The 72,089-nt window shown below is 38.4% G+C and overlaps 1 protein-coding gene and 1 pseudogene across 2 annotated transcripts; one reads left to right on the top strand and one right to left on the bottom strand.

Annotated features, from left to right (window-relative positions):
- Positions 1-13,256: 13,256 nt before the first annotated feature.
- On the top strand, positions 13,257-42,552 carry FEM1C (fem-1 homolog C). 2 transcript variants are annotated; one of them, XM_028505331.2, is made up of 3 exons: positions 13,257-13,674; positions 14,496-15,232; positions 37,851-42,552. In XM_028505331.2, the coding sequence occupies exons 2-3, from the start codon at positions 14,689-14,691 to the stop codon at positions 39,158-39,160; spliced, it is 1,854 nt and encodes a 617-aa protein (XP_028361132.1). In that variant the 5' UTR covers positions 13,257-13,674; positions 14,496-14,688; the 3' UTR covers positions 39,161-42,552. The 2 variants fall into 2 exon arrangements, with proteins under 2 accessions (XP_028361132.1, XP_028361131.1); XM_028505330.2 differs by having other exon boundaries at positions 13,351-13,747.
- Positions 42,553-45,846: 3,294 nt separating this feature from the next.
- On the bottom strand, positions 45,847-46,787 carry LOC114496310 (annotated as a pseudogene).
- Between the last annotated feature and the right edge of the window lie 25,302 nt (positions 46,788-72,089).

Genomic DNA, 72,089 nt, shown 5'->3' with positions numbered 1-72,089 from the left:
GAGCTGGGCTCTCCAGGTGTGCCCCTCTGTGGGCTGTTTGCACTGTCCTGTTGCAGCTGAGCCTCAATTGCTGTTGCACATCACTGGGAGGGACTAACCCACAGACTTATCAGCTGCAAGGACCAACTATGACTACAGAGAAGGAACTGAAGTTCAGGGGCCCACCCCTCAGAGCAAAACTTGTTTCAGTGGGGTTTTGGTGCCTGCTGAGTCTGCCTAGTGAGTGTGTCATTTGTGGAGGTGATTGGGTTGTAACCTTCCATAGTCTAAAGGTGTCCACTGGCCTGGTGCACTGGCTCTGGAGCCAACCAGGAGGTACAAGGTAATCCACAGCCTGTCCCCTGCCAGGGGTCACCTGGCATGATCTACAAAGCAATCTGAAGACATCTGCTACTTGTGCTGGACTTGGAGGTGCTCAGCAGAGGCCATGCTGCTAACTGAAGCTCACTGCTGCTAGTGTCAGGCCTGGGGCCACTTAGCAAGAGGTGCAGGGTATGCAAGGCTAGATGCTGCTTATTTGGAAGATATTAGGAAAATCGGAAACATGAGCCAAAAGAGGTCATTTGTATAAAAAAGCCACTGGATGAGGCTTGGGCAGGCCTGAAACTTGTGCAGCACAGGGTCTCAAGCAATCACTAGGGTGGGGCAAACCATGTTGGCCGGGTTGATAGGAGCTCAGATATGATGCCTGCTTTCCAGCTCTGTAAGGGATGGACTCAGCAAATGAACAATGGCCTCTGCCAGCACTTTTGTCTGGGAGAAAGCTGCCCCTCCAAATCTCCTCCTGAAACCACTGGCTAAATCTTAATCACATGACCACACATAATTGCAAGAGAAGCTGTGCCCATCTAATACTGGGAGTTGTGTTAGTACTAACACAACTAAGTGTTAGTTGTGTGTCTTTGTTATACTAACAAAGAAAGTGAATGAATATTGGATAACAACTAACTTCTTTGTCATTAAGTCCTCTTCTGTAATTTGCTAGAAAACTAGGGAACTGGCAGAAGTATCTCACAAAAGAAAATAAGTGCTGTTATCCAAAGGAAGGAAAATGGCCACTGGGTCTTGAGATCTAAGCTCCATGCATCAGCTAGATTTTAAGTTTTTGTGTAATGGAAAATTCAACTCAAATTTTTGTAAACTTAAAGAAGATTTATTGAATTATGGAACTGAAAATTCCAGAAGGAGAGTGAACTTCAGCAGTATTTGATTAGGCTCTGTGATCTGTTGGTTGGGTTTATGATTTTGTGTAAGATCCGTTCTCATCTGGCTTTCTTTATCATGGCAAATGGTGACAGCATTTCCAGACTTTGCATCTGCAGAAGGACTACATCACAGCAGAAGGACTGTGTCTTGCAACTGCTCCTATTGTCATAGACCAATTGGGCAGTCACTGTTTCCCCACCTTCAGAAGGCTGGGATGGTGTCCGCTCCATGGAAACTGCAAGGCTAATACAAAATGAGAGAAGGAGAATTCTTAATAGTGAGGTCTGGGTGCTGTTAGGGAGTGGAGAGAGGGAAGAACAATTATTGGGTAGGTGGCCAATGAATGTTCATTACCCTCCATGTGAGCAGAGACTAAATCTCTAACACCTAGCACTATGCTATTATAAGGAGATGCTCAATAAAGAATTGGTGAATGGGTTACAAAGCACAAAATAGGTTAAGTACATACCTCTACCATAACCTTTGCCATCTGGCCCCTGGGGCTAATACCCTCAGGCCCTTTTCACCCTGTGGATAAAGTGAACTGGGCACAAAAATATTCCAGATTTATACTGACCACAGACCGAGGCCTGACATCTAGGCCCCACACCAGCATGGACATCCTCATGGAGCCTATCATAGGGGATGAGGTTCAGAAAGTAAAGTTTCCTGGATGAAGTGTTTACTCTAAGAAGCCAGAAACAGCAGTATGGAAGGGGTAAGTACAAACCATAATCGATATGAGCCATCCATGTTTGCTGCAGTGAAACATGGTCACACAGCTGATCTAAAGTCTACAAATGAGCAGTGAATTCAGGAAGCATGGGTCTAGGGGTCAGGAATAGTGAGAAGGCAGGTAGGAAAAAATTAAGGGAAATAGCTGAGGATATAAACTATGAGCAGGACCAAGGTGGAAGGCCTTTTCCCACTGGTATTTCCCCAGTGGTAGAGGGGCAGTCCTTCCAGCTGAAGGCTGTGGGGCAGGTCTCAGATGTGTGGGAACCTTTCAAGGAGACAACTATAAGCAGAAGCTCAACTTCCAGTGCCTGGGGACTTAGGGATTGTGACAGCATGGAAAGAAAACACCCATTACTGAAGAAATGTACTGGGGAAGCAGTGTATCACAATAGGTGATGACAAGTTCTAGAGTCAAACTATCTAGATACCAACTCTGCCTGTCACTAAATGACCATGCAATTTTCCTCAAGTTACTCAACCTTGTGATCCCTTGGTTTCCCCATCTGTGTAATAGTACTTAACAGTACTTTTAGGAAAAAGCAATACAGTAACAATCCTCAAGCTTTTATGCACACAGAGAAACACTAAATAAATGCTCACTGGTATTGCCAGCCACAGCAAGTACTAGTTAGAAAACCCATGAACAACACTGAAACCCTCAGATGCTACCTTTGAATTGCCATGCTCCTCTTTTACTTCAGGGCTTTGCATAAGATATTCCACATTCCTGGGACCTCATCTCCCTCCCTTATGTCTAGCTACGACTTCCCTACCTTCTTCAGGTCTCAGCTCAGACATCCCTTTCTCAAGGTGGGGGGCTCCTGCTGTTCTGGTGAGCTCAAGAACATTTGGGCTTGCCTGCTTGTGTCTAGTTTGGCCTGGGAAGTAGGGCAGAGGCTGTCTTTCTGCCCAGGATCAGATCAGCTAAGTACCTGACATCGAAGTAGACTCAGATTCAGAGATGAGTTATATTATTATACGTACGGGACCCAGATTGATGGTTTTAGTTTTTTAAAGAAACCCACCCTGGATATTATTGTTTATTTGGAGGGCATTTGAGGCAGAATTTTAAAAGTTAGGGCTCTTCTGGGCAGAGAATATATGAGATTCTAGTGCTAGAACCCACTGAATAAAGGCACTGCATTAGAGTTTTGGTGTGTGCTGTTGTTAGTTTCTTTTGCTGTTGTTGTTTGAGAGGGAAATGGAACATGGAAATATTGTTTTTCTTTTACTCACTGAACCAGAAGGCAGACCTGGAGATCTAAGTAAAGAATTGCCCTTGGGGAGGCTGCTTGGCTATATAGCCAGTGACTGAGCCAGTTTCCAGCATCATGTAAAAGCAGGAGCTGATTTTTTACTTGCACTCTTTAGGGCAGTGGAAGCTACACCTGGCTCTGCCCTACTTGCTCAGGTTTGAATTCCACCTGAGCAAAGCTGTATAACATCAAGTTCAAATTATTTTACCTGGCTTCCTAAGATGCTCCGTGACCTGACTCCTTCAAAACTTGGCCTTTATTTCCCACTACTTCTTGTTGCATGTTGTTGCTCAGCCATATGGAACTTCTTTTACTTCTTTTACTGCCAGGCACTCTCTTGACTCTGAGTCTTTCCCTCTGCCTGGAACTTTCTTCATATCACCTCTTCACCTGTGCAGACTTCTGCATAATCATCACTGCCTCTGGAAAGCCCCCACCCCACTCCATTGCCCAGCCCCAGTGAGGTGCTTCAGCTGCTCCAGAAATGCATGTTCAACATACCTTGCTCACACATACTCCATTCCCAGGCCTCATCACTAGGCATAGCACAGAGTCAGCAAAAACATGCGTTGAAAGAATGAGTGGCTGAATGAATAAGTAAATGAATGGATGGAAGGAATATGCCTCAATCGCAAATGATCAATCAGAAGCTTCCTTTGAATAGAGGCCTAGAAGATGAGGGATTTTTCTGGTGTTCTTGGATTGGGTGCCCTAAACTGTTGAATTGAAGCCTACCCAAAAGGCATGAAAAACACTTAGGTAAAATAATAAATAAATAAAATAGTAAACTGATACAGCCAAAATAAAATAAATCATGGTAAACAGATTGTACTGAGCTTACACAGGGTTGTACTGAGCACAGCAGTACTCAGCTCTGCAGATAGATATGCCAGTCTGCTTCTGAGGAACTGATCTATACTTCTCAAGGGGAGAACCTTATGCCTATACCATAAATCTGCCACCAATGTAAGTCTTCAAATAGTTCCTCAGGGGCACTCCCCAAGAATACTGCCCTCACAAAACTGACACTATGGGACTTATCCCCTTCCAAAGGGGAATCGTAAGTTGGGACTGGATTGTAAGTATGGTGGGCTACTCTGGCCTTATAGGGCAGGAAGAGAGCTTGAGACTTAGCATGAGACCTACCTACTGGCATGGGACTACTTGGCATGGGTTTTAAAGGACTAACTTAGTTACAGAGAATAATGCCAGTAGAAGAGTCACACAGAAGCCACTATTATCAAGAAATGAAGCAGCCTCAGTCACAACTTACAACCAACAGCTGGCATGGGGGGTTCCAGCAAGAAAGAGTCAACATGACAGCATCCTCACCATTATGGTTGAGTTCAGAGCAAGAGTAGACACAGGACATATTGGAACTGCCCGTTGGTGGCAAGGAAAAGAAGTCAGAAGCCAGCAGGATTGGGGTCAGGGGAAGTTAGTCTGCTGCGGCACTGGCCTTTTCAGAGAGGGGTCAGCAGTGAAACACACAAGGGGCCATGTAGAAAGGACCTAAAGAAAGAGTGGGAGGCACAAAGTCAGTGGATATAGTCACTAGATGCTGAGGAAGTCAGGTGGATGGGAAATGAGGTGGACCTGAATCACCTTACAGAATTCCACACTAGGACATAGTGAATTTCACTGGGAAGATGAATGGCATAAGTTTCCTAGAGCTTCAGCACCTGGGAGGTGTTGAAGCAGCTCTGGAATACGGGGTGGTCACCTTGGCAGAGATAGAATCATTAATGGTGATTCATCCCTATTCAGGAAGAAGGGAGGTTTCCAAGCTGAGGGCCCCACGAGGTGGCTGGCTGCTCCTTTGTGGGGATGAACAGGTGGGTGTGAGAGTAGGAAACTGAAGTAGAGTCTGGAACTGAGGCAGGATGTGAAAACACAAAAGGAGTGAGGGTTGGAAAAGCAAAATTTCTTTCCTGGGCTCTGTAAAAAGTAAGGCACCAGAAGATCATATGAAAGCACCTGGCCAACAGGGGCTTTGGATTGATATCAGAGGCATTGTCCCCAGGGCTGGGAGAGGGGGTAGGAGTGCCCTCGATCTAGGTTGGAGTGGCAATAGAGGACCTAGATGGACTACTGGGTTAGAAGTGATCTGACTCCTGCTAATAAGTGTGACTCCTAAGACTTTGGGTGGGGTCTCATATGTTTGTAACTGACAAGAGCCTGCTCTGCCTCACATCAGAGACAGGGCTGTGCCAGAGAATTCGGTATCACCATTCCTCACTTGGGGTGTGACTCACCAGGCTGTCAGCCAGGTTGGTAAATCCCCAATAAGCAAATCTCACAAGCTTAGTCGGGTGGCCCATCAGCCATAAAGCCATATCCTCAGGCTAAACTGCTCTATAGCAGCCTTGGGTTGTCTGCTCACGTCCTACTGAGCAAACACTAATGTAACTGGAGGAAATAACTGGAGGAAACATGGCCAGGATACACAGCTATGATGTCACCTTCTCTTTAGGAAGTTGAGCACAAGAACCTTTAAGACCATGGTTCTTATGGGCATAAGAATCATCTCTAGGATTTATAAAAAATGCAGACTCATGTGTCACATCAAAACTAGTGAACCTTAATTCCTAAGAGTGTGTTCCAGAAATCTTCATTTTAAACAAGTTTCCTAGGTGGATCTTATGGACCATATTCGAAGAAACACTTCTGTGGAGGCCCATGCTGCTGTAGTAAGTAGAGATGGATTTTTCATTCTGTGGGGATTCAATGAAAACTGCCCAGATTGGGCTTATTCATGATGGCCAAGATGAGGCTGTAAGGAGTTTGGGAGAGATGTGGCCATCAGACTGTGCGATATTTGATAAAAATTATATAAGACAGATATATGTTGAGAATGGGTAATTCCTGGACTTATCAGGCTGACTGGGACTGAGGCCAAGGAATTACTGCTGAGGTTGGAGCTATTCCCTGGTGATTGGTTGGACACCCACACACGCACAGGCAGCCAGTCAGAGGCATGGACACAGGTGAGGGCAAGAAGAAGGACTGAGACTGAAGCTGCAGCCAATATCATCAACACATAGGGATCATTTCCAGCTTGTCCGGATGTTCTGACAGGAGGATACTGCTGACAGTGGTCTCATATCTGAGATGACTTGTCTCCTTCATCTGCTCCACAGCTAGGAGATTCTCTTAAGCTATAAAAAATTCCTCAGAACAGATCCCTGCTCTGAGTTACCAAGTACATCCTCGTCTTTCCAAGACTCTTGGGTTTCTATGCTGGAAATGCTGGACAACATTGGGTGGGCCGGTTTGGGATGTGAGGGGGGAGGCTACCAAAGGGTGGAAGCTGATTCTTAAGACTCTTCAAAATCTTTCTCATTCATTGTTCTTACAGAGAGAGCTAGAGTCAGGGCCCTGAAAACTTCAGGAAATGAGATAAGAAAAGAAACAGATATTCTTATAACATAAGATTTGTAACTTGTGATAATGTGATGAGTAAAATTATAGCACCATACCAAAGTGGGTGACTGAGTCAAGAGAAAATTATCAGAATTTGGTGACTGAGTTGCTGCCTTATCTTATATTAGTTAGGGAAGTAGAGAGAGGTTAGATCAAAATACACAAGGGGAATCTGGAAATTTCCCTGCTAAAAGAATTCTTCCCTGCATACTTCTACAAGTTTAACATTCGAGCTCACAAATTTCCTTTTTAAAATGCTAGTACCCCAAGGACGTATTCTTGCTTTAGGTAGATTACTTTGACTGAGCCACATGTGTTCTAAAACCTCTAGGAGAGCAGCTGCACAGAGAGGATGTGAATTCTGGTTAAGCTGCAGAAATGGGAAATGGTGAATGATGATGCACTTTGAGGGAGGGGAGTGGGGGATTTTGTATCTTTAGGAGGTCACCTAGGGTACCACCCTAGGCCTGGGAGGTAAGTGGAGAAGAGAAAAGGGGCCATCTCCTATATTCTCTCAGCCCCTGCTTTCTCCATAGGACTCCCTCCCTTCTCCCACTCCCTCTAATCCTTTAAGATCCAGTTTAACCATTATCTCCTCCCCAGACTTATTAGAAGCTCCATCCTTTGGGCTCTCACAGTTGTTTATGTACCCATATGGCTCTCATCTATTTACAGTTAGAGTTCTCCCACAGACCATAAATTCCTTAAAATCAAGGGTCATATTAATTTAGTATTTAATGTAGTAACAATAGGATTCAATAACTATTGATACGATGAATAAACTTACGACAATTAAAATACTTCACCTTGGCTAAACAAATTGTCAGTGTTAATAAAAAATTCCTTACATAAGAAAGGCACTTCTAAATAGTGTGGGAAGCATGTGTATTGTTATGCTATTTTTTGTGTAACTTTTATATTCATTTAAGTAATTTCCTTTTATACTTTTTAAAGTTAAGCTGTTGCCCAGTTAGTACTAGAAACAGAAGGTTGTTTTTGTTTTTGTTTTTCATTTATCCTGGCCTCTCCCCAAATTAGACCAAGTTGCAAAGTTTACCAAAACCATGCCAGCTGTTTCATTGAGGTTTCTGGTTTAAATAGACCCTAGTAAGAACTAAACATTTGAAAATCCCCAGAAGGAAAACTTTATAGGAGATTATATGGACCAAAAAAATAGCAAGAGTGGCCAGGCAAATCTGGGAAAATTTGATGTATCATTTTACACATACCACTAACTTAGCAAGAATTAAAAAAAATATCCAGTGGGGACAAGGTTTGGTGAATTCAATATACTCCCTTGTCACTAGTATAGCAAATTGGCCTTTGTGGGAAAGCAATATGACAATATGTATGAGAAGTCAGAAAGTTGTTCCATAATCCAACTCCTGGAAATTTATGCAAAAGCAATAGATAAAAAGAAGAAAACAATTTATACGCTTGAAAATGTACATTTTTCTAGTAATAAGTGTGCCTCCTCTCTGCTAGTCTCTTTCCTCCCCATCACCTTTTTAGGTATGGGGTAGTGTCACTTTTGGGCTTACAAGTCCCTTCTAGGGGCCTTGCTAGGATGTACCCCAACAGGCAGTTGTGAAGCTTTAGGTGTCAGGCAAGGCAGATGAGTCAGAGCTGTGGACGCAATGACACAAAGCTTCCCCTTAAGGGTAGACTGGCTGTTTGCCTTGGCTCCTTGCCATGGTTCCTCTTTTTGCCTGCCATCCCCAGGCACTGACTAGAGTGTGTCATTCAGAGGCTCCCTCTGCCCCCTTTCTCCTTTTCCAGGTTCCCACCTGGACCATCTGCAGAGTCCACGGTTCTTTTTGTTTTGCCCCCAAAAGTATTCTGAGGCTTTCCAGAAGACAGTAATTGCTGATTTAACCAGAGTCCAAAGTCTTAGCTACCAAACCAGTGCAAACCAAACCAACCATGCCAAACAAAAACTTTTTCTTACTATTCACAGAGGGTGGGGAGGAGGTAGGTGTTTAGAAAACAACATAAGGCCTTTCAGTAAAAAAAAGAAAAGAGGAATTTTCATTGAGTTTCTTTTAAGAAAACAAAAAAATTAAACAAAAGATTAGAAGAACAAATATTGCCAAAATCTTTAGAAATGGAGACAATCTCCAATAGGGGGTTGATGAGTAAATCCATGGTCTTCAAACATTTTGCCCACATACATCAAATACTGTTTATCCTCTTACACATTTCCAGGTTAACAGCTAAATTTTTTCAAAAGTCTATTTTTGAAGGATGCAATTTCCTGCTTACTGTAAATATTGACATTTTAAAATAGAATAGGCACTCTTTTAAATAAATTCAATGAAATCTAAATACCATAGTAATTATGCCTACTGTCACCCATTTAAAAACTATATGATCAAACTTTCTCACCTACAGTATATTTTACATAATTTATTTTTCTCTTACACTTATAACTCCATCCCATTTCTCTACCCCTCAGCAGTATATCCTAATTTATTGTATTTTTATGTTTGAATGTGATCAACTATATTTCTCTGTAATGAAAATATATATACATTTAAATTAAGAAATTGAAACTTACTATGACTGAAAGACTGTAGGTGCTGATACATTTTCTTCTACATGGAGACACCATTATATTTATTACTAAGAAGCAAGTATTCAAAACAATATAAAAATATTACAAATATTTAGTTATTAGACATGTAATTTTTTACAATTAGTGCATGAATTCATTGTTAAATACTACTTCTTGCTAGAATGAGAGGTTAGCATTAATGTTTTCTCAATTTTTCATGTTTATAAATTCTAAGAAAATGTCTTTATGTTCATAAGTAGATGGGGCTGTAAGGAGTTTGTCATATCACTGTCACTTAATTCTTTGAATGCCTTCCAGTTTATAAACTCACTTAGTGATTTTAAGATCATACTTTGATGAAAGCAATTATGTGTAAATCATCTGACTTATAAAAGTATTTGTTACCCAGTCATTAGAAATATAATTTTCTCAATATAGCCCATATTTTAAAATGAGAAAGAACTGACGTGAATTGCCTGAGATTTTTAAACCTTGGATCAAAGCACCATTTAGCCCTGGCTGGCGTAGCTCAGTGGATTGAGTGCGGGCTGGGAACCAAAGTGTCCCAGGTTCGATTCCCAGCCAGGGTACATTCTTGGGTTGTAGGCCATAACCCCCAGCAACCGCACATTGATGTCTGTCTGTCTGTCTGTCTCTCTCTATCTCCCTCCCTTCCCTCTCTAAAAAATAAATAAATAAAATATCTTTTAAAAAAAAGCACCATTTAAAGATTCTCAGTGAAGGAGAGTTATGCTCTTTGTTTTTGCAATTTGGCAAATATATGGCTATTGTGAAAGAGTTGGAAAATGAAACAGGGAGAAACCTTAACTGCATTCCTTCACCAGTAAGTTAGTTTTAGAAAATATTATATACCAATGCAAGCTGAGGATTCAGAAACCAGTGGCCTTAAAACTAAGTGTGCATCTACTCCTCCAAAATCCCCTCAGGGATGCACATCTCAGTTTGAAGACCACTGATGTAAATTTTTACGTCATCTTATTGAATTTGATGTGAGAGGTCAGCTTAGGTTAGGCTTCAGTTGGGACACTACACTGGTGTCTATATCTTGGGAGTATAGAACTGTGACCTGTACACTAGTAACAAAACAGCCAGTGCTCTTGATTTTTTCAGTCTTATAGATGGCTGTTGTCATCCTTTATATTCTAGTTTCTGTGTTCTTGTCAGTGGTAGTAACCTTAACTTCGATTTTGGAGTACTTATGTTGAGTCTATGTACTGGCTACCTAAGGGAAATATTATATCCCACTTAAAAATGATTATGTCAATGGAATAACATTGGTGCCAATGCACCATCAACAAGAATCCCCAGTCTGTCAGTGTTTCAGCTTAGCCAGTCCCCAGTCTTCAGTGAAAAGGAAAAGTATGCTCTCTGAGCCAGATAAGAGCTGTGGTACATAAACAGCATTTCCCAGCCCTGGTCTCTGACTGGTCCATCCTTATGCAAATGAGGACTCATAATCCTCACAGTTTGATAGGTCCAAAGGCATTATCCTGATTGGTCAGAATAGCTCTGATTGGTGGAAGCTTCACTGCACTGATTGGTTGGAAAAACCTCAATCTGATTGGTTGCAATAGCATTCCAGGAACACTTTTATATGGCTGGCTCTGATGGCAGAAATACAGGGTAGGCAGGCAGTTCAGTGCAGGCTTCTCCATGAAATGCAGTTTGCATAAGAGGCCCCTGCATAGAAATGGCTGCTAGTCTCTGTTTTTTTTGTTTTTTTTTTTTTAATTTGAGCCCAGTGACCACCAAGAGCCCTTCTTAGTAGGTGTGTTTTTTTTTTCTCTCAGGGTTCACAATTATTACCACTGAAAAGATGAGAAATATTTAGAGTATGTTAAGGGATATAAGCAAAATACAAGGTCTGTCCAGAGGCTACCCAGACATGTAATATGAAAAATAGAGACATTTATTTAAGAAGATACAAGAAATATTGTACATATGACAATGACACCTGAGTCCCTTTCAAAGTAGGCACATTGGGACCTCACACAGTTCTCCCAATTGCCACCAGCTGCCCCTTGTATTTTCCTCAGTTTCATTGACAGTTTGAAATCTCTTCTCTTTAAAAGGTGATTTTAGTTTTGAGAACAGTCGGAAGTCACAGAGCACCAAATCTGGGCTGCAGGGGTCTGAGCCACCTGGGTGATTTGATGTTTCACCAAAAAACTGTACATGAGACGTGATGCGTGAGCAGGCACATGGTCTTGATGAAGCTGCCATTCACCAGTTGCCCATAGCTGCAGCCTTCTGAATCATCCGAATAGTTTCTACAGAGGAATGTTTAAGGTTAATGCAAAATTTGCTGCAGATTTATTCCTCTACTCGCTCAGTCATTTTGAATGCACTGACCACACAGCACACATGTTCACTCAACGGCATCTACCACCCTCACTGACTACAGTGAAGTGGTCATTGTTTACACCTGTGCATTCCAGCCCACTCTCCCTGGCTGCCAGGTTACATCATGCAAACTGTTTTTATATTAACAATGGCTGGACTTTTTCTGGACAGACCTCATATAGTTGCATGAAAATTACAATTTTGATTATGCAAAATTACATAAATTTTTGGACAACACTGTAAAAATATGCAAAAATTAATTATTTTATAAAATATCATTAATGTTGCATGTCTTTAATCATTGTTTTAAAATAATGATGATGATTAAATTTATGATGCTATGGGTCAGATAATGTCAACTGTAACTTTTCTGTTCTCCCAGTGGTACTAAGAAACTATGTGTGAGAGTTTAAATTCCCCAAAATAAAGTGTTCAAGAGACTGAAGATTACAGGAGACCATTCTGCGTGGCATGGGCCCAGCTCCCACTTAGAAAGACCAGTGGACAATGAGCTCCAGTGCACAGGACCCATGCCCATGAATAGGTTCTCCAGTGGGGAATCAGGCCTGCCTTATACCTAGGTCGCTTTGAGACTTGCTTTTGCTAAAACTCCCTCACCCTGAATTGAGGCAGCAAGTGCTTAGGGTAACTTCCTAAAATCTATGCTAAACCTTCCAAGGAAGAGTGTAACCAGTTCAACCACTTTTCCCTTTGCATTTGCAGATACCCTTCTTCTGTGATGTGATTAGCGGCATCCTCTCCTTTGTTTTCTGTAAAAGGTAACCACCTAAAATGAACCTCTACATAGTAAATGGGAACCATCATGTAATGTGCCCCAAGAAAGCAATAAAAGCTTATCAAGGCAAGGGTCCAGGCGCTCTCCCCTTGAGGGAATGGCCATGCAGTCCCTTTTCTTACACAGGACTTGGTAGTTCATGCGAATTTGTTTCGTGTCTCATCAACAATGTCGCAGAACCCACGAGCCAGGACCCTCATCAGAAGATCCGTTTTTTCAAAAACTGACTTCTAATCATGACTCATTATAGGTGTTATTCCCCAAATATAGTTAAACTCTTCTTCAATCTAGTTTAATACATTCCATGTGTTAATATGACAAATTCCAGGAGTTTATTTCCTGCTGTATGAAGTAGTAATCTTCTCATTCATATTAACTTTTTAGCTTTCTTTCATTTCCTGGTTGTTCAGAGTTCAAGAAATCAACCTTGCTTACTTGTACTGTTCTTAAGTTTTACTATTCCTTGTAGCCTGTGTATTTTTTAGAGTCCGCATTAAAAAATATTAGCTATGTTTGGCAGTCTCCAAAACTAATCTTTTTCTCAAATTTGTTTCTTGTGTTTTTCTTTTCTTCCTTTCTTTGAGATCTATGAGCACGGTGTATTTCAGGGCCCATTAAAGGAAGGGGAGAACAGGCTAGCCTGAGAAAATTTCTGTGTGTGAGAGAGAGAGTAATCATGGTTACCACCACTGTGGAGTTCATGACAGTGGGGCCCAATAGTTTCCCGAAACAAGCCTCACGAAAACAAGCCTCACAATACAAGCGTCCCGTAAAGCAGAAGACCGGAAGACCCCCGACATATCCTCAGGATCTACACTGGCTTCCGACTAGCACGGCACTGCGTGACCCTGCCCCCTCTTAGCACTCTGCTGCCCCCTAACCCTCCCCCGGTGCGCCGCGCGCAGGCACTTCCTTCGTCGGGCTCGTGGCCCCGCCCCCTCCGCGCTGGTCCGCCTGGGCCGGCCGCCCCGCCCCTAGGCTGTTGCTCCTGGCGGCCGCCGCCCTCCCCCGGCCCAATGGCGCGGCTGCCTCGTCAGTGATGTGAAGCAGTGCTCTGGCTCGCCCGGCCCCAGGCTCGTAGCCCATTACACCATCCGCCGCGGCAGTCGCGGTAGCCGCTGAAGCCAGCGTTGACTGGGAGGGCGGGAGGCAGCTCAGCGTGGCGGGGCGGGGCGAGCAGCGCGGCCGGACTCATTCCTGTGGGGCGCGGGGCATGGAGGAACTGTGCGGCCGTAGGCGGAGTGGGGCGGCGGTGGTGAGGACAACGGTTTGAATTTGAAGAGAGCGGCCATAGCCCGAGCGGCCAGCGGCGGCTGGAAGGACTGGCCTACGGGCAGGTAGCAGTGGCAGCGGCCTGCGGGATCCCGGGCCCTGGCCTGAGGCGCCCGCGGGGAGGCCTGGGCGGGAAGGGTAAGGAGGGCGCCCGGGGCAGCTGAAGGTGGCAGCGGGCCGGAGGCCACAGGCTTGTAGCCCCGCCGGGAGTGGTCCTGGTCGATGGAGGACCTTGGGGAGGGTCTGCTCGTGTCTGGAAAAGGTAGAGGTGAAGGTTCTGTAGGGGTGGCTGTGGTCCGTGGAGCGGCGAATCCCTTGGGGGCGGAGGGATCAAAACGGGGCGGGCGAAATTAGCTAAAAGGCAACCGGATTTCCTGAGAACCTCAAGTAGGCTTAGAGAAAACGTTTTGGGTGAGGGGGTTCGGCCCTAGCTGGCCGAGGTTGGTTGTGTCTGACTTTTTTGTGCCTCCACGAAATCCCTTCTGGCCACAAAGAGGCCTTCCAGCCTCGTGCCCTTGGTCCGCTCTCTGCAGATGTAAGGGAAAGAGTTCTGAACCCGCGTCTCCTGCCTCTTTCGGTTGTACTCTCCCTGGGCTAGTGTGGAACAAAACTAGAACTAAAGCGTGGTTGGTTAGGAGGCGAGAAAACCGGTTGCCTGTAGTGTTTAAATTTACTGTGTATAGAGAAGAGACCACCTCTCACCAAAACATTGGGGTCCCTGTGTACCTTTTTGTAGTCTCTTTTTTTACTTTTTGGGGTGGAGTGTTGGAGGGGGTAGTCCCTAAGGTATGGCTTTCCCTCCCTTCCCACAGTAGAAATTAAGAAAAACCAAAATGTTTTTGCCTTTGCCTATGGAAAATTCAAAACTACTCTTTCTCCCCTCTAGTTTGGTGCTCTGGTTGTCAGATGTTGTCGGAAGGCAATAGGACAGAACATACTCACCGCGGTCTTATATCCGTCCTGGGGAGCAGTGATTAACAGCGAACTTTGGTTCCTGTAACTCTTGCCTGTGTCCATAGAGTTAAGCTGGAGCTTTGCTTTGAAGGATAAAGAACGCACAGCCTCTGAACTGGACATAAATGGATCTAAAGACAGCAGTATTTAATGCAGCTCGTGATGGCAAACTCCGGCTTCTCACCAAGTTGTTGGCAAGCAAATCCAAAGAGGAGATTTCCTCCTTGATCTCTGAAAAAACAAATGGGGCCACGCCACTCTTGATGGCGGCCAGGTATGGTCACCTTGACATGGTGGAATTCCTCCTAGAGCAGTGCAGTGCCTCCATCGAAATTGGGGGCTCAGTCAATTTTGATGGTGAAACCATAGAGGGGGCCCCCCCATTATGGGCCGCTTCTGCAGCAGGACATCTGAAGGTGGTTCAGTCTTTGTTAAATCATGGAGCGTCTGTCAACAACACAACTTTAACCAATTCAACTCCTCTTAGAGCTGCCTGTTTCGATGGCCATTTGGAAATCGTGAAGTACCTTGTAGAACACAAAGCTGATTTAGAAGTGTCTAACCGACATGGGCATACCTGCTTGATGATTTCATGTTACAAAGGACACAAAGAGATTGCTCAGTATTTGCTTGAAAAGGGGGCAGATGTTAATAGAAAAAGTGTTAAAGGTGAGTTCCGCTTCCTTTTTAATTTTTTTTAATTGTCTGCCACTTATTTTCTGGAAACTTGATGCATAAGTATAAGCAGTGGTGTTGATTGAATAAGCCAGAACTGACAGAATTGTTTTGATTATGTATACCTTCCAGTATAACCTTGTTGATTGTTATACTGTTTCTGTGACACTTGATAACCTTGTACAAATGTTATAAAAAAGATCTCTATCGCTATGTTAAGCAGCATTTTCTGTCCCTTAACTTGGAGTAACTTCTAATTGCTGGGAAATGGGTTCTTCAAAGTTACAGGGCATGTTAGTGGCAGTTGGATCTGAGGCCTTAGGTTGTATTTAATCTTTTTGAAAATATACTTCAATGTAATGTATTTTTCTTAGCTTTAATGTTTTTTAGAACACCCTTGGAGTAGAAACTACTATATTTAGTTAGTCATTTTTTTTGTTTATCTTAGGTAGGCATTTCTTTTGTTGTTCTGTCAGGGAAGGCTAGGCCAGACTGACCTGGAGGGATTAATATAAATGGAAAAGGAGAAAAATCTGTTCTCTTATTCCCTGTTTATTGTGTGGCTAGTAGAAAATTTTTTTGTATTGAACATATATTAAATATAGTAAGAAAGAAAACAGATTTTTAAAAACTGCTAACGATACTGAGAGCAAAACAAGGATTAGGTTAAACAAATGTGGACTTGTTGGCTAGCAACAACGTAAACAACCTTTGTCCAGAAGAGTTCAGGTTTACAATTGTGTATAATTTCCAGCAATTGTAATGAATTTAAAGCAGCAAATGATAGTTTAGAATTATTTTAAACCCTTAAAAAACAACTGGTAGTATAATTTTGATACTTGAAAACCTATTTTTCTTAAACATTTACTTATACAGCAGCAAAATATTTCACTGCTTAATTAAAAAAAACCTATTGTTTTAAAACTTCAAAGCAACATACATACATGGTAAAAAATATTCAACAGTACATATTGGTTTACAATGTTTATAATGAAAAGTAGGTCTTATCACCCTCTGGCAATGACTATTTACAGTTTGTGTGTGTGTGTGTGTGTGTGTGTGTGTGTCCTAGAGCTAATACAAGTATACTTATCTATTATTCTCACCATTTATCTGTTAGTTGATACATACTGTTTTATAAAAAATCTTAATTTACCTTGGATGTCATTCAACTCCAATACACATAGCTACCTCAATCTGTTTCATGGCTACGCAGTACTTTATTGTATGTAAGTTATTTATCTGGTCTCTATTGATGGACATTTCGGTCATATCCTGTACAAACAATGCCGCTGCAAATATTCTTGAACAAACGTGTGTCTTTGCACTCTTGTGTGAGAATATCTATATTATAAATACTTATAAGTGGAATTGCTGAATCAGTAAATGTGCGTTTATCATTTTGGTAGTGTCTGATTGCCTTTCAGAGATGCTAAACCACAGTTATGGGGCATACAGTTACTGAATATATTTATTAAAGTTACTAACTTGAAAAAAAAAGGAGTTGTTATAAAAATGCAACTTGCTCATTATGATTTTTCTGAAAATATTTTCCCCCCAGAGGAAATGTAAAAATATCACAAAATCCAAACACTTAGAGATAACCCTTTTAAAGATGTTTCTGAATTTATACATAGATATATGTATGCAATTTTATTTTATATGCTCTTCTATAACCTATTTTTAGCTTAATAAATGTTATCTTTAATGTCATTAATTTTAGCTCTTTGATTTCAGTAGCTACATACTCCTCTGTTAATGGAGTTTTATGTTGCTTCTGGCTTTTCAGTAAGCATTCTTTCTTATCAATGTTTTCAACTATTCCTGAGTATTTTTTAATAATTTTTTATTTTTTATTTAATTTTTTAATTTTTTATTTTTTAATCTATTTTATTAATTATGCTATTACAGTTGTCCCATTTTCCCCCCCTTTACTCCTCTCCACCTTGCACACCCCCTCCCACTCACATTCCCCCGCTTTAGTTCATGTCCATGTGTCATACGTATAAGTTCTTTGGCTTCTACATTTCCCATACTATTCTCGCCCTACCCCTGTCTGTTTTCTACCTACCATCTATGGTACTTATTCTCTGTACCTTTTCCCCTCTCTCCCCCTCCCACTCCCCTGTTGCTAACCCTCCATGTGATCTCCATTTCTGTGGTTCTGTTTCTGTTCTAGTTGTTTGCTTAGTTTGCTTTTGTTTTTGTTTTAGGTGTGGTTGTTAATAATTGTGAATTTGCTGTCATTTTACTGTTCATATTTTTTATCTTTTTTTTCTTATATAAATCCCTTTAATATTTCATATAATAAGGGCTTGGTGATGATGAACTCCTTTAACTTGACCTTATCTGAGAAGTACTTTATCTGCCCTTCCATTCTAAATGAAAGCTTTGCTGAAGATAGCAATCTTGGATGTAGGTCCTTGCTTTTCATGATTTGGAATACTTCTTTCCAGCCCCTTCTTGCCTATAAGGTCTCTTTTGAGAAATCAGCTGACAGTCTTATGGGAACTCCTTTGTAGGTAACTGCCTCCTTATCTCTTGCTGCTTCTAGGATTCTCTCCTTTATTTTAATCTTGGGTAATATAATTATGATGTGCCTTGGTGTGTTCCTCCTTGGGTCCAACTTCTTTGGGACTCTCTGAGCTTCCTGGACTTCCTGGAAGTCTATTTCCTCAGCCAGATTGGGGAAGTTCTCCTTTATTATTTGTTCAAATAATTTTTCCACTTGTTTCTTTTCCTGTTCTCCTTCTGGCACCCCTATAATTCAAATTTTTAAATGTTTAAAGATGTCCTGGAGGTTCCCAAGCCTCTTCATTTTTTTGAATTCTTGTTTCTTCATTCTTTTCTGATTGGATGTTTATTTCTTCTGGTCCGCACTATTGATTTGAGTCCCAGTTTCCTTCCCATCACTATTGATTTCCTGTACATTTTCCTTTATTTCACTTAGCATGGCCTTCATTTTTTCATCTAATTTGTGACCAAATTCAACCAATTCTGTGAGCATCCTGATTACCAGTGTTTTGAACTGTTCATCTGATAGGTTGGCTACCTCTTTGTCACTTAGTTGTATTTTTCTGGAGCTTAGATCTGTTCTTTTGTTTGAGCCTTTTTTTTTTCCTTTGTCTTGATGCGCCTGTTAAGTAGTAAAAGGCGGAGCCTTAGGTGTTCACCAAGGCTGGGTACCCAAGTTGCTGGGTTGTGACGCTATACGTGGGGAAGGGGTCCGGGAGGGAACAATGGTGCTTGCTCTGCTCTGTCAGATTTCAGTCACTTGCCCCACTTCCCACAAGCAAATTGGGCCCTTGTGGTGCTGATTCCCATGTAGGTTGGTTTGTGTACGATCTAGGAGCCTGTGGGTCTCTCCAACGAACTCTCCTGTAAGGCTGAGAGTTTCTCCCACTGCTGCCTCAACCCCCACAGGTGTTTTCAATCAGTGGTTTGAGGCTTTATTTCCCCGTGCTGGGACCTTGGGTTGTGCAGTCTGTCCCGAGCTCCCCCTTTGTTTCGCCTGGTTTATCGGCACACGAATGTGGGACTGCCCGGTCCACCAGCCGCTGCCTTGCCGGCCAGCTGCAGCCTTGTGCACCCTGTTCCACAATCTGCCGCCCCACTGGGTCGGCCAGCTGCTGCCTTGCCACGACTCCTCTCTGCCCCGGCTGCCTGACTCCGCCGCTGCTACTGGTCTGGATGAATGTTTCTTCTTTAACTCATTGGTTGTCAGACTTCCATATAGTTTGATTTTCTGTCAGTTCTGGTTGTTTTTTGTTTTTAAATTGTCGTCGTCCTTCTTTTGGTTGTGCAAGGAGGCACAGTGTGTCTACCTACATCTCCATCTTGGTCGGCTGTTCCTGACAATTTTTGATACGGGTTGTTGGGTCAATAGATAGCATGATTTTTTTTAAACAATTATTGTTTTTAAGAACACTTATTTTAAGAGAACAGATGACTGCTTAAGTGACCATGTTAATACTGGGAGTGCTTTGAAATCATAACTAAAAGAGAAAGGGTTAAAAAGTATGGTTACTTGTTTAGACTTGTGGGATTTTTTTGTTTCTTTGTTTTGGGCTTTTTATTGATCAGCCTAATGATGGACAGACTACTGATGAACTCATGTATTTTAAGTCAAATTGGGGTATGTTTTAAACTCTTATGTCATTGTAGAGGTGAGTTACTGGTACTGTTTCCTGTGTGTTTTTCTTTTTTTTTTTTAATTATTGTTAAAGTACAGTTTTTTGTCTTTTACTCCCATCCCAGCCCAACCCCCCAGTGCTCTCCTGTGTGTTTTTCAAAAGTGCTTTATATACTCCTAGAGATATAATATTTGAGAGAACTATACTATAAATAATTCATTATTTTGTGAGCATTTTCCTTAATAAACTGTAAACAGTATTTAACTTGATTACCTTTGATATTTTAGAAGAATATTCCTTTTAATCACTAATCTCATATAGCTGTGTATATGAGCACATGTATACTCCCTCTTTTGGCCAGTGGTCTGCTTATTCTAGTCATTTTTTTCCCGTGTCAATATCAAATATTTGTGTCTTCCAAAAATATACATAGCCTCTATATCACTTTGTGGGTAGTAGTCTTACCTTTGCATGGTGCATTTTAATTTTGACAATGATTTTTAATGATTGTTGGGACAGATTAGTGTACACTACCCTGTTCTGATCCTGAAGCTTCCATTCTTTGATAATCACTCTCATTGACTCGAATTTTTTTTTTTAAGCTGTGCAGTGGTATCCAGCTTTTTGGTATCACTGGGCCACACTGGAAGAAGAAGAGTTGTCTTGGGCCACACATTAAATACGCAAACACTGATGAAAACAAAAAAATCTCGTAACATTTTAAGTAAATTTACAGTTTTGTGTTGGCCCACATTCATAGCCATCCTGGACCACATGCAGCCTGTGGGCCACGGGTTGGACAGCTCTGGAAAGGGACCACAAAATGCAGGAACCAATTGAAACTGAGGCAGGAACACTGGATAAGGATCTGATAGAGAGCATTCAGAAGAATCTTTCTCACGTTTTTACCCCCATCCAAAAAAAAAGAAAAAGACCGATAATACTAGGGATAAAATGGAATAATTTCTCAGGAAACTTTATGTCAGCCATTGGAAATGTTTTTGAAGGAAGAAAATGCAAATAGACTATGCTTGATCTGCTTAAATATAAAATGTATGTAACTTCTACATTCCATTACTTTTTAATAGATAGTTGGCATTTGAATATGTTTTACCTCTATCCATTACTTTTTAACAGGCTGTTGGCATTTTGAACATGTTTTAACCTAAGGTGGAGTTCATTCATTAATGGAGAGGTCATTCATTGAATTGCCTCAGTGTGCCAGGCTGTTAGACTTAGGTTATACAAAGATGAGTAAGACAAGATATCCAGTCCTTGATTCCCTGCCCTTGAGCTCATGGTTTGATCAGAGAGCCAGGTTCATAAGCAGATACTTAAACCACAGTATGGTAATTGGAACAGTAGTTCTTTCTCCTATTAGATATTTGGAAATACTTTTATCCCTAAACAACTTATTACCTGACGGGACAGTGGATTACAGTACTTTTTGTCCCATGGCATTCAAAAGGGGGGGAGGAATCTTTGAGATATTTAGAAATAACTTCTCCAGTTTAACAGTTGATTTTGAGACAGGAGAGTTGATTGCTATTTAAAACAATATAGATCTCAAATCAGAAGTGATTACACAAGCCAGTCTTAGAACTATCACATTGATCTCAGCACTTTATGGTTTTAGTCATCTTTGGTTTTCTTTTCTTTATTATTATTTCTTTTAAAACTTAGAATAGGACTTTGCAGATGTATGGTAAAGTTAATTAAAGCCCTTCAATTATGCTTTTATACCAAAATTCAACTAGTAATTGAGCAGTTGAAAGTGATTGGGCACTATAGACCAATGGAAGAGCTCTGAGTTGGGATTGGGGAGGCTGACCCTAGAGCAGTAGTCCTCAATCTTTTTGGCACCAGGGACTGGCTTCGTGGAAGACAATTTTTCCACGGATGGGGCTGAGGGGTCAGGGGGAGAGATGGTTTGGGATGATTCAGGTGCATTGCATTCAAGGTCATTGCTGTGTGATCCGGTTTCTAATAGGACCTGTATCAGTCTGTGACTCAGAGGTTGGGGACCTTTGCCTTAGAGGACACGTTATCCTCATGCCACTCATTTTAGATACGCATGTAATTATGTAAATTGGTAATAATATAATTATTGTACATCTTCTGTAGGCAAGGCATTGTGTTGGACATTGTGGAGGCTATGAGAAGGTTCAGGACATCGCATTTGTTAATTGCTAAAGGAACGGTGTAAATCTACGTTGTAGGATTTCATAAAAGTGTACAGACTAGAAAGGCTTCCATGGAGAAGTTGAACTGGGCCTTGAAAGGCTTGTTAGGGTTCAAATCTACAAAAGGCATTTGATACAGTTTTTAACGCTTAGGAAATGGCATAAGGAAAGCCACATTGAGAAATGTGCTTGGGGGGTCCAAGAACTGGGAAGTAGGTATGCTGTTTAAACCAAAGGGCACTCAGCTAAATTACTGAGTTGGCCAAAAAGTCTGTACTGTGGCCCTAGTAGTGCTTAGTTGTCTTTAACTTCATTTGAAACAATTTTATTAGATTTCATTGTCACAGCTGTCATATCACTATGCATTAAAAAAAATCAAAATCGGTGAATTTTTGTGTAGCCTTTTTAGTACTGAAGATGGAAGAAAATATGCAACATTTTCAGTGTATTATGCTTTATTATTTCAAGAAAGGTAAAAATGCAACTGAAATACAAAAAAAGATTTGTGCAGTTTATGGAGAAAGTGCTGTGACTGATCGAAAATGTGGAAAGTTGTTTGCAAAGTTTCATGCTGGAGATTTCTTGTGGGATGATGGATGTTCTCCACAGTCAGGTAGACCAGTTGAAGTTGATAGTGATCAAATAGAGACATTAATTGAGAACAATGTTATATATACCACATGGGAGATAGCCAACATACTCAAAATACAAAATCAATAAAGTTATTGGTGAAAAAGAAGAATGTGTCTCTTATTTTATGGAAAAAGCATACTGACTTTTTGGCCAATCCAGTACATTTCTGCTTAGCTCTTTGAAGCTAGAGACCTAGTGTTTCTATGCATGCATTAGAAAGAGTATCTGGCCCATAGTGGCTATTTGGGAAATGGGCTTGTTAAATGAATGTTATGGATTTAAGAGGAAAGATTATAAGATCTTTGCTAGCAAGGACTGTGTTTTATAGTCCTTCCAGTATGGGAATAAATACATGAAAAATTGACAGTAATTGTGAAAAATGAGCGTCACAGATAGAATTCTGTACAGGTTTAGAAAAGGGACAAATTCATTTAGGCTCATGTTAAATATAGCTAGTAGATAAGGTTTTGAGACAGCTAGTTTGAGCAGTTTATTTGCCTTTTTGTTATGGATATTTTCTAACTCTTATGTAAGAATAGAGAAGAATACATGGAACCACAATGTATTTATAAACTTGCATCACCAATTACCCACGTTTTCCAAAGTTTTAAAAAATATATTTCTCCTCTCCTTTTGTTTCCTGCAGTAGTTTAAAGCAAAGTTTGCCCCAGGCATTATATTCTTTCCCACACTGTTGGTATTTGAGGGTATAGATGTATCTCAGTCAAGAAAATGTAAAAGAAAGAAAGAAATTACATAATGTTACTGTTAACACAAAGGAATTTCAACTAAAAATCTACCCTATAAATGAACTGTTAGTATTAAGATAATGGACAAAGATGATTGTTATCATACAGGTAAGTTATTTCATTGTACTACAGGACTATCTGAGAGTGTTGGAAGATGTTTTCTTTTCCTTCCTGACTTCTCACCTGTTGGTTACTTCAACATATGTACTTGTAGAGAAGAGTAAAAGGGAGAGACTTACACTTTTATTTACCCTGTAACGTCTGTATTTATTTGGATTTAAAATGTTTAAACAACTGACAGGTTGAATTTATTAATATTTTGATCCCAGATTATCAAGTTGCTCCCGCAAGTTGTTCTGTGTTCATTGTTTTCCCTTTTGTTTCTTCCTGTACATGTTTCTGTAATCCCAGGGAATATGGCCTAATTGAAGAAGCTAAGCTGTAGATGACTTGTAAATTTATTTCAGTAGGAAAGTAGTGCATTCCTCTATCCCTGGAGATTGGATTTTGAAATGTGAATTGGATTGAAGTTGAATCAAAATGAATAAATCCTTAGTACTGCCACTATTTCAAGAGCTGTAGGCAGCACCAGGCACTTAAGGCAGATACGAAGTTTTACTTAATGACCTATGGGTAGATGTGGTTCTCTCACTGAGTTCATCTATATCATATTTTCCAAGAATGATTAATTAAATTTGTTTGATTAAGACAAAATTCAGGAAGCCCTTGGCATTCTTAAGATTTATGCTATTAAAACATCAGGAATGTATGTGATGGAAGATCAAGGTGGAAGTGGTGGGGAGAGTCCCAAGTAAAGGAGTCACAAGGATGCAAATTTGATTGAAACATCTTTTTCTCTCCTTTTGGGAAGAGCTATTGTTAAATAGAGTGAGGTAGAGAGGCCAGAAAGGAAATTTTAATGAAATCTGAATTGTAATGTTGATGTTTTCATCAACTTTATATTGTGCCATTTTCATCAAATTACACTAATATTAGTTGTTTTAGTCCTGATTCCTTAGTTCACATACTCTTAGCCTTGAAAATTCTAGTTAATATCAAGACCCATTTCAAAGGCAGTTTTTCATCCTCCTACTCAGAGATAACAATGCATCTTACCTCTACAGATGCATATATTTTTTAGCATTTAACTTTGTCATGAGCTCAAGGACTTGTATTGTTCAACTTCTGTATGTTCCTAACTCAGTGCCTTATGCAAAAAACTAATGAAGGGAAGGCACATAATAATCTTAAGTACAGTTAGCCTTTGATTCTATTTTGTTTCATTTTTCACCTCAAACTCCTGTCCTTGAGTATCTTAGAATATGCATGGGGGAGTGAGACAGTCTAAGCAGAGGAATCTTCTGCTGCTCCTTTGATATCCTAAAGTGTTTCTACTTCTCACTTCCTCCCTCAATACATACCAGTTATTTATTCCAGGAATGAACTATTGGAATCAGCATTGTTTTACAGTTGAACTGCTCACCCTTTCCTCATCTTTATAAATGGACCTCTTATGGACTCAGCTTAGTCCCAGATTCAAAGTTGAAGAGGAGTGATGCCAAGCACAGTAAGCTAAAGAGGTCCTATTGTAGCAGATTTGGGCATTTCCAGACAAATCTGTTATAATAAAAGGCCCTTTAATTGTTGCTGATATCAGTCAAAATTTACACTTTTACCAAAAACACAAGTACTTTGATTTTAAAGCAGCTTTCACATACCCATTCACCGATTTAAAGTGTACAAATCAGTGGTTTTAGTATGTTCACAGACTTGTGCAACCATCACCACAATCACCTTTTCATCCCCACCTATACCCCTGGCAAAAACAACTCCACATCCATTAATAATCACTCCCATTCCCCCCTCCTCCCTCATCCCCAAATAGACTAGTTTTAGACAACCAGTAATCTTTCTGTTTCTTATCAATTTGTCTGTTCTGGACATTTCATATAAATGGAATCATAATATAGGTCTTTTGTAACTTCTTTCATTTAGCATGTTTTCAAGGCTCATTCATTTTATAGCATGTCAATACTTTATTTTTGTTGAATAATCCACTGTACAGATACACGACTTTTATTCGTTTATTACTTGATGGACATTTAGGTTGTTTCTACTTTTTAGCTATTAGGAGTAAGGCTGCTATGAATGATTGTGTAGAAGTTCTGAGAATGTATGTTTTCTTTTGAGCACAGGTAGGGATGGAATTGCTAGATCAGTGGTAACTCTGTTTAACCTTTTGAGGAACTTCCAAACCGTTCAAAGCAGCTGACCATTTTATGTTTCTGTTAGCAATGTACCGACATTTGTTATTACCCTTCTTTTGTAGGTAGCCATCTTAGTGGGTGTGAAGTTGTATTTCATTGTGGTTTTGGTTTTTATTTCTCCAATGGCTAATGATGCTCATCCTTTCATAGTTCCTATTGGCCGTTTGTATATCTTCTTTGGGGATGTGTCTGCATAGCCTTTACACCTTTTTAAATTGTGTTATTTTTTTATCGCTGAGTTGTAAGAATAATGTATATATTCTGAATACAAGTCCTTTATCAGATATATGACTTGCAAATCTTTTTTTTTAATAATGAAAGTTTTTAAAAAGATTTTATTTATTTATTTTTAGAGAAGGGAAGGAAGGGAGAAAGAGAGAGAACCAATGTGTGGTTGCCTCTCACATGGCCCCCACTGGGGACCTGGCTTGCAACGGAGGCATGTGCCCTGACTGGGAATCGAACCTGTGATGCTTTGGTTCACAGCCCGCACTCAATCCACTGAGCTACGCCAGCCAGGGCTGCAAATCTTTTCTTACATTTTTTGAATTGTTTCTCATTCTTTTGATGATGGTGTTATTTACAGCAATTTCAATTACATTTTACAAACCAATTTTTAAAAATTGTACTGGGAATCACTTACTTAGATTCGACTTAAACAAGAAAGCTTTTAGGAATAGGCATCAGTAGTATTCGTTAAAAGACCTGAAGTGCTAATCTTAGTTGCTATAGTTTTAAAGAGGCCTGTAATTTTTTGATAGCAGGCACAAAAAAGATAGGAATTCGTGCTCAACTGTGATAGTTTCTGTGCATAGCAGTAGGGTCTAGATTTACTGATACCCGTTACTACGTAGACAGGAACTTTTCTATGGATCAGCTGTGCAATCTAGTTGTAAAACACCCTATTTCTGCTATGGCATATCAGTGTTTGAATTTAAAGAGGGATAGTGAAGTTTTGTTTCTGTATGGTATAAAATAGGGCTGTGGCCTAATTCTCCTTTTGAATTCATACTCATTATCACTTGATATAGCTGTTAGACATCTTAACTATATGGCAAATACCATGGTGTAGTATACCATGGTATACTGCAGTATATAATGTACACTGCAGTATATTAATGATGCTGATCTTTTCATAGGCAAAATTTCATGGCTAAACTTTTTAGCCAAAATTTTTGAGGGAAAAATAAGGATGTGCATTATACATGGGTAGTACTAATTTCATATCTATATAAATGTTTTAATTCTTTTATTTATAATTATGCATTAAAAGTATAACTCTAGAAAGCAGTAATGATACCTGTATGCAAAATAATACCCTGGAATATAATAATCGGTTTTGTTTCTAAGTATAAATAAATAAAAAATTGAATTAAACATTTAAAATGAAAGAGCATTATACATGGGAGTGTGCTATACACAGCAAAATACGGTATCTATATAGTAAGTCCTCACTAAACGTTTTGATAGTGACTTTAAGTGAAAGGATATATGATGAAACCAATTTTACTATAGGCTAATTGTTATATACAAGAGTTAAGTTCCTGTGACATCTCATCAACATTGTAACTAAACAACGCTGAATAAAATGACATTATTTGCGAATCTGCTTTATAGCAAACAAACAAAAAGATTCTTCCTCTATTTCCTTGCTTCTAAAATAGTAAAGGCCGGCAGCAAAGGCACCACTTGGAGCCACCCTTAGGTCAGCTGAGTCAGATATGCATTTTATTGTGATCCTTTGGTGATTTTGCACACAAAAATTTGAGAAGCACAAATTTATCTGACTTACACTGAAAAAACACAAACACAAAGCTTGAACTATGTGAGGATTTTCCACACAGTGGAATCTATTGAATTGATGTTAGAAATACTACGGTAATTTATAACAAACACTTTGTATTTGTTAAATATTTTACTGCCCTTATGAGGATAGTTTTGTTTCATTAAAAAGATGAATTAATTCTGTTTACTGTTTGGGAGTGGTTTAGAAGCTGACTTAATTCCAAATCTGGTGAGTCTATATAATCTCACCAAAACTGAGATATTTATAGATGCTTTGAAATTTTTTTATGATTTAAGTGGTTGATTGATAACATTCCATCAAACCCAAGCTATCTGGTTTGGAACCAGGAAACTGTTGGGGCTCAATATAGTTTTTACTCAAAATACTAGTCTGTTTCAGATTGCTTACTTTAAAAAAATCTTGACCCCATTGCTGTGCCCCTAAACTATCACAGCTGAGTGTGAATTCCTATCTCTTAAGTCCCTACCATCAAAATATTACAGGTCTCTTTACAGCAACTAAGATTAGCACTTCTGGTCTTTTAATGACTAGTACCTACCTGCTTCAGTGCCTGAGTACTTCCCATAATTTCTTTTCCTTAATAGCCATCTCAGAAGCATCCCAATGAATATGACTACTTTTTATTCCTCTAAACTTTTTTAGCACTATTTAAGTTAGATAGATGAAAACTAATGTATTTGGATCATACTATTTTAACTTCTGCAACAATACTTTAACTGAATTAATACTTAGGGTACTATTATCTTGAGTTTTAAGAATTGTCTATTTAACAGATACGTCTTTTGGGAAGTCATAAAAATATTCCATTATGAATTCATTTTCAGAAATTTTAATTTTTTCTGCAAATTAAATTTTTCTTAATTGCGCATTGAGAATTATATAATGCAATGCTTCCCGTTTTTCTTTAGCTAAAGGTAACTTCATTTAATTTTATTTCTTAACATCCTTAATTTTATCTGAGATGCCTGGTAGTATTTTTGAACTCTGTGTTCTATTTTCATTGTCTTGCTCACTCTGAGGACCAAAATAACATTAAGGGGTGGAGATACAAGTTTTTTTAAAGTTTTTTTTTTTTAATCCTCACCTGAGCATATGTTTTCATTGATTGTAGAGGGGAAGGAAGGGTGATAGAGAAAAACATCAGTGTGAGAGAAGCACCCTGACCGTGGATAGAACCCACAACCTAGGTATGTGTCCTGACCAGGGATGGAACTCGTAACCTTTTGGTGTATGGGACAGTGCTCCACCCAGCTGAGTCACCTGGCCAGGGCAGAGATACAAAATTTTTGAAAGTGTAATTATTATATTATGGAACTGTTTTCAAGAAACATATAAATCAGAAAAAGTGTTGAGTTGAATTTTCAAGTGTTGGTATATGTTATTATTTAACAAAAGTTTAAATCAATAAAGTTACCTAGCAAAAATTAAATATGATTTTATTGGTCTTCAGCATGTAACTAACTTAGCATAGACTAGTCACAAAATAGTAACTCAGTTTTTAAATTCAACCTCTTACATTTTTCACAAGAACTTGCATTTAATACTTACAGCATTGCTAAAGCTCTTGAATGAAACAAGTGATAAAGTAAAAATATATAGCCATATTTTGTTCTATTACATTTCACTTTATTGTACTTTGCAGATACTGATGTTTTTTACCAATTGAAAGTTTGTGGCAACCCTGCATCAAACAAGTCTGTTGGTGCCATTTTTCCAACAGCATTTGCTCACTTTGTGTCTCTGTGTCATTTTTTGATAATTCAGTGTTTCAAACTTTTCCATTATTTGTTATGGTGATCTGTGATCAGTGATTTTTGATATTACTGTTGTTGTTGTTTTGGAGTACCGTAAATCATGCCCATGTGGTGATGAATTTAATCTGTAAATGTTCTATGTGTTCTGACTATTCCACCACCTGGTTGTTCCATCATCTCTTTCCCTCTCCTCAAGCCTCCCAATTTATTTCCTGAGACACAATAATATTGAAATTAGGCCAGTTAATAACCCTCTAATGGCTGTAAGTGTTCACAGAAAGGAACAGTCACAAGTCCCTCACTTTAAATCAGAAGCTAGAAATGATCAAGCTTAGTGCAGAAGGCATGCTAGATTTCTAGCCAAAAGCTAGATCTCTTGTGTCACTTAGCACTCAGTGAGTGCAAAGGAAAAGTTCTTGAAAGAAATCAAAAGTTATACACCAGTGAACACAAATGATAAGAAAGCGAAACAGCCTTAATTACTGATATGGAGAAAGTTTCAGTGGTCTGGATAAAAGATCACACCAGCCACAATGCTCCCTTAAGCCACAGCTTAATTTAGAGCAAGGCCTTAACTCTCTTTAATTGAAGGGAGAGAGAGGTGAAGAAACTGAGGAAGAAAAGTCTGAAGTTACCTGAAGTTGGCTTATAGGTTTAAGGAAAGAATAAGGTGCAAAGTGAACCAGCCAAGTGCTGATGTAGAAGATGCAAGTTACCCAGAAGACCTAGTTAAGATGACTAAGGTCACTACACTAAACAACAGATTTTCAGTGCAGACAAAACAACCTTATACTGAAAGAAGATGCCATCTAGGACTTTTAAGAGCTAGAGAAAATTCAATGCCTGTTGCTTTTATTTTAAGAAATTGCTACAGCCACCCCAACCTTCAGCACCTACCACCCTTATTAATTAGCAGCCATCAACATCAAGGCTTTAAAGACCCCCTTTAAAGATTAAAGCAAAAAGATTAATCTTTAAAGCAAAAAGATTACAACTTGCTGACAGCTCAGATGATGGTTAGCATTATTTTTAGCAAGAATGTATTTTTAAGTTAAGGTATGTACATTGTTCTTATAGACATAATGCTATTGCATACTTAATAGACCACTTAATATAGTGTAAACATAATTTTTATATTCACTGGGAACCAAAAAAATCATGTAACTGCTTTATTGTGGTATTTGCTTTATTGCAGTGGTCTGGAACTGAACCTGCAATATCTTCAAGGTATACCTGTATATAGTAAATATAGAAGACAACTGTTTATCATTTTAAAAATTATTTACATATAGTAAGTCAGACAAATCCCAGAAACTGGAATATAAAGAGACATTTCATGAAAGAAAATAAAGTTTGTGAACAGACATGGAAAAATGTTCTGTATAACTAGGTATAAAGGTAATACAAATCAAAATTCAAAGATTGATTCCAGTCTTAGAATACTATAAAAGTGGAACTTCTGAAATACTTTGTAATTCCTTTGAAAATAAATTAAAAATGTGTTATTACACATTTGTGATTGTTTTAAGGTAGGCATTAACTTTTTTGTCATTTGTTTATAGAGTGTAATTTATGTATAATAAAATCCACCTTTTTTAGTGTACAGTTCTGTAACTTTTGACAGTTATATGCTGTAATTTAACTACTACTGCAATAAAGATAAAACAAAAGCTTCCCTCATACCCCTTTTCAGTCAGCCCATCTTCCAGCACCACCCCCTCGCCCTGCCCCAGCAATCACTGATCTGTTATGTATCCTTAAGGTTTTTTTTTAAAATAAATTACTTTATTATTGTTCAATTACAGTTGTCTGCATTTTCTCCCGACCACTTCCCCCCTCACCCTAGCCAAACCCACCTCCCTCCCTTGCTTCCACCCTCCTCCTTGGTTTTGTCCATGTGTCCTTTATAGTAGTTCCTGAAAACCCTTCTCCCCACTGTCCCCTCCCTCCCCCCTCTTGTTATTGTTAGATTGTTCTTAATTTCAATGTATCTGGTTATATTTTGTTTGCTTTTTTTCTTTTGTTGATTATGTTCCAGTTAAAGGTGAGATCATATGGTATTTGTCCCTCACCGCCTGGCTATTTTCACTTAGTATAATGACACCAGTCCAAATGAACCTTTGCACCCCAATGTTCTTATAGTTTTTTAAGCACTAATTCTAATAGTGAAACTCTGAAACTATGAATGTCCATTAACAGGGAAGTGTTTATGTAAATTATGACATGCCTGCTTACTTGAACCTTCACCATAAAGAGAATGATTTTCTTTCTTTTTTTTTTTTTTTTAAATATTTTATTTATTTATTTTTTAGAGACGGAAGGGAGGGAGATAGAGAGAGAGAGAAACATCAATGTACGGTTGCTGGGGGTTATGGCCTGCAACCCAGGAATGTACCCTGGCTGGGAATCGAACCTGGGACACTTTGGTTCCCAGCCGACGCTCAATCCACTGAGCTACTCCAGCCAGGGAAGAGAATGATTTTCATGTAGACCATGTGGTAACATAACATGACAAAATGACCAAGATGTAAGTGAAAAGCAGCCACAGTTGTACATTACCGATTACAACTTTATCAAAACATATTATGTAAAAGAGACTTGGAGACATGACACAAAAATTATAGTTGCTTTGAAATGAGACTTTTATTTAAAAGCCTCTGTTTTCTAAACTTTTAATTAGTGCTGTAGACTATAATTCAGAATATATATTTAGTGTTTCCAGGGCTTAAAAGTTGTGGTTGGATATACTTAGGTTGTTAGAGTATTAACAAGATTCCCTCAGTTAAGAAATCCCCTTCTTCCAAGATTTTGTTTTTTTAACTTATTTATCCAAAGAGGCTGTTTGAATCACTTTTTTGTGATATCAAGTTTAAAAATTTAAGAATCTACCTAAACTTTCACAGTGTGCTAATTGCTATCTGGGATAGAAAGGAAATACAGGATCTGTGTACTTTAAGAATATTAACAGTTTAGGTAAAAAAAAACTTTCTGAGGCAGTAACATTATACTATTGTAAGGTACTACGTAATATAATTGTAGATGCAATATGAAGACCTACTGCAATGAGTGATACATTTATTCACCAGGCATTCTCAAGATGGCAAATTGATATGGTATAACTAAGGAGGCCTCTTTGAGCAACTAAAATTCCTGGTGAGACTTGAAGGACGAGAAGTTAAAAAGGTAAAGAAGAAAGAGTGCATTACAGGAATATTTAGAGCAGAGACTTGGAGGTGGAAGTGAGCAGACTGTTCCTGGTGCTGGGAGAGATACTTAGGATAGAATGATGTGGAGTATCTGCCTATGTATGGCAGGTATTGGTAATGTCTTTTGGATTAGGGTAGGTGTTGGTAAACTATGGCTCAGGGGTTGTCATATCCTGCCCACTCCCTGCTTTTGGATTGCCTGAGCGCCAAGAAATGGTTTTTGTATTTTTAATGGTTTAAAAAAAAGTCAAATGAAGAATAATACTATTTCATGATGTTAAAATTACAGGAAAATCACATTTCATTGTCCATAAGCAAAGTTTTCTTAGAAAACAACCATGTGCATTAATTTAACATACAGTAGTTTCCCTCTCATCCACAGTTTTACTTTCCACAGTTTGTTATCCAAGGTCAGCGATGGTCCGAAAATATTAAATGGAAAATTCAAGAAGGGACAATTCATAAATTTTAAATTGCTCACTATTCTGAGTAGTGAGATGAAATCTTTCACTGTCCTTCCTGGAGTGTGAATCATTTCTTTGTCTAGTGTGTCCACCCTGTATATACTACTCATCTTTTGGTCACTTAATAGACCTTGATAAGCATATTGTTGCTGTATCTCAATGCTTGTGTTCAGGTGGCCCTTATTTTACTTAAATGGCTTGTAAGTGCAAGGGTAGTTTACACTTTATCATAGATATATATGTATAGGAAAAATCATATACATAGAGGGTTTTGTACCATCCTTGGTTTCATGCATCCACTGAGGTCTTGGAATGTATCCCTTGCATATAAGGGGGAACTGCTATTATTGCCTATGGATCCCTTTTACTATAAGTCAGTTGACCTTATGGCCTGCAAAACCTAAAACACTACTTTAGCCCTTTACAAAAAAAAGTTTGCCATCTCCTGGGCTAGATTCACAGTACAGTATTCATATTGGAGGTGATAAGAAATGAGGCTGGAGAGGTAGGGTAGGGAAATATTTGTCATTACAATCCATTTCCCATAATGTATTCCCACTAACCACAATTAAGCTTTACTTCATGTACCATGATGTCTAAACTATAGATTTCTTTCTCATTGCCCTCCCACCCCCACATAAATGGTGTTTGGAGAATCAGTGCAGTAGAATTCTGAAAGCCATCTTAACGATTTTCAGCTGTTTCCTTAGAGGAAGCATGAAAGCTTTTGAGTTGGAAAGTTGTGACTGGTAAGAGTTTTACTATGAGGTTGGGTTTGTATTAGGTATAACTTATTCATTGGATTTTAGTATGATTGGCATTTAAAATATGACCAGTGCTCAGAAATGACCAGTACCCTGAAATGGCAATTGAGAAACATGGGTTTGTTTTACTACTAATGTTTACTCTGTTTTCTACTTTTAGAGTAAGTTTATTTTCTCTACCTTGCATAGTTATTAATATAAGATTACAAAGGGGCAAAGGTTATATAAAACTTAGGAAAATAAAAAATGGTGTGCCAGCCTACTGATCCCTTTTTCTTCTTTGCTTTTACTTCTTCTGGTTTTAATTTGCTGCTTTTCCCCTATAACTTCTTGAGATGGAAACTTAGGTAATTTTTAAAGAGCCTTTCCTCTTTTCTAATGTACCTTTAAGTACAGTTTCAGCCATATTCTGTAAGATTTGTTACTTAATGTTTTCACTATTATCCAGTGAAAAATATTTTCTATTTTTCATTGGGATTTCTTCTTTGACCCATGGGTTATTTAGAAGCATATTTTAAAATTTCATATATATGGATATTTTTTCTAGTTTTTTGTTTGTTTTTGATATCTTAATTTGTGTTGTGAATTTGAAACATACTCTGATTTCAATCTCTTGACATTTGCGTGAGACTCACTTTATGGCATAGAATATATGATCAGTATTTGTGCACATTCCATGTATCCTTGGGAAAAAAATGGTATTTTACAGGTTTTGAATTTAGTGTTCATTTATATGTTAGTTAAATTGTTTGTTAATTGTGTTCAGGTCTTCTATAGCCTGTTGGTTTTGGTCTTTTATACTGAGTAAGAACAGTGTGTTCGGATGTCCTATGATTGTGGATTTGTCTGATTTTCCTCGTAGTTCTGTTGATTTTTGCTTTATATAATTCAAACCTGTGTTTTCAGATGAAAACAAATCTGGAATTTTATCTTTATGTTGTTTTGAATTCTATATCACTATAAAATGTTTTTCCTCTATCTCTAATCATATGCTTTACTTTAAAATCTACTTAATCTAATAATTTATTATAATATCAGACAGCTTTCTTATGGTTAGTTTTTGCATAGAGTACAAGTAAATATTTTTTTTTTTTATCTTTTCACTTCAGCCTTTTTTCCTCTTATATTTAGGGTGTGTTTCTTACAAGCAGCATGCAGTTGCGTTTTACGTGTTTGTCTTCTTAGTCTGACAGTTTCAGTCTTGTAATGGGAACATTTAGTTTACTTGCATTTAATATAATTACTGATAAATTTTGTTTTTAATCTCCTAACTACTTTTTGGGTTTTATTTGCCCTACCTGTTTTGTATTCTTTGCTTCTTTTTTTTGCCTTTGTTTTGATTATTTTTTGTTATTTCTTTCTCCATATTAGAAAATATATAGTAATTATTTGTATATTCTCTGTTAGTGGCTACCCTATATCAGGGGTGTCAAACTCATTTTCACCGGGAAGGCATCAGCCTTGTGGTTGCCTTCAAAGAGCTGAATGTGATTTTAGGACTGTATAAATGTAACTACTCCTTAACTAGGCGCAAGGAGCTCTACATCCTGCCCTTTGAAGGCAACCTCAGAGGCTAATGTGGCCCCCAGTGAAAATGAGTTTGACACCTCTTCCCTAGATAGTACTACTTTGACTTATCAAAGGCTAACATAAATTTCTAACATTACCTCTTTACAAGAAATGTAGAAATCTTAGAAAACGTGGGGCAAAAGTAGGTTTACAGTTGTTTAAGTGTAAAATAATGTGATAATACCTAATAGTACAAGAGTAAACTCTGTGTTTTGTGTACTCACAACTTAGTAAGTTAATATTTTCCCCACTCTGTAATTTATCTCCAAATACCTTTCTTATTTTTATACTATTGCTGTCAGGTATTTTGCTTCTATATGTATTTCAAGCCCTTTGAGACATTATTTTTAAAGTTATTAAAGTTAATAAAAACATTATTTTTAAAGACAATATTTATTTAGAATTCTCACAAATTACTCTTGGATGTTTATGCCCATATCTCCAGGCTTCTGTGTAGCTTATCTTCCTTTACCCTAAATGACACCCTATAGTATTTAATTTATGTCTGCTGGTAATAAATGTCTTATTTTTTTTTGCCTTTCTCACCTGAAATGGTCCTTTGTTTTACATTTATTCTTGATGTGGGTATAGAACTCTAACTTAGCAGTTATGTTCCTTTATTTTAAGACATTCTGTTGATTCCTGGCTTCTGTTTTTCCTGATGAAAACTTTCCTGTCTATCTAACTGTTGGTCTTTTGTAGGTCCTATCTACCTACCTATTATCTGATTTTAAGATTCTTCTCTTTTCTTTGTTTTCAGCAGTTTTGCTGTAGTGCGCCTCAAAGGTGATTTTTAAAAATTTATCTCTTTTGGTGTTTTTTTAAAATGTAATAAATTTATAGTTTAATCTTTGATCAGCTTCAGAAAATTCTCACACTTTATCTTTTTAGATATTGGCTTTGGGGCATGTTCTTCCACTAGAATTCTGATTTTACATTAGCCCTTCTGACAACATTCCGTCTTTTTCTCACAGACTCTTGCTTTGGCATCCCTTCATCTCTGTGCTTTTATTTTCTCGTTCCTGGTTCTCTGTTCAGCTGTATGTCATCTGCTTTTAAAGCCGCCCACTGAGTCTTTCAGTTCTAGAGTGGAGATTTTTTTCTTTTGTAGTTTCTGATTCTTTAATTATCAAAATTGTTTTTTAATTGCTTTGAACATGCTAAGCAAAGTTGTTATTTTAAAGTCAGTATCTGGTAAGGGTATTATCTGGACATTCTGTTGGGCTTTTCTATCAGGTCTTATTTCTCTTGGTTTTTGTGTTATGGTTTCTTGTTTTCTGTTATTTTTTATTATATACCAAACATCATATGTGAATAATGTAAAAAGTGATTTGTCCTGGCTGGCGTAGCTCAGTGGATTGAGTGCGGGCTGGGAATCAAAGTGTCCCAAGTTCAATTCCCAGCCAGGGTACATGCCACGGTTGCAGGCCATAACCCCCAGCAACCGCACATTGATGTTTCTCTCTCTCTCTCTCTCTCTGCCCCCTCCCTTCCCTCTCTAAAAATAAATAAATAAAGTCTTTAAAAAAAAAAAAAAGTGATTTGAGTCCTAGTAATGATGTCTTCTAAATAGTTTTTGTATTTGGTTCTGGCTCTTGTTATGTAAATAAGCAATCCTGGATTACTTTAATATTGAGAGGATTTTAAATTGGATTTTCATTCCTGTGATGGCTAATCTATTTGCAGTTCACCTTAACTTCTGGAGTTTAGACCTTTGGAGCTATAGCCCGAAGTGTAGGGGGATTTTAAAGTTCCCTTCCTAGTGGGCTCCAGACTCCAGTTTTCTTACATAGTCCCGTAAGGTTGTCAGAAGCTCTGCTCAGTTTTTCACCTGCCTCTCCCAGAATTGATAGAGGCCTTTGGGAGAACCTTCCCCAAATTGTGGGTTTTACTTCTCTAATTTTCTTTCTTTTCCCAGTTGTTGTCTTCTTGTTAGCTCTTACATGACACCAGACAGATTTTTAAAAATACATTTTTCAGCATAAATTGCATTGTTTATATAGTGAGCTACCCTTATCATCTAGGAAAAGTTTTATGTCTTGAAACTGTTTCTCAGACAGGTTCCCAGATGGCCAGCCAGTGGCCTTGCAGTCAGGTCTTTCTAAGGATAGTTGTTGCAGCCAGCTATGTTAACTCTTTTTCTGTACACATGCCTAAAATGACTCACTGTTAAAATTTTCTGTAAACAATGTATGAATATCAAAGGTCTGCGTGATAATTTTTGTTTTGGTACTTAGTGAAATATTTATAATTAAACTTAGATAGCTAAAATACTTGGGTGGTTATAATGTCTTAATGTGTTCCATACAGGTCTTCACTAATGTGCCAGTGCCTGTTGTCAGTTTAATCCATATGTGGGAAGAACAAGCCAGTGTTAGAACATTTAGTACATCTAAAAAGATTGTTTAAAAATTAAATTACAGTGGGAAATAATCTATTGTGAAATGACACTTCAGATGTCTCCTTTTGAAGTTCATATTGAACTACCCACATATTTTCAGATTTCACTGGACTTGTTTTTCTTCTGGGAGCTTTTTGAGGAAAGTACTTTGTTACCAACATTTTTTGACTAAAACAGTTGAAGTTCTCCTGGCAATCAAAAATAAGGAAAAAAATAGTTTCTGTCTACTATTAGAATTAAATTGGGTAATCTTAAATATTATAGATTAGGTTTCTCATTTCCAAATTTGGAAGCTCACTCAGAAAGTTAAGTGACTATCAGCAAAACTTGTGAATAGTTGATTAATTTAATCAGTTTTTAGTTTTAGAATATGCACTTGAAAACATTATTTTAAAATACCAAGAGGCCATGGATTAGTTTTGAATTTCATCTTTGGATATCTTTTCATGCCTAATTAGGTTATTTCACTTATTCAACAAATATAACAAGTATTTCTTTAATCCCTAGTATGTATCAGGCACTAGTTTTAGGAGCTGGGGATCATTTTTTTCTTTTCTATAACCAAATTAAAGAATGTCACATCAAGGGTGGTTTGGAGCTGCCTGTGTTTCTTTAGGTTCTAAAGTATATGCATGTGTTACACTGTATCAATATTTTATCTTTTTCCCCCCCTCCCCTTAAGGTAATACTGCACTGCATGATTGCGCAGAATCTGGAAGTTTGGACATCATGAAGATGCTTCTTATGTATTGTGCCAAGATGGAAAAGGATGGTTATGGAATGACTCCCCTTCTCTCAGCAAGTGTGACGGGTCACACAAATATTGTGGATTTTCTGACTCATCATGCACAGACCAGCAAGACAGAGCGGATCAATGCTTTAGAGCTTCTGGGAGCTACATTTGTAGATAAAAAAAGAGATCTACTTGGGGCTCTGAAATACTGGAAAAAGGCAATGAACATGAGATACAGTGATAGGACTAATATAATTAGTAAACCAGTACCTCAGACACTAATAATGGCTTATGATTATGCCAAGGAGGTAAACAGTTCAGAAGAGCTAGAAGGTCTTATTGCTGATCCTGATGAGATGAGAATGCAGGCACTATTAATTAGAGAACGTATTCTGGGTCCTTCTCATCCTGATACTTCTTACTATATTAGATATAGAGGCGCTGTCTATGCAGACTCTGGAAATTTCAAACGATGCATCAACCTATGGAAATATGCTTTGGATATGCAGCAGAACAATTTGGACCCTTTAAGCCCAATGACTGCTAGCAGCTTATTATCTTTTGCAGAACTGTTCTCTTTTATGCTACAGGATAGAGCTAAAGGCCTGCTGGGCACCACTGTTACCTTTGATGATCTTATGGGCATACTGTGCAAAAGTGTCCTTGAAATAGAGCGTGCTATCAAACAGACTCAGTGTCCAGCTGACCCTTTGCAGTTAAATAAGGCTCTTTCCATCATTTTGCACTTAATTTGCTTGTTAGAAAAAGTTCCTTGCACTCTAGAACAGGACCATTTCAAAAAACAGACTATTTACAGGTTTCTTAAGCTGCATCCAAGGGGAAAGAATAACTTCAGCCCTCTTCATCTGGCTGTGGACAAGAACACTACATGTGTAGGGCGGTACCCTGTTTGTAAATTTCCATCTCTGCAAGTTACTGCAATACTGATAGAATGTGGTGCTGATGTGAACGTCAGAGACTCCGATGACAACAGTCCCCTACATATTGCTGCTCTAAACAACCATCCAGACATCATGAATCTCCTTATCAAATCAGGTGCACATTTTGATGCCACAAACTTGCACAAACAAACTGCTAGTGACTTACTGGACGAGAAGGAAATAGCCAAAAATTTGATCCAGCCCATAAATCATACCACATTGCAGTGTCTTGCTGCTCGTGTCATAGTAAATCATAGAATATATTACAAAGGGCATATTCCAGAAAAGCTAGAGACCTTTGTGTCACTTCACAGATGATAATTTGACTGTATTTTAGCACTGTCAAAGCACGAATTGTTAACAGTTGTTTCATAAATGAGCACTGTTGTGATAACACCAGCATTCATTTAGCTTGATATTATTGTGCTCTCATTAGCTAAAGCATTATAAGCATCAAATTTACAGGATTGGTTTCCCAGTATTTAATATAAATATACCATATAATATATTGTTTGTGAATTATTGAGAAATGTAATGTCATATTCAAATTTTTAAAATTGTCTGCCAAAGGCTTATTCTGGTTTTCATTCTGGTTTTGCTTGCTGTTGGGTGTTCAGGATCGAGTTAACCATTCTTCAGTGGTGTCTATAGTTTCCTGGTTTGTGAATTTTATATAATTGAAGGTCTTTTTTTTTTTTTTGCTTCTTCCTTCTCTTCTCCAAGCTTCTCTCATTTCCACTTCATTTTTTTCCTAACCATTTCTTATCATCCTCTACCCGCACCCCCTATGGACCCATGGTAGGCCGTACAAACTTGATGGACTTGTTACCATTTGCAGTTACCATAAGTGCTTTATCTTCTCTACGCACTGGCTTAAACTTGACTGTTGTATGATAGCATATTTTCTATGCAGCAGTTGGTCAACTTCAACTCAAAATACTGTTGAGTTTGTTACAAAGTTCATTTTATGACAGTACTCTTGTAGCATGACAGTTTTTAGAGCTATTGGTTAGCTACCTGAGCTCCAGCTTCCCCCGTATAACCCGACATCTGAGATTTCTTTCTCTAATCCACTGAAATTATTGTGTGCTAAATTTGGGAAACAAATCTATTCTAACTCATTAACCCAGTTGAAATTTAGGTCTGTCATCTTAATATATCATGCAATAAAAGGAAGAATCTTTTTAAAGTGACCCACCTTTCATGCTATGCCAGCATTGTCTTGCTTGTGCTGATGATGTGATTAGGTATAGAGAATCTGCTTAAATTTAACCTAAAGTTTATCACGAAGCTTAATGAGTCACATTGAAATATTCAGTAATTGAACTGCAAATCACCTTTAGTTACAAAAAGAGCTAAAGCATGTCAGTGGCATGATGCTTGCCAAGCCAGATCTAGGCATCTAGGATAATTAAGGTATTTAAGTATGCAATTTACTGCCATAGTAACAACGGTCAGTAAGTGTTCTTTCTTTTTTCAACTTTTAGTATACCTTTAAAGATAACTTGCATGAATTACTTTGGTCTCAATTATTTGTCACTGTAGTTAAACACAAAAGGTTGCAGTGCTTCCTTTTCCCTTACTGAAAGTTAGCTTTTCTTTTTCTTTCTTCTTCTTTTTTTTTTTTTTTTTTTTTTTTTGGTGTTTTTAAACAGCTTTGCCAATGCCACAGAAAGGGCTCTTTTAACTTAAGATAAGTGGAGAGTACTAAAAAAGATTCAGGTAATTATCATTCAGCACTTTATTATTCAGAATAAAATTTATGATGGCATATTTGCCCTGCAAATGTCTTAATAAAATTATTATGAATAAAAAAAAACTTCTTATTGTTTTGAGAAAAACTCATTTTTACCTGTGAGCTTAATGAGCTGTATTACTTGGATTTTTGTGTTGACATTTTATTCTGAGAGTTGATGAAATGGTATTTAGGGAGTCATCATTGCAAACAGCCACATTAGGTTTATTTCACCTTTATTCAATAAAAGATTGTAATGAAGAGTAGTAAATAAGCAAAACACCATTTGACTTTCTGGTTAAATAATTGAAGTTTAATTTTTAAGAAGATATCCTTATTTTACTAGGTTGTAAATTTAATTTCACCGTTGACAAATGTGAATTGAATTTAAATGATCACTCTCCAGCCTTTTGATGAAGGAATTTTAATCTTACCATGGGCAAATTTGATGAAATATGAACTGCTACATATATTAAGAATAACTTGTGATTTGGACAAATAGCTAGAAGTATCAGACATCAGTATTTTGAAATCATTGACATTGACCTTGTGGTATAAGAATTGTATATGAGCTACTTTTTAAAAAAGAAAACCTTTGCAAGTAGAGTAAATCTACATATGTTGATCTCAATAAATTTTGGGTAAAAGATGAGCAATTAGATATTTAAATGATTTAATATTTCCTCCTCCTCTTTGGGGAGGGAGTAGGAGGACTTACATGCTCTTATACTAAGGCACACCTCACACTGTTTTACAGGTGAACTTGAATTGTGCAACTCTAGTATAAAATAAGGATTTCTTTACTTAGCATTTTCCTACTGCTCAGTTATAGATAACTTAAAATTGTTCCTCAGTCTTGATAACTGAAATGCCTTATTTCATTTAGGATACAATTCTCTTGTTTGCCATCTCTGCAAATGCTATTAGGAGTGCTTGAAAAATTAGTTTACTAGCTTAACATTGTCCGTTATTTTATTTTAAAGGAGGTTGGTTAATAAATGTGACCTCGGACAGACACTGTTTAGGCCTTTGTCAGAAAGTATTATCAAAGTTGTTGGGAGAAAGAATAAAATAAAATTTTTGTTATTTTTTAAACCTAAGATGAGTGAGTTAATACTTAATGAGTTCATTGTACTCATTTGAGTCAGTCTAAACTTTACACTGCAGCATGGTGATGTTGGCTGAAGTTAAGCTCTAAATTCTGATTACATTTCAGTTAAAATGCCCTGTTAAGGCCTGCTGCATTTTAGATGTTCCACTAGTGATCATTTCTGTAAAAGAGATGGTCACTTTACTCAGAGTCAGTACCACTCTATAAAGACAAGTGGATTATAGATTTTAAAGATTGCATTTTCTTACCCATAGATATGACAGGCACATAAGCCCAAGTCAGCAAGAGATAATTTGGTGCCCAGTATGATTTTGAAGTAAGTGCTCACTTGTAAAGTGGCTACCTAATGTATAATATTTTAGAGACCACCCCCCACCCCCCCCCCCCCCCGGCCACATCTACAGTGACTTGGAAAAAGTGTCAAGTTATATTTGAAGAAGTAGCTCTTTAAAATCATATTACCCAGCAGAAACCTTAGGTTGAATTTTACAAGTATAATAATCCTTGTAAATTAATTTTATCAGAATTTTAGGGGCTGAATGAGATAATATTCTTGTGCAGTGTAACAGCTTTATTGCTTGGAACTTGAACCGTTTTAGAGTTAGATACTAAGGAAACTAAAATTAATTGCTCATCTTTTTTTTTTTGCCCTTATAACTAGTTTCTCTCCCTTTTGTCAGTTCCCATTGTGTATTTTTCAAAAGAAGTACTGTATTCAGGTGCCAGCCAATAAGTTGTCACACAATGGAAAATGATATGCCACAACATTCATTGTAAGGTTTAATAAAATTACATTTGCACCAAATACAAGTGTATTATTAACTCTTAATATTTGATTGATGTTACCTTAATGCTTTTGATAGTGGACTGTGCTTCAAAAACACCTAATTTATGGTCAGTTAGAACTTTAGATAGCATATATTATTATTAATATTCTATGTAAAAAGATGATTTAGGCACAGTTTATTCTAAATTTTTTTCCAGTAAAGCTCACAGAAGCTAAAGATGGGAAGACTTTTGTTGTCAAGAGCATGGGAAAGGAATTGCTTTTAACTTGTGTTCATGTTTGTTTTTTTTAACTGGTTTGGTATTAAGTATCAGAAGTGTGTTGTAAATATATTGCTATCAAGGTAAGTTTTATAAATTTTTATCACTTTTAAATCATAATTGGGCTGGCCAAAAAGTTCGTTTGGTTCATTTGTTTTTTTTCCCTACAATGGCCCTAGTAGTGCTTAGCTGTCTTTAACTTCATTCAAAACAATTGTAAGATTGTATAGTGACAGTTGTCATTATCAGTGTGCATTTAAAAAAATCAAAATTGGTGAATTTTTGTGTAGCCATTTTAATATTGAAGAGGAAAGGAAATATGCAACATTTTCAGCATATTCTGCTTTGTTATTTCAAGAAAGGTAAAAACACAACTGAAACCCCAAAAATGATTTGTGTAGTGTATGTAGAAGGTGTGGTGAGTAATTGAACACATCAAAAGTGCAAAGTTTCATGCTGGAGATTTCTTGCTGGAAGATGCCCCACAGTTGGGTAGACCAATTGAGGTTGATAGCAATCAAAGCAAGGTAGTCGTTGAGAACAGTCAATGTTATACCATATGAGAGATAGCCAACATATTCAAAATATCCAAATCAATAAAGTTCTTGGTGAAAATGAAAACTTGTCTTTTATTTTATGGAAAAAAACATATGGACTTTTTAGCCAACCCAATAAAATCTAACTACTTATCTTTTTTTTTTTATCTCAAGTTGCTTAATACAGAAAGCTTTAATAGGTCCAGAAAATGCACTGGTGTCATTTCCAAACTCCAAGCCTAGATTGAAATATCCAATTGAGGAGACTTTTCCCTTTTGAATCATTAACCTGCTATATCCATAAGTACAGGCTTTGTCATCCTTTGACACCAACTTTTTAAAGCTTAGTCTTATTTATTGCCCTTGGTTCTGTAATTGCCCCTGAATGCCACCACCAGTATTTAAAAGGAAATTTAAATTTAAAAGGATAGGACTTTCAAGGATTTGAACAAGGAAAAGTCATACTACTCTTCAAGATACTCTACTCAAGATACTCCATTTTTTAAAGATTTTAAAATCTTTCTCCCTCCCCCTGCCATGTATGTACTGTCAGCAGGTTCATTGTTGCGTAATTTTGGGGTTTTGCAGTTGTGAAATAATTGGTTCCTGAATGTCACATTACCTTACATTTTGCATAAAGATTCTTTTAAATAAGGTTTTCTCTAGTGAAATTGACTCAGCTTTATATAATTATCTTAATTATATAATTTTCTAATATTTGATATCAAAAGTGAAACTACTATTCTCTGCCTTAAAAATTGAAACCTTAACCCTGGCTGGCGTAGCTCAGTGGATTGAGCGCGGACTGGGAACCAAAGTGTCCCAGGTTCGATTCCCAGCCAGGGCACATGCCTGGGTTGCAGGCCATAACCCCCAGCAACTGCACATTCATGTTTCTCTCTCTCTGTATCTATCTCCCTCCCTTCCCCTCTAAAAATAAACAAATAAAATCTTTAAAAAAAAGAAGAATGATATTTTTAAAAAATTGAAACCTTAAAACTATAAAAAATACATTTAAGGTATGTTCACATTAAAGAAGGATTTGATGAGTAGTAATGCACAGGTGCTTGTTAACCACTGTGAACTTTGGTGTAAGTCAAGGAATGGAGTGGTTTAAAGTATTGTCAAAAATAAAAATGGAAAAAAAGATTTAGTCTATTGTAGAAAAATTATTTCCAAAATTTTTTAATGAAGTCTCTTGTAAAGTGAGCTATACTTAATTTATTTTTAATATATATTTGAGCCTTATTTTTTTCCTTTTCTGAAAGAATAACTTCGGCAGGTGTATTCCCTTGTTTACATAATAGGTAACCAGTACTAATTGATCATAGGATTAATGTTTATTTTTTAAAATTTTTTCATTCTTATAATTGTCTTTGTAGATTATAAAACTAAAGAGGATACATGTGGTGATACTTAGTTTAGTAGGCACCTTGATTCTTTTGTTTTTAACAAAATAATGTACTGATCACAAGGGCTTAACGAAACAAACAAAAAAATGACACCACAGCTTGATATTACAAAGTCTCACAAAGAAGACAGACCAAGACAAGAGGACAGACCATCCGAGGAAAAAATAAGGACAACGCGGGGAAACGGGCTGGACAGCCAGGTTGGGACTCTTGGAGGGAGACCTGTTGTAAGGTTTCTTGCAGATTCTTAAAGGTTGTGGGTGTTTCCAGAATTCAGCAGTATGTGTGTTCAAAGGGCTATTGGTGTTGGGTTCACCCAGCAGGCCCTGCACGGAGAGCAGGGTGGTCCTGATGTCACAGGGCTGACCACTTGTCCTCCAGGATGTCCAGGCAGAAGGGGCTGGTGTCCATGTGTTGGTGGTGATGGCAGGGCATAAGCTTCCCTGTGGGTGTGCTGTGACAGTATGCATTGGGGAACTCCGTGGAGAGAGACCTCCGGTCTTCACAGACTGTTCTGGATGGTCCTTCCCAGCCCCTCCACCATTGAAGAGGTGGTTTGAGTAAGGGAAGGCCGAAGTTCTCTTGCTGGAGGATTATCCTAAGTGTCACTTCCTGCTGGAGCCTCTTGCCCAGGACCACCCCTACCCTGTCTCTGCATGCCCTCTGCTGGCCCTGGTACCTTTACAGGTGGCTGCTGGGTCTCAGTTCCGGAAGACTATGCCCACCTTAGTTCTTTAATAGAAGTAATGCCAGTTGAGTACTCAGTCAATAATACTGAACCCTGCAGTACCAGGCACTGTGCCAAATGATGATTACTGTATCCATTCACTGTAGAAGACTTTGAAAAATAAGCAAAAAGAAAACCAGTCTAATCTCCCAGGTATACACCATTAATGCTTGGTATATTTTGTTTTGTGTGTTTGTTTTAAATCTTAAATTCTTCAGGACAAATTGTTAAAGTAGTGTGTGGTAGCTAAGTTTGGGGAAATTCTGAAAATAGAATTAGGTTAAGGATGAATTTAAATGAATGTGACCTGCTTATAATGGAGTGTTATGGGAAAAATTAGAGATACTACCCATGTCCTTTCAGGGTAATCTTAGACCAAAAAAAAAGTCAAGTAGCAACCTAAGTCCACATTTTTGGCCAGTGGGCAACAATTCCTTTTTATTTATTTCTGGAGTAGCTGATGTTAGGATACCTTCTATTCATCTAAATGTAACTTTATAAAGAAATGGTGGAATCTTTAGTTACAAGGAGTTTATACATTTAAACCTTTTTGATTTTTCTATCATCCTAAAAATAAACTGGTATTTGTAGTATTCTCTTTCTATATCACTGGCTGACTTTGAACAAGTCTTGATATGTTTGAATTAGGAAAATTTTTTTATTTTACAGATGAATTATACAAATTAGTAGAGTTGTAGAATATTTTTACTTCTTTGAATACTTCAAGACATTTCTGTTGAGGAAGCATTGTTGCTTCAAGTTTAAGAATTTTCACTGACACAAAAATCAGCAGTTTCAGAACACTTTCCGCATAAGCTTACCCAGCTTCTGAATCTTGGTTTTTACAGAAAAGTCAACATATTTTTCTCCAAAATGGACAATCATTCCACCCATGATTGGTGGGTCAATCTTAACTTCTACTCTCAACATTTGGTTTTTATTTAGGAAGCTGTTCAGGACCATTCTTAATTCAGAAGGTGGCTTCACTTAAAGAAGATGCACTGCTCACTGCACGGTACTCCTCCACGGTGGACACTCATCATGGTAGAAAAGGCAGGCATGACTCCAGGGGGATTGTTCGAGCAACCGTTTTCAGCAAGCGAAGTTGGATGTGAAGGGAGAAAACCTCTCGTGCGGTCATGTCATTCAGGTTTTTCACTTGAACGGAATGCTTTATGTAGGGTTTTGAAATAGGGGCAACCATTTTTTATTCCTTCCAGATTTTTTACTCTCAACAATTCCTTTTCTACTTGTTCCAGTTTATTCTGTTTAGAGGCAGCAGAATAAAGAACTGGAGTAGCGACCTCCCATACCATATACCTGAACAAATGGCCACACAAGTGTGGCAGATGGCCTGGCCACAGGTGTGCTGAAGCATCACAACAGTGGGGAGAGCATGAACATTGCTGAGAAGGCTGTCTTCTCTTGGGCGCCTGTAGGTCAAACCCAAGCTGAGAGAGAGGTGCTAGGGCCTATTTCAAGGCTTTTTAAAAACTTGGAGTAATTTCATATTAACAGAAAAGTCACAAAAGTAGTTCCAGAGTTTGTGTATACCCTTTAGCTTCCCCTAATGTTAGCATCATACATGTTACCTGCTTATCAAATTTAGTTTACAAAAACTAAGAAGTTAACATTGGTGCAAAACATAGTTAATCAAACTATATACTTTATTTGGGTTTCACAGTTTTTCTACTAATCTATTAATGACCTTTCTCTATTCCTGGGCCCAATTTAGCACTATAATATCATTTGGCTATTTTATCTCCTCAGTCTGTAACAGTTTCTTAATCTTCCCTTGTTTTCCTAGAGGTTGATGTTTTGGAAGAGTGCTGGTCAGACAGTTTGTAAAGTGTTCCTCAATTCTAATCTATCTGATAGACTCTCATGATTTTACTGGGATGATCATTTTCTGGGGAAGAATGCCACAGAGTGGAAGTGCTTTTCTATTACATCACATAAGCAGAACATGATACCAGTGTGACTTGTCACTGGTGATATCAACCTTACCAGGTTCTCTCTCTATTGGAGAGCTACATTTTTTTTCAATTCCACATGTATTCTTTGAAAGTCAGCCATTAAGTCCAATGCCTGCTCATGGAGGAGGGGAATTAAGTTGTATTGCCCAGAGAGAATATTCACATATATTATTTGGAATTCTAATGTATGGGAGATTTGTTAACTTATCATTCAATTAATTTTCATATAGGCTCAAGGATATGTACTTTATTTTTGTGTGTTATAATAAAATACTATGATTATTTTGAAGCTCAAATTATTCTCACTTTGGCCCTTAGGAGTTATGTCTTTTGACATTACCCTCTTTTTTTCCCCTTAGCCCGTCCTCACTTTCCAGCACTACAAGATCCTCCAGGCTCATCCTCATATATTCTTTGCCCCAGCCCTAGAGTCAGCCATTTCTCTAAAGAACTATTCCTTTAATTGGAGATTGGCATTTAGAATCCCAGTCTTGATGGTTGGTTGTTCTTGTTGACTGTGTGTACATACAGACATATCTATATGCCTTCTGTATTTATCTGTATATATTTAAAATAAGCCTGAGTGTATACTGATATCTCCAACTCCTGATCCAGTATCATAGGATTCATCCCAGTTGTCCCCTTTTGCTTATTTGTAACTTTTTTCTCTGTCAGTGAGAAACCTAACTCTCATTCTCTGCAATTTATTTACTTATTCTTTCAACCCTAGTGCCCATGTAATGTAGTTTCAGAACTGCTAACCCAGTAAGTACCTTGTGAAAAATTTACCTATGAGATACAATGCTTATGTACGTTTTTTCTATTTCTTTTTGTTTGTTAGCCTTACAGTATCCAGATACCATATCCCAGCATTACTTAAGGCAGCAGCTTTGTTCCCAGCAAAACTTTCTTTAATGACTATTTTGTATAGACATCGAAGTATAACTTTTCTGTAGTGTAAGAATCTGACTAAATTATAGCTCACCATCAAAATAAGGAAGTGTATAAAAGACAGTGTATAAAATGTTAAAGTAGAAATGTGTATGTTTAATCTATTGCAATCTAAAATGGCTATCCTTCCTGTCTCAGCTGATTGTTCAACGAATCTAACTCTATTTTCTTTCTGCTTTTGCTGACTTTCTAGACTTCTATGTTAAATTTAGAATTGTGATTATCAAAATAGAATTAAAACTTTCAGTTGGTGGAATTTGTCTTCCTCCCACTTTAGACCTTAAAAAATGAAATGTTTGAGGTTTGTTGGGAGTAGGTGGGAGCAAAGTTAGGAGTCTTTCTTTTAATTGTCTAAGAGTATTTATTAAAAGGAAATTATTCTCCATGTTTAAATACTGAAAAAATTTGTGCTAAAAACTAAAATATGAGAATTGCTGGTGACCCTCATAATGCCTCACAGTGCTCTGTATTGAGTGCATTGGCTTTTTTTTAGGCTCCAACCACTTTTTACCATAACAAGAAGGAATATAATTGAGTCAGACTATGGGAACTTAACTCCTCTCAACTGCCAATATACTAAAACTTTAGGGGAAAGGGTCTTTATGGTCAAAGGGAAATAAATTTGGGGGAAATTTATCATGTAAATTCACACATTCAATAAACCTATTGATCGTCAAACCCTATGCAGTGAGTCAGGGATGTAAAGATTACTAATACAATCCCACCACTGAAGAGGGCAGTATTTGGGGGGAGGCAAACAAAGCTAATTTTCAATTGTATTCTGAAGGGCAGGAGGTTTTTCTGACTTTTAGGTGTAATAAGAATTGAGATAGGTATTGAATTAAAATTGCTTATATATTACATTGTTTAGTTTAAAAAAACATAGTTCACATTAGGTCTGGCTGGCTCTTTCATCTTTTTATGAAAATGAGGGTTAGAGGAAAAGTGCATAGTTCATTGACTGAATGTTCTTCATCTTTTTAACATTATTATTTCGCTAAAATTTGTACTTTATATTTTATTTTTAAATGTTTACTTTTTTACATAAAATTACAGGAGTATGTGTGTATCTGCAGTTGATATATTTTTGTATTCTGAACTTATTAAATCTGGCCCATGCAGTACACTTCGTGCTCACGATGATTGAAAATCAATCATAGTCTACCAGGTTCAGTAACAACATCTGTTTTCTGTAGTCTGGAATTTAAAAATGTTTTTTAAAAGAAAATTGGCAGAAGAATAAAGATAAGTGAGGGATCAAAAATAAATCTCACAGTTTTAACTTTTTGTTAATCTTTTAAGCCATCTAAAAGTACTTTTAAAAAACCTTGAAACAGATCCCCCAAAATTAACTCCTTAAATACAGTTAGAACACAGGTGGCAAACACATGGCCTGTGGGCTGAATCCGGCCCTCCACCTTGTTTTATCCTGCCTTGCACCTTGTTTCTACTCCACGCCAGTACCGAGCTCTCACCTAACGGTTGGAGGGTAGTTCACATATACAGTCCAAAAATTACATTCAGCGCTTTGAAGGCAACTGTGAGGCTGATGTGGCCTCTGGTGAAAATGAGTTTGACAGCCCTGAATTAGAATGTGGGAAATTTGGTTTGAAAGCAGCTTTTTTCTTTTTTCTATTCTACAGCCTTTGTTTATAATCTGTTATTAATGTCACAGGTGAAAATGGTTTTAGGGCACTGATCAAGTGATAATGTACTCTCGTCCTGCTGAGCTAAGGCATTGAGGAAGGTATTAAGGAGAATGGAACCCAAGTCTGTGAATACTTGATCAGCCATGGTATATGTGGGTTTTGTTTTGTTTCATTTTTAATCTCATCTGAATTCTACTTTCAATTTATTTACATTTAAAGTTATTTCTAATTAATTTCGACTTCTACCATCTTATTTTACTATGTTTTTGCTTAGCTATTCTCTTTTCCTACCTTCAAGGAGATTGATTTCTGTATTTCTTTATACCTCTTATTTATTTAGAATTTATATATTTCACTTAAAATTTTTTTTAGTGGCAACCTTTACACATATTTTACACAGTATTTTTAACATACTGTGTACTGGCTTGAACTGTAGTCTCTCAAAGATACATCAACCGAGAACCTCCAAGTGCATCTTATTTGTAACAAAGATCTTTGAAAATGTATTTAAGGGAAGGATCTTAAGACTGGATCATCCTGTAGTAGGATGGGCTCTAAATCCAAGGAAGAATGTTCCTAGACAGAATAGTAGAAAACATGGAGACACAGCAGAGAAGGCCACGTGAAGACAGAGCCAACACAAAGGGGAAAACTGCATAGGCAGAGGCAGAGACTGGAGCGATGTAGCTACAAATTAAGGAATGCTAAGGGTGGTTGGCAGTCCTCAAGAGCTAGGAGAGAGGAAGGCTCTTCCTCAGAGCCTCCAGAAGGAACTAGCCCTCTTGACACTTCGATCTTGCACTTTGGGTTCCACAGTCATAGGAGAATAAATTACTGTTGTTTTAAGCCAACTTTGTGGTAAGTTGTTATGGCAGCCCTTGAAAACTAACACAACATGCATACTGGTTTACTAGAGCTATCCATACTGTGAGGAACTTGGAACGTTTTAGCTCTTATCACATATCTCTAATTTTGTACATTGTTAGAAACCTAAGATGATGGTTCACCTTGGTTTTAATATTCCTTCCATCCAAATGCAATATTTTATGGTTGTTGTTTTAGTTTGTGCTCAAATGTACTTATTTACCAGTTTTGTTAATAGTGCTGTTTATTACTCACACTCCATTTCTTTTGAGAAAAAATTTTCTTACCTCTAAAGTAGTGTAGATGATTCTATTAACCTGTAACAAATAGACAGCAAGATATTTCTCTATAAAAATGGGTATATTTGGGAACAAAAACGAATTGCAGTTTGGGACATGCCTGCAGGCAAATGGTGAACTGTATGCAAGTCCGCACAAAGGAAAGGATTCAATACTCTTATGAACTTGGGAGGGGCTTTTGTAAATGAAGCATCCATCGGAGGAAGCTGAAAGTTCCAAGTATAGCTATGGCAGTCTTCCATTGGATGAGCTGTTACTAGGTGAGAAAACTTGCTTCTGCTGAGGCAGTAAAATAGTATCACTTCCTTTCAGAGATGCAAGGTGTGCCTCTTCTTTTGGGGTTTAGTGGTGTACATCGAGTGACCTGTGAATGAGAGTTCGCTTTTCTAGCTTCCCAACTCCATTTAAATGAGGGTTCTGTTTATTAATTTTCAGACTTTAGACATATAGAGAGTACCTTTAATATTCTTATTTTGAGGCAGGGGGAAGTGAGTACTGTGTGTGTGTTAAATTGTGTCTCACTGACAGCTTTTTCCTCAGCATTTTGAAGAAACTGTTCAATTATCTTTTGGCCTCTGATGTTGCTAAGTTTTCTGTCATCCTTTGTTCCATTGTGGGCACTCATTTTTTTTCTCTCATTTACTTTGAGATGTTCTCCATCTTCAGCATTTTACTATTTCCTTATGATGTGATTAGGTGGGATTTATATATGTATCCTTCTTGTGACTCATAAGTATGAGTCTTCAGGCTGTGTACTCATGTCTTCAATTCTGGAAAATTATCACCCACTATATCTCAGCCTACTGACTCTTCCTCATTCTCTTTATTCTTCCCTTCTGGAACTCCTATCCGACATATTGTTAGACCCTTACAGTCTCTTCTTTGTCTCTGAGCTTTTCTCATATCTTTAATCTCCTGTACTAGACTCTAATTTCTTAAGCCTTTCTTCCATTCACTAATTGTGTTATCATCTATCTAATATGGTAGCACATCTATGAAATTTTAAAATTTCAATGCCTACGTTTTATTTTTAGAAGTTCTCTTTTGTTCAAGTTTTCTTACTGCATTTTCAGTTTCTCTCCTCTCTTTAAACATCTCTACTTTATGCTACCCTGTAGTTATACTATCTCAGTTCCTAGATGCTAAGCCTCTTGTTGATAGGGCTGCTTTTTTCATGACGGAGTCTTTTCTTCCAGAGGTTCTAATTTTATTTCCATAGCTATGCTCATCAGGTGGTATTCAAGTGGAAGGCCTCTGTGTCCAGGGCTTTGGCAATATCTCTCCAGAGCAAGTAGGACCCCTGTGGTTCCAGAATCAGTATTCATATTAAAATTTCAGCCTGAGTATCCTATATGAAGAGGGCAAAGTTACTTTGGATTCTGTGCAGAAAGCTCTACTTTCTCATGGAAGCATATTGTTTTTAACCCAATTCATATTCATGGATAGACAACAAAGGCCCCTTGCTGCCTCACTGGACTAGAAGGCTAAGGTTTTCTTGGCCCCTTTACTTAAGGAATAGTCTTTCCCAGGTTCCTGACATATGTGGAATTTAGTTTCAGTTCCCTCTCTAATTGGCATTTTAGGAGGTGCCTTCTGTAGGTGCTAAACTTTTAGTCCCTAGTCTTTAGACACCCCACATCCATCAATGTTGGCATTAGCTTGTGCACTTACACTTTGGCTTTAAATTCCCCTCTTCATCTCTGAAACTTAAGAGTCTTTCTTTCACTCAGCTATGTATTAAAAACAAATTGGAGCCCTGGCTGGCATAGCTCAGTGGATTGAGCTCGGGCTGCGAACCAAAGTGTCGTAGGTTCAATTCCCAGTCAGGGTACATGCCTGGGTTGCCGGCCATGACCCCCAGCAACCGTACATTGATGTTTCTCTCTCTCTCTCCCTTCCCTCTCTAAAAATAAATAAGTAAAATCTTAAAAAAAAAACAAATTGGGAGGAGGTAGGCAGAGAAGGTATGTTTATCCACTGTTTTCATGGGTTGGGATGAGTGGATAGTCTGTACGAAGCTAGTCCACAAGTCTCATTTCTAATTGTGCTGGGTCACAAGTACCAGAGTTATTAAGAGATTTTCAGTTTTATAAAGCAGAGTTGAATCAAGGTCATTCTTATATTGATGATTCTGCCTAGAATTCAGTTATACTTTGTTAATGGATTGGCAGAGTATAGAATTATAATTGTGTTATGTGACCTTGAGTATGCCCCTGGCATTTAGTTCTGAATGTGAACATTGTTCTTCCTCTGCTACAATAGAAAGCAAAGTTGCTGAGGGCAACCTGTAATGAGGCTAAGAACCTTTCGAGCCACAGAGCAGTCTTCATCTTGTAGTCACTGCAGAGCTAGCTCAAGTAAACCTTCCTTCAATGTCCAGGTCAAAGAGGAGGAAGAAAGTTTGTATATTGCATTTCCTCTAATTTACTAGAAAAAATTTGCTTGGGTTATTTTGGAGTACAAAGTACAACTTTTATTTTTCTTATTTACACATATGTGAAACATTTAGTGGTTAATGGCTCATTAAGAGAATTTCATATGCCTCTAGCAATGGACTAACATCTCAAGGTAGTCAAAAGAAAAAATGTATATTTAATAGATCTTTTCATCATTAGCATTCCATTTATTATTTATTATATATTGACCCTCGAGATACTTCATTTAATATATACATATTACATATATAGACTGTCCAGAAGGTACCCAGACATGTATATGAAAAATACATTTATTGAAGAAGATACAAGAAACATTGTACATAGGACAACAAGGCCTCAGTCCCCTTCAAAGTAGGCACTTTGGGACCTCACACAGTTCTAGTCACCATCAGCTTTCCCATGGTATTTGCCTGAATCTCATCAACAGTCTGAAATCACTTCCATTTCACAGGTAGTTTTAGTTTTGGGAAAGCTAGAAGTTGAAGGGTGCCAAATGAGGCCCGAGTCACCTGGGTGTTTTGATGTTTTGCCAAAAAACTCTATGACATGTGATGCATGAGCAGGCATGTTGTCATGATGAGGCTGCCAATCACTGCTTATAGTGCAGTCTTCTGAATTATGCAAGTAGTTTCTGCAGAGGAATGTTCAAGTTTAATGCAAAATTTGGTGAAGATTTGTTGCTCTACTCAGTCATTTTGAATGTGACGGCCACATAGTACACATGCTCGCTTTAAAGTGTCTACCACACTCACTGACTAGTATGGTGAAGTCATCATTGTTCACACATATGCATTCCAGTCTACTCTCCTTGGCTGCCAGTTTACATCAATGTCACAGAAACCACTCTTGTTACACTAACAAAGGCTGGAGTTTTTCTGTACAGACCTTGTATATTTTGTACATTTAAATTTACATTGTATATATGAGTATATACTGAAAGAGAGAGAGAGAGTATATCCCTCCCAAGACACTATTTAATATATAGCTAAATGGTAATTCACTTTGTTGGATTGTGCCAATAGCATAACAGAGTATATTTGCTGGAGTACTTACTTGTGTGAAAGTTAAGGAGTGGCCTATTAAGTTATAATGACAAGAATGTTTTTAGCCATAGAAAATGATAGCGATTCAAATGTCTAAGAAAAAATTAGATCCATTAGATGGGAACACACTTTAAATAATTGTGACCACATTTGTTGTGCTTGCTAGTCTCCTAGTTACCCACAGGACATGATGGAATTGCAGAGAAGATGTGGTAAGTTACTCTATTTGTCAAACAGCTGATAAAATAGTCTGGCTCTGGTGATGAGAAACTGATCTGCTCAGAACACAAGTCAAAGGTCATTGGAGCTTTTTTACTGCATTGAATTCATTCAACATATCTTCTTTGTAACATACAATTACAGTGTTAAAGGATGAAGTATTAATTATGAGTGTGTTCGTTTCCTTAAGTAACTACTAGGTACTACCTTTTCTAGAAATATAAAATTACATGTGGTTTTATTTATTAATTCGATTCAACAAAATAGGTCAAAGGTAGTGATGAGCAGAATACAAAATAAAAAAGGGAACTAATAAATAATTTATTAGAGTGCAAAGATTAATATATTACCTAAGTGCATGGATCTCTTTTACTAGCTGTGTGACCTAGAGCTGGTTACTTTTAAAGCCTCAGTTCCATAGTTAATGAGAATTAATAATACCTACGACATAAGGGTTCTTAAATTTTTAAAATTTTTATTTGTTTATTTTTCATGTTCAAATTTTATTTTTCCATTCCCATTTGTTCCCCCTTCACCCTCTGCCACCTCCACTCACCCCTCTCCCACTGCAGTCACCACACTGTTGTCCGTGTCCATGAGTTCTTTGTCTCTTTTTTTCTTTTTTGCTTGATCCCTGTACCCTACAACCTCTGTCTCCCAGAGCTGCCAGCCTGCTCTCCATCTATGAGTCTGTCTCTGTTTTGCTTGTTCATTCAATTTATTCATTAAATTCCACATATGAGTGAAATCATATGGTCTTTCTCTAACTGGTTTATTTCACTTAGCAAAATGTTCTCCAGATCCATACATACTGTCACAGAGAGGAAAGTTTGTTTTTTTATACTTGGGAAACATTTATTTACTTTCCCATATTACCTTTCATTGATAAATCTTGTATCTCCTCAGGAAAACATAGCACTAGTGAGTGTCTATTATGTCCTATGGAGAACTTCAATCTTAGGTCACCACATATAGTTTTTATGAAGAATGAATAAAGAATGTACAGGGCTAAGTAGAACACTTGGCACAAAATTTCTTAGTAAATGTAGCAACTATTATTAATTGGTGACAAAGTTGATAATAAAATAAGATAAATACTGGATTTATTTGATTTTAACCTTTAAATAAACTTTTACATGTACAATGAGCTTATTTTATACATGACTAAAATGTAAAATTTTTATTTTCTGAAATCCAGAATATAAGACTGAAGAGTGCAGCTGGTGTTTAAAACTAGAAAGTTGTTATACATCCTTGAATGGTGAACTTGGAAAGTAGTGGGAGGAAACAGCTTAGAATTAGAAAACCTTCATTCTTAATTTTGGATGGTGAAAAGTAATGTTATAAGACCTAATACATTAAAATTCTGTAAAATCTTTACAAATAAGCCCTGACATAGCAGGCATTGGAATGAGAAATGTTCCAAACCTTTCAAACACTTTACTTTGAAGGGTCTCAAATGTATTGTCTTTCAAAGGTGGAGAACTGATGACTAAGTCTGCGCCTAAGGGAAATTGGCCACATTTTCAGTATTGTGAGCAGACTCCCAATGCCCAAAGGGAATTATGTTCTGTCTTTTACTGCCTGTGGGAGGGGTGTTGCTAAGAAACAGAATTCCTGATACATTCTGAGGAAAGCGGCTTCTCATTTTAGGGATGCACAGAGAATAAATTGCAGTGAAGGCAACGTATTTTCAAAACCTAAAGCTGTTACTATCCAAAGAAGACTGCATCTCTGGCTGATTAGACATAACTCATCTGATTATGTGAGGCTCAGAAAACAAAACTTAAGAGCCTATATTTTGAAGCTATGCAAGCATATACAGCATGCCAAATCATTCTTTTGTGGGTGAGTGAAGGACAACAGGAGAAAAGCTGAAGACTTTGAAGCATGGAAGGAAGCTGACATGCACTGAGCACTTTCACACAAAGCACTGGGTGGGGCTCTGCCATGGCCACACCTTGCAGCTCTTCCTGATCACCTGTGAAGTAGGTGGCATTATTTCCACTTTACAGATAAAAGAGTAAGTTCATCTGAAACTTGACCAAAGTCACAAACTGTTAAGCATCAGTGCTCCTAACTTCAAGCCTGTGTTTTCTGACTCCAAGTGCAGAGTTCTTGCCACTATAGCTGCTGTCTGTCGGCTTCCATTTTAAAAGACTAAGGAAAGTAGAGTCAGAGTTAGACCACAACTGCAAAGGAGGTTAGGCAAATTCAATACTGTCAAGACACGGGCCTGGAATTTTAAGAAGGGTCAGATTTCTAGTTCCTTTTGTCTTTTAAAGAACAGACGCTTCTTCATTATTTTTCATCTTGTAAGGTACTATCCCCTCGACTATGCATTCTTGCCAGAGGCCTTCAAGGTACAGAGAGCAGGGGATTACTAACAGTCTCTCAGGGACAATCTGAGGTGGTACAATGTAAGAGACTATCCGAAATGATTGGGATCTCTAGAGTCTGTTCCAATTTTGCTTCTTTTATACTGCATTTTCAGACATCTATTCTCACCTTTTCAGCACTAAAGTTTTCTTTTTTTTTAAATTTATTTTTAATGATTTTTTCAGATTTTATTTATTTATTTTTAGAGAGGGAAGGGAGAGAGCTAGAGAGAGAGAGAGAGAAACATCAATGTGCGGTTGCTGGGGGTTATGGCATGCAACCCAGGCATGTACCCTGGCTGGGAATCGAATCTGTGACACTTTGGTTCGCAGCCCGCGCTCAATCCACTGAGCTACGCCAGCCAGGGCTCCTGAAGTTTTCTTTATGAACTGGGTTCATAAATAACTCATGGGAATAACCATTGTATCCAGAAGTAGGAGAATTCATTTATCCAACAAGTATTGATTGAGAGCATGTTGTGTGATAAGTAGTATCATAGGAGCTAGAGAATCAGCAGTAATTAAGTCAAAGTTCTTATTCTCATAGACTTATCTTTTCATCTAAGTATATTTTATTGATTTATACTATCATAGTTGTCCCATTTTTCACCCCCTTTACTCCCCTCCATCCTGCACCCTCTGTCCTATCAGCATTCCCCCACCTTAGTTCATGTTCATGGGTCATGCATATAAGTTCTTTGTCTTCTCCATTTCCTACACTATTCTTAACCTCCCCCTGTCTATTTTGTATCTACCATTTACATTTCTTATTCCCTGTACCTTTTCCCCCATTCTACCATCTCCTCCTCCCCACTGATAACCCTCCATGTGATCTCCATTTCTGTGAATCTGTTCCTGTTGAAATTGTTTGCTTAGTTCATTTTTGTTTTTAGATTTAGTTGTTGACAGTTATAAGTTTATTGTTACTTTACTGTTCATGTTTTTGATCATCTTCTTTTTCTTAAGTAAGTCCCTTTAACATTTCATATAATAAGGGCTTGGTGATGATGAACTCCTTTAGCTTTACCTTGTCTGGGAAGCACCTTATCTGCCCTTCCATTCTAAATGATATCTTTACTGTAAAGAGTAATCTTAGATGTAGGTCCTTGCCTTTCATGACTTTGAATACTTCTCTCCAGCCCCTTCTTGCCTGCAAGGTTTTTTTTTTTTTTTTTTGAGAAATCAGCTGATAGTCTTATGGATACTCCTTTGTAGGTAACTGTCTCCTTTTGTCTTGCTGCCTTTAAGATTCTCTCCTTCTCTTGAATCTTGGGTAATGTAATTTATGATGTGCCTTGGTGTGTTCCTCCTTGGGTCCAACTTCTTTGGGACTCTGAGCTTCCTGGACTTCCTAGAAGTCTACTTCCTTTGCCAGATTAAAGAAATTCTCCTTTATTATTTTTTCAAGTAAGTTTCCATTTCTTGCTTTTCCTCTTCTTCTTTTGGCACCCCTATGATATGGATGTTGGAATGTTTAAAATTGTCCTGGAGGCTCCTAAGCCTCTCCTCATTTTTTTGAATTCTTATTTCTTCATTCTGTTTGGGTTGAACGTTTATTTCTTCATTCTGCTCCAAATCATTGATTTGAGTTCCAATTTGCTTCTTCACTGTTCGTTCCCTGTACAGTTTCCTTTATTTCACTTTGCATAGCCTTCACTTTTACCTCTACTTTGGGACCATAACCAATCATTTCTGTGAGCATCCTGATTACCAATGTTTTGAACTCTGCATCTGATAGGTTGGCTATCTCTTCATCACTCAGTTCAATTTTTGGAGTTTTGATCTGTCCTTTCATTTGGGCCGTATTTCTTTGTCTCCATGCACCTGTTACATTGTAAGGGGCAGAGCCTTAGGTATGCACTAGGGTGGGGCAGCCCATGTATAGGGAGGAGTCATAGAAGCAACAGTGTTGTTTGCTTGGTTTTCTGGCAGCTTTCAGTCCCTTCTCCTGCTACTCACAAGCAAATTGGGCCCTTCTGGTGCTGATTCCTAGGTGGGTGGGTTTGTGTATGTTCTAGGACCTTGTGGGTCTCTCCAGCAAACTCCTGTGAGACTGCGAGTTTCTCCTGCCACAGCCATCCCCACAGGTTTTTACAGCCAGGGATTTTGAGGCTTTCTTTTCCCACACTGGAACCCTGGGTTGTGTGGTCTGTCTCACTCCCCAGTTTTTCCTCCCTGTTTATCCACCCGTTCCCCACCTGCAGGTGGGACCGCCTGGTCTGCCAGCTGCCACCTTGCCCACCCAGTCCTCCAGCTGCTGCCTTGCTTGTGCATCCTCTCCATCCTAGCTGCCTGTCTCTGCCCCTCCTACCGGTCTGAATGAATGTTTATTCTTTAACTCCTTGGTTGTTGGACCTCCGTACAGTTCTGTTTTCTGTCAGTTCTGGTTATTTTTTGTTTTTAAATTTGTTGTTGCCTTTCTTTTGGTTGTGCGAGGAGGCAAAGTGTATCTACCTATGCCTCCATCTTGGCCAGAAGTCAGAACTTATCTTGTAATGGAAGAAAGACATATAAACTAATTTCAGATAGTAATAATGTACTCTGCAGGAAAAAATATGAGCAATATAGAGGCATGGAGAGTGAGTAGGAATGGGACTGTGGTGGCAATTTAAGGGTAGTCACTTCAGGCTCCCCAAGGACCTGCCATGTGCACTGAGACTGAGAAATAAGAAACAGAATGTTGCACAGCCTTCAGGAGGTAGAGTGTTCAAGACAGAGAGACTAGTTAGTGCAATGCCCTGAGGTGGGCCCTAGCCTGGTTATATAAGGAATGACAAGGGCAAAACATATGAATGGGAGAGGTTGCCAGAGGTTTCAGGCCCTGGTGGCTGTGTGGAGGAGTTTGGATTTTATTCTCAGTGTGATGTGAAGCCACTAGAGAGTTCTGACCTCTAATTGCCATCCTATATGTTATTTAAAGATAACTCTGGCTGCTGTCTGGAGAATCAATTGTTATAAGTGGAAGCTGGGAAACTTTAGAAGGCTCTTACCATATTGTCCAGATGAAAGAGGATGGTGGCTGGGCCTAGTGTTATCATAATGAAAATAGAAGTGGAAGGATATAGGCTAAGGCTTAGAGGGAGTTCTCAAAGGAGTGTTGATGGATTGAATGATGAGTGTTAGAAGAAGAGGAATCAGGGGCTCTCAACAAATGCTTGGCAACTTGTCACATTCTTAACAGTTATAAAACAAAAGGCAACCTGCTGGTGATTACCCAGTCATTTCTGTCACTCCCCGGAACAGCAGTGGTGACTGACGTATGTATTTGCACTTATGAGTGAGGATGGGACTTCACACATTGAAGCTTTAAAATGTTTTTTAACTTAATTTTAATTTTGGCTCAAAAAAGGAAAGAACAAATGTTTCCTTAGCTGTTATACTCTTAAAAAAGAAAAAAATCCATCTACAAACATGCTCAACACACAAGCTCAACACACACATGCACACCACTGCAAGTGATATTTGGTTTACACGGGTTACTGAAAGTAGCTGTCAGAATTTAAAAAAAAAACCCAAAGGCATAAATAAATGCACTATGCAAATGACTTTGATTCACATAGACCATAAAAATAAAATCCACAATGAAAAAGCCATTTAAAAAAATGTTTGCCTACTTAGAGGTTCATGGGAGGAAATATTAAGACAGTCTAACCACCTATATTTGGAGTACATATATCTCCCCAAATAACAACAGTGCAAAAGTGAAAAAAAGTAACAATATTCAGCTTATATTTTCTCCAAGAAGTGCAGGGATTTAGACACACCTGAGTCATAAAACAGAAAAAGGGAAGCAAATACGTGGGATGTAGACCCTGAGAAATGAGTGGAAAGGATTTGTGAGCTAACGGGAAAGGGAGACAGTGCCTTCAGTGGAACGTGGGCCATTTCCTCTCATGCAAATTCAAGACAATCACCATGCAAAGTACCTGTCCCTGATTGCTAAGTCAATGCAGAAAGAGACTTTTCTTTGTGTATTAAATTAGTCACTATCACCAAATTAATACTTGAAAGTACATGACTAGGGTGAAAACATCTTCCATTAATAAATGATTGGTGGTTTAAAGTGGACCTTTATCCATCCCTCCACCATCCAAACCCCAACCCCACTGCTCAGCATCATCCACTCTTGTCTTCTAGTCACAGCTTCCTGATTACATTTGATAGACTGCCCTCTGCCATTGATTACAGTCTCAGTGGGACTGTCCTGCTGACCTGTTCAAAGCAGGGATATCATATGCTCTATCTCTGTGGGTTTAATGCAAACAAACAAAAGAAAATGGAACTTGTTGAACTCAGTGATGGCATGGCATCTTGAAGAGACTCTCTTGATTTCTTTTTTTTTTCTTTTTAATTTTTTTTTTATTTCAATCATTGTTCAAGTACAGTTTTCTCCCCCCTACTCCCGTTCCAGCCCCTCCACCCAACCCTCCCCCCTTCCCCCCATTACCCCCCACCCCTAGTTTTTGTCCATGTGTCCTCCAAATTTGTTCCTGTAATCCCTACCCATTCCCCCCTGAAATTCCCTCTTCTCTCCCCTCTGGCCACTGTGAGACTCTCTTGATTTCAACTACCTGGATTCTCAGAGCAGCCGAATTTCTTCCTTGTTGAGACCTGGTTCTTTAGCTTTTCCCTAGTGAATATCATCTATCCTATCCTCAATAAATCTCTTTTCTTGCTAAATTAGTTGGTGTTCATTTCTATTGGTGGCCACAGAAGACTCTTAGCTGAAACAGTTAAATTTGATCTTGTTTTGGTAATAAAATGGTTTTAATAAAACCTTTGCTTGACTGTTTTGCAAAAGAATACTAGAAGTAGAGACTTTTGTGCTCTTTAAATACCTAGTAATAGCTAAGACTTCAAAGATAATGGTATTGAGAATATGTGTATTTAGGAATGGTTTTAGATGCCACATCAGTTCCCATGACTTTCTTGGTGTGATACAGATATTCATTCAAGCTAATGCAGCCCTTATTCCTATAAATGCTCTTTATATATGTTTTAAAACAACAACTGTATGTCATACATTTTTTAAAGGTCTATATTCAGTTTCAGTTGCTTTTTCTGTCTTCAAAAGTATTCACAATCAATTAAAATGCCACTCTCTTACCTGTGATTTGCTGTTGAGGGAGACGGTAGAAGTCCTGGTCAAAGACAAGGCACAGATCAGGTGGGGCCAGTCAGGCTTGCAGGGTCATGTGACTCCACAGGGACAGGGCCCAGCCTGGCATTCAACCCATGGAGAATGACAAAAGTGCATTTGGAAGATGGGAGAAAGAGAGGGTGTTCAGTTTTTTTTCTTTTCTCTACTTTTTTTTAAGCACCTTCAACATCATGTCATTCTGCTCAGTAAGTCTATTGCTTCTGTATTGCTACCTTGGCTGAAATGAAGAACCTACAATTTAGCATGATATTCACAGAGATACAGAAAGATAATACAGCCACCAAAGAGAAAGGTAACTTAATTTGCAAATGACATGAAAGACAGGAGAAGTAGGAAGATCATTAACTTATGTAACCAGGTTCATGTAGAAGAGGTGTTGGCGATGGGGGTAGGGCAACGTGGGCTTTAATTTGCCAAAGGTAAGTTACCAGTAAAGTGTGAGCAATGTTCTACATAAAGTAATAAGGTGTCGAATGCCATCACTGAGACTGCATTTCTTCTGGCATTGAGTTGTGATCGGAGGGGGGGTCTTCTAGAGACAAGCTCATCAACTTGCTTTTCAGTCCTTCACCTCAAACAATATTTTATACTAGCCTAAATTGGTAGAGAAATCCCTACTTCCCAGACCTCACGTCTCCGTGAACAATCTTTCACTTGCAGTACTCCTCTTTATCCCTTACTCCCAAGGAGAAGTCATATCTGATTGTAGAGCTTGGGGGCTCATCTCTGTCAGGTTTCTCCCTGGCCAGCCTGTACCTCATGACCGATGGCATTCTCCCTTCACAGCTGTCCTCCATGTAGCAAGCTCACCTGGGTCAGGTCAGAGCCCACCTTCTACAAGCACTTCAGGAGATTTTTCTCTTCGCTCTTGCTATCAGGGTTCTATAGGTTATGAGGCAGCAATTTCCTGTAGTACTGACTAGTTAAATTTTGGGTAGTCTGGAGGCCCAGTGTCTTTTTTAGGAGAACCCAGGAAGCAAGTGATATGGATTCCATCTAGAGGTCAACCTATTCAAGACAAACATAAGAACCATGAAGAATTTGGAGCAGTGTTAGGGAGTGGAAGGTGAGGAGAAAAGGAGACAAGGAAAAACCCACAGAAGAGGGGCATTTGGGTTGGGATTTGAATGGTGTGAAGGGGAAAGCCATCATGAAGATTTGGGGACAGAGTATTTTGGGCAGAGGATACAGAAAGTGTAAAGACCTTGAGATGGGAACTGGCTTGGATGTTCCAGGAACAGCAGAAAGGTGTGATTGTGGCAGGACATCAGGTCAGAGAGGCAAAGGTATGTACTGTACCAAATCTTGGCTTTAATAAAAACTGTGTGTGTCTGTTTAGCGGAAGAATGCTAGAAGTATTCTCGTGAGGAGTTAGACCTTATTCTGAGCAATATGGGAAACCATGGTGGGTGTTGAGTACAGAAGTGATGTGATCAGGTTCATGTTTTTAAAAAAATCACTCACAGCTCTAAGGAGAAGAGACAGAAGGGAGTGAGAATAGGAGCAGGGAGTGGTAGTGATGAGGAGGAGAAATGGGAGTTTTGTGACATCTTTTGGATGTAACTGATAGGTCTTACTAAAGGATTGGATGTTGGATATGAAGGAAAAAGAAGGAATTAAGGGAGAGAGGGGAGGGAATTTCAGGGGAAAAGGGGAAGTGTTTATAGGAATAAGTATAAAAGACACATGGACAAAAATTAGGGGGGAGTGGAAATGGGAGAGAGGTGGGGAGGGCTGCTGGGCAGGCTGGGTCGGGAGTCAAAGACAAAAAACTGTACTTGAACAACAATTAAAATAAAAATTTAAAAAAGAAGAAATTAAGGATGACTTGTGGGTATTGAACCCAAGCAGCTGGTGAATGTTCAAGCTATTACTTAAGATGGTGGGTGAAGGGGAAAGAGCAGCAGAGGGTAGAGTTTTGTTTTGGATATGTCAAATTTGAGATTTTATTAGATGTCCAAGAAGAAACATGAGGTACAGTCTGCAGCCCCAGTGAGTGGCTGGGGCTGAATATAAATTTGGAAGCCATCAACACGTACATGATGAGATTTAAAGCCATGGCACTAGCTGGTCTCACCTATGGGAAGATACACATAGAAAACATTATTTGCAGACTGAGATTTAAAATGCTTCCAACATTTAGGAATTGGGAAGTAGAGGCTGGATCTGCAAAGGAGACTGAGAAGGCACTTGTATTAGTGAGGGTTCTCCAGAGAAACAGAACCAGTGGGGTGTGTGTGTGTGTGTGTGTGTGTGTATCTAAGGAATAGGCTCATGAGACTGGGGATGCTGGCAAATCCAATCTGTAGTGTGAACTGTTGGGCACAAGACCCAAGAGAGCCAGTGATGCAGATGAAGTCCAAAGGTAGTCTGCTGAAGAATTCTTTTACTTGGGGGAAGGTCAGTCCTTTTGTTTTATTCAGAACTTCAACTGATTGGATGAAGCCCATCCACATTTACTCTGCTGATTAAAACAGCCCCACAGAAGCATCCAGAATAATGTTTGACCAAATACCTGGGTACCCGGTGGACCACTCAAATTGGCACATGAAATGAACCATCACAACGGTACAGTGAGGTAGGAAAGTTGGCTCCTTGCATTCTCTTGACACTTTCTCATGTACATGCATGTGAGCTGAACAAAAGTGGCAAAAAAAAGTGGCACATTTGAGCCCACTTTTTACCTAGAAACATAGGTACCCTGGCTCCTATCTACATAGGAAGGGGTTAGGCCAACTTGCCATCCAATGCAGATTTTTAAATTTCTGCTTAAACACAACATCTCATGGGCTGCAACAGACCAGTGTTTCCGATTCAGTGGAGGAAAAGTCCTCAGGACCTGAGTAGACCCCACTCTAAGCATCTTTGATTGGAAACTAACCAGGAGCCTAGGAGAGAATATTCACATTAATCTGGAGAAAGAGGATTAGAACAGGGTTTGATACAATCTCTTTAAAGCTTGGCTTTCTACTTTAGTAAGTGAAGACACTTAGTAGACAAAGAAGTTCTGGAGCAGCTGGCTTTGACAGAAGAGCATGCTAGGCAACCTCTTATCTTTTTAGCCTGCTGTTTGCAAATGCCAGGACATAATGCTGTGGACTGGATATTTGTGTCCCTTACCCCCCAGATTCATGTTGAAATTTAATTCCCAGTGTGATGGTATCTGGAGGTGGGGCCTTTGAGAAGTGGTTGGGCAAAGCCCTCATGAATGGGATTAGTGACCTTATAAAGGAGACCTCAGAGAGCTCCCTGACCCCTTTTGCCATGGGCGAAGATGGTCATCAATCTAGGAACCACGAAGCAGGGTCTCATAGGGTAATGAATGTGCTGGTACATTGATCTTGGACTTCCAGCCTCCAGAACTGTGAGAAATAAATTTCTATTACTTATAAGCCACCCAGTCTGTGGTATTTTGTTGTAACAGCCCAAACAAACTAAACTGAGACACATAACGTCTTTTGTTCTGGCTTGATTCATTAGAAAATTCAGTGGCTGTGACTTTTGTGATGTGTTTTTAATCCTTAAGAGGATTTATTACACAATTATTCACAAGTGATATTTTTGGTCAACAGATTCTATTAAGAAATCGAGGACACCACTGAGATTCTCAGCAACATTAAGCACTCTGTGTGAGCCTTTGTCTTTCTTCCCTGCAGTGTGATGTTCTTCCTTCAGCTGTTCACCAGCCCCTCACCTATCCACAGAATAACAAACTTCATGCATCCAAGAATTACATTTCCTCAAAAAATGAACAGTTTCTCTTAACGCAAATATTTCTAAGGATACTTTGCCTTTTGTTGTAATTTGTATAATGAGTTTTGTTCATTCAATTGTGAGCTTCTTGAGAAAAGGATAATATTGCCAACATCCTTTAGGCTTGTATGTCTTAGATATCATCCTGCACTTAATGGACTATAAATATTTAATGAAGGGATAAAGATAATAAATGCATTATAAATAAATGCCTATATATTGACATGTTGTTTGGAAGCAAATTGCCATCTTTTTAAAAAAGGATTATGTATCCCAAACTCCATTTCAGCGTCTCCCTCTAGAGAAGTCGACCTGTGGCAGCAAGGAGGGTGGGCGCTGCTGGCCACACCAGACAGCTCCTGTGTGCGGGACAGACAGAGGACAGCTCTGGAGCGGCAAACAGAATAACCAACAAGTAACCAATAAATCTACAAAACAGGATCATGCACACAGTATATACATATTTTTTTGAAAAAATTTAAAAGAATGTGATTACAATTCCATTATTTAGGCGTAACTACTACTGAAAATTAAGTGTGTTTAATTTGGTCTCTGATTAGTGGAACTATCACATCAAACAAATTTCATTGTAAGTCAAATTTACTTTGCATAATTGTGCTGTTTCCAGCTCTTAACTCAGTAATTATCTACTAATAGTTAAAAAGAAGACAATGTGATAACTTTGGTGTACTTTGCGTGTCCCCCTGTATTCAGGGACGAGTCACCTCACTGATCCTCCTGCTTGGGTCTGAAAGGCGTGTGCAGAAGTCAATGCACAGCACCGAAAAGGAGCCATTCCCAACCCCACCCAATCAAACTCCATGATTTAAAGAGGTGTCTACAAGTAAAATATGACTAAAGCATTTATTTGAATTTTGAGGGGTATTTTTTATTATTTGTTTGTGCCTTTTTTGCTTTAGCAACAAGGCAAAGTTGTGTCGAGATATGAATTACCTGGGTAATTTATCCCAGTTCTTAACTTTTTCTGCTTGTGTGACTTTCACTAACAAGCTGAAAAAATTCCTGGGATATCAATCCACTATGCAACTTGAGATGTTACTTTTCTTCCATAAAATGTAGTTATGCCACAGACCCTCGGACTGAAGCTCCCTTGTCCTCTGGGATAGTCTGAACTGGTGTGGAGATAAAGGTAAAGAGCTCCAGGCCTGAGAATTCCTGTAGGAGGTGCTATAAACTGATTTACTGGAAACCCATGCCAAGCCGCTTCTAACCTAACTTCCTGTTCAAAGAGGCTGGAGAAATCAACACTTATTTCTCCACCTCCCTTGGAATAAGATCTCAGCATGGGACTTGGCTTCGGTGAATCCAGTAGGCCTGTGACTAGGAGGAGTATGTGAGGAAAGGGTGGAAGTGGCTGGGCATGGGAGTGGGAAGGGCCACGGTTCTGTTGGAAAACTGTTGGTCTAGAACAGTTCAGCCAACTTCAGCTCACCAGTGACTGTGTTTTGACAAAGTTTTGTCAGAACACAACCATGCTCGTTCATATGGTGTCTATAGCTGTTTTCATGCTACAGTGGCCCACTTCAGTAGTCCTGGCAGTGACCACACCGCCCACAAAGTCTGATATTTTCACAGTCTGGTCCTTTAACAAAAATTTGCCAACTCTGAATAACCTACAAGATTCCTTCTATCCATTCTAACATCCTTGAGTTCTGTCTTTAGGGATTCATGTGTAGATCCACTATTTGTACTCCCAAAAGCACTAGGGAATTCATTGCTTCAGCAGACTTCAGTTGAATCTCTGTTATGTGACAAGACTCTGTTCTAGGTGCTGGGGACATGGATAAATTAGAAAGACACTTTTCTAATCTTATGGAAAGTATGTTCTAGTAAGAAAAGAGAGGCAATAAACAAGTACACAAATAAGTGAGCAATATTATTTCGTACAGTGATGAATGTTTCCATGAAAACAAAACAGGTTCTGTGATGAAGCCAGACCCCAAGGGGCGGATGTCTGTGGACTCAGTTGGGATTGCTGTTCAGGGATAATTATCAGCTCCCCATTTCTCTTCATGCTGAATGGGTTTGACCATAAAGGTACTAGTTAGAGATCATGTGTAAGTACTCATGTCTGGGCCAATTCACTATGTGTAATAGTGAATGGGCAGGAAAAAAGGCAGCAGAAACAACCCAGAGAATGTAGTCACAGATTACCAATAATTTAAAGCCCTCAATCTGGGGAAAATAAATCAACTAATAAAGCTGCAAAACTAAATCCTAGCTCTAGGTTTTAGCCTTCTTTCTATAACAGACTACAAAAAAAGTTCAAAATGTTTTGCCTCCACGAACATTGTGATATAGTCATTTATTTGGAAGGGACACATACTTTTGTGTATTTTTATATGCTTTACATCTTTTTGTAATGCTGCTGGGGTGGAACTGGAAATATGTCCTGGTTAGGTTGAAAAACTCTTAAACTAAATAAAAGATGATCCGGAATTGACAAGAGTGTTATGGTAACCTTGTTCTCAGGAGACCAGTGGTTGTAGACTATGTTATTTTATTTATTTTTCTTGTTTACTTGTTATTTAAATAATAAACTATGCATTTTCCACTTTGTTTTAGCAAATCAATAACACAGAATAAACTGGCATAATTAAACTCATCTATTCCAGCCTAAATTTCTGGTCAGAAAAGTTTTTAAAGCATAAAAAAAAAAAAAAACCAGAAACAAAATACTCAGTCTACTTTTCTGAACTTTAAACTAATGTAATTTCTTTTCAGGAGGGGGAACACACTGTCTTGGTTATAGTTTCCTTTGGTCCCAAATCATTACCAAGGCTGAAATACAGGGTCTTGATTGGATCCCTCTTGTAGCACTGGGGACTGAAGCTGAACAGTGGACTATAAGTGTCTGATCTTTTGCTTGTTTTGAAACAATCAGCCTCATGTTGTAAAAATGGCGGAGTTCTTACAGTCCCTAATCCGTGGGAGCATAGCTAAATCCTGATCCGTGGGAGCATGTTTGTATTGCAATGATCCTAATTTACCCATAAATAAATTATTCTCCCCTGAAGCCCATAATAAATATAGTTTTAATTGCATGCCAACTGTTAGACCCTAAAATTAGACAGCTTTGGTCGTCCTTTGCCAGTGGGAGGAGGTGTTCTGGAATATTTGAGTTGAGATTTTCTGTGGCTCCAGAGGCACTTTGGGAGAGAGAAGAGGAAGTGATATTTATGATGAGTGTCTGAGCAAATTTCCGTTGTAGAAGCCTTAATTCTGATTCAGACAAGCCGTGTTCAAATGTTTTTCAGCCAGGTAGAAGGCGGCGCCCCAGCCATGCTTTTTATCATCTCTCCTCTTTTGAATCTCCAGGGTCCATTTTCATTGCTGAAGCCAGAGAGGGTGAGTCAGAGACTGCCCTTCTGCTTGTTCCTGTGTTCAGTCTTCCTTAATTAGCAGGAACGGTGCCCACTTAGAAGAGATGTTTGTGCCCTTGTGACGAAGAACCTTCAAATAGTCACTCTCCAGAGAAAATGTAGGACAATCTTACAAATTAGTTTGAGCACAAGGGAATACAGGCCATGTGTGAAATTAGGTTGGCCCCAATAGAAGTAAGGTTAAGAGCGAGTGGGAGATTCTGAGTGCCCTGCAGACATGGCCCTCTCCCAATGGAGCGACTTGCACCACTGCTCCAGGTGAGTGACTGTGGGCAGATATGTTACCTCTTCATACCCGTTTCCTCATTTGAAAAATGAGAAAAACAGTATGTACCTCACTGAGTGGATGTAAGGATTAAATCAGCTGATGTTTATCAAGTGCCCACATACCACATGCCCTTCATTCCTCAATTTACATTTTTAACAGGTAAGAGCAAACCTTTGAAAATAATTATTTAAGCAATGTTGGAGGATTCCTGTGTTCTTTCAAATAGCTGATAATCCTTTCTCTCTCTCTCCCTCCCTCTCTCTCTCTCTTCCTTTCTCTCTCTCTCTCTCTCTCTTTCTTTTCTTTCTCTCTCTCTCTTTCTTTCTTTCTAAAAATGTGTTTACTTAGATATACTCAGAATGCAAAAATAAACTCACAACTCTTTATTTTTCAATTATAGAGTAGTAATATTTAGTTAATAGAACAATAATTTGAATTCCCCTTTGGGAGGCATGTGGGTTTTGATTTCCCTTTCATAATGGTCCTTGTCATGCCTTCAAATTTCCTTTCTTTCTAGCAAATCTTCTCTTTGACATTTCTGAATATGTTCAAGAAATTTCCAGGAAGTTGACAAAAGCCTTTGGATGCTTTTTTCTTCTTGCGCTTCTTGGCTTCTTAGAATCTCCTTTGCCCATGTTTCATTGTTTCTCCAAAGGTTAGAAAGTCACATTGCCAATTCTTGTTCTTCTACTCATAAGGAATAAATAGGAAGCAAGAAAACAAAAGAAATTCTTGAAGTAAATTCCAGGTCTCAATGAATCATGTATCAATCAAGCAATTGAGGAATTCCCAGTTATTTCTTTAAAAAAATCCCGTTTATTCAAGACTTTGCTGTCAAGGCTGTGTTCTCAGGGGAGGGGTTGGGCGTGTCACCCTGGTGAACCCCCAGTACTGCAGCTTACTTTCCTGTTGACTTGACTGTGCGATGCATGTCTCTTTTATTTCATTTGCAATTTAGAATAGATAATAAATACATGTGGATGTTCCATTCTTTGGTAGATCTATGGTGCACTACAAACCAGTGCATCTCAAAATTTTTCTTTGCTTTCACAACACTTTCAAGAGGAACTGCACCAGAAAAACTGGTGAAGTGTCTCTTCATCCCCAGTCCCTCAACCACAGCCCCTGCTCCCACTTTCATTAGTTTACTGATATACCCTTTTGTGATATTTTAAGCATATACAAGTATGAATGTATGTGATTACTCCTTATTTTTACTCAGTGGGCACCATACTCATCACAGTGTTTGGCAACTTGCCTTGTCCACTAAACAATATCTTGGATGTTATTGCAAATCCACACAAAAAAGTTTCCAAGTTTGTGAAGGATGGTTTCCTTTCCAGCTTTGTGTAGATAGATGCATGTGCATGTGAAGCTTTCATTGAATTATATTTTGGCACACTTAATGCCTAGCTCTCCCTCTTTTAACAATAAAGGAATAGACATAGAAACTTACAGTGTCTGATGTTCTAGTGAGAATTCTGTCATGGTCTCAACTTCTCTCCTGCTGTTTCCCTCCCTGCCCCAGATCTCAGGCATGTTCCCAGGATGGTGGTGTTGCCAGGAGGGTGTCACAGCAGAAGCATCTCTTTCAGGTCCCATACCAGCACAATCTTGTCCTAGAACTAAGTTTCTCCTCGCTGCCATATTAAAAGGACTCTGTGCTCATCTGAAGGATTTTTAAACTGATAGTCTGGGATATCTTTCTTAGTACTCGTGCCTATTTACATGAGTTCCAGGGTAGTGAAGACCTTTGGGTTGGGGGTTGGGGTATGTAGAAAGAAGTAAGAAGATAGGTTGATGTGATGCCAGCAATGAATAAATAAAATAAGCATCTTTTTGTCCTTTGATCTTATGGATGGGTGCATGAAAAAAATTTAGTATTAACTAGAGATTTGTTTTCTTTTGGGTGTGATTGGTAATGGTTATGCTTGTGGATCTAACACAGAGTGAACAGCTATTATGAGTTGAAAAGTCATGAGTCTTAAGAGAAAGCTATACATGTTTGTTGCTTTGGGATGTCTGACCAATCACTTTTTCCCATAGCACACTGATATTCTTTTGTAGATTCCCTTTCTACTTCTGTGTATGGTCTTGGGAGGAAGCTCAAGAGCCCAGATAGGGCCTCTTCCTGCCTTGAATAGCCTTGGGGAAGACAGGTGACTTGGGCTTGGCCATTGGATGGTATCCCTGGCCTCCTGAGAAAATGGTGTGGTAGGTTTCCAGTAGAGGTTCAGGCCAGTAGTGTGGTGCCAGGCTACCTAAATGAGTCTTGC

The sequence above is a fragment of the Phyllostomus discolor genome, chromosome 3 (genome assembly GCF_004126475.2).
Source record: "Phyllostomus discolor isolate MPI-MPIP mPhyDis1 chromosome 3, mPhyDis1.pri.v3, whole genome shotgun sequence".
NCBI lineage: Eukaryota > Metazoa > Chordata > Mammalia > Chiroptera > Phyllostomidae > Phyllostomus > Phyllostomus discolor.
This window is presented reverse-complemented; position numbering and strand designations above follow the sequence as displayed.

What these genes read in the sequence shown, in the direction of transcription:
- FEM1C (XM_028505331.2), top strand. Translation starts at nt 14,689, where the DNA reads ATGGATCTAAAGACAGCAGTATTTAATGCAGCTCGTGATGGCAAACTC. An exon ending in TAATAGAAAAAGTGTTAAAG is followed by an intron (nt 15,233 to 37,850) that starts GTGAGTTCCGCT and finishes CCTCCCCTTAAG; the next exon opens with GTAATACTGCACTGCATGAT.